Below are 64,229 nucleotides of genomic sequence, written 5' to 3'. Positions count from 1 at the left end.
AAAAGGTCAGCAGTTCAAATCCACCAGCCACTCCTTGGAAACCCTATGGGGCAGTTCTACTCTGTCCTGTAGGGTCGCTATGAGTTGGAATCAACGTGACAGCAACAGGTTTGGCTTTCTTTTATACCTATCCGTACATGATCCTAGACTCATTTTTTGTTCTTTGTTGGAATTGTTGCCCTCTTATATATGTCAAATTCTTTGGTACAGCCATCCTTTTCTCACGACTGCTTCTCAGCAGCATCATTTACTTGGGTCATGCTGTGCTCGCTACACCAACATTTGGTGCCACTTTTCCCATCACCAAAAATATCAAGTATATCTATGATCTAGAGCATGCTTCCGCCTCTCTCCCTCTTCCCCCTGGTAACCACCAGTGAACACTGGTCTCTTTACGTATGTCTATTCTTATCTTCTTATAAAAGAGGGATCATACAATGTTTGTCCTTACGTACTTGACTTATTTCACTTAGCATTTTGCCTTCCAGGTCCATCCATGTTATATGTTTCGTGGACGCATCATTGTTCTTTATGGTTGCACAGTATTCCATTGCATGTATGTAACACATTTTGCTTATCCATTCATCCTCTGACGGGCGCTTCAGTTCAGGGAGAGATGAAAGGTGCATAGGAGGGGAAATACGGGATCTAGTAAATAAGAGGAAAGATTCACCTCTAGCAAGAGAAAAAACTCTTCTTCCATAACAAAAGGGAGAATGAAGAGAAGGCAGGTGCAGATGAAGATGGACATTTAGGTTTTATTATAGGGAGATTTCAGAAGTCTGTTCAATAGCTTCTGATTTCTAAGTGAAATATGAAGCATGCTGTCAGCTGAGAGAAGGTATGGAAAGTAAGGGGAAGAATTAAGGAGAAAGGAGACCTTGGTAATGAATTGCCATCTCCAAAAGTAGGAAAATTTCTTTTTTAGGGAAATGAAAAGGGATTGCCAGACAGCTTTGCCTGTCTATATGAGGACTGTTTTCATGACTTTCTCCAATAATACTGAGCTTCCTGGATAGAGATACATGAAAGCTTTTCCAGACAGATGTGATGGGGGAGAGAGGGGCAACAGACTTGAATGAATTTGATACCAAATGTACCAAGTGATGAACTAAAAGATGGATAGAGAGGAAAGTGAAGATCAAGAGGAAATGACAACCTGTGAGGAAGTGGGAAAGACTGCAGTAAATGTCATGATGAGTTTGAAGACTCGTGGCAGTGGGAGCAGAAGAACAAAGGAGACTTACGTAGAGTTGGAAATGTTCAAGGAGTGGAATATTTAAAATTGGGAGTTTTAATTTGGCACAGTTTCTAGTGAAAAAACATTTAGCCTGTGAGTATGGAGAAGTTTGTGGTTGAAGAAATCAAGGAAATGAGATGTCAGGGTATCAGAAAAAAAAAACAGGGGTTGGGGAGGTGAGAAACTCTGTGAGTCAAAAGGTAAACTTGGTACAGATGGAGGACTTTGGAGGGAGGAGAGAAATTCAGCGATATGCCCAGCAGTATGCAGAGAAGAGTTAAGGTGATGATAAGAACCAGGACAAGAGAGTGGGGCTTTTGGAAGGACCTGCAATAAACAAGGATGAACCATGACACAACAACTTTTGAAGGTCCTTTAGAGGGTGAGAACTCAGTTCTACAATTATGGACCTGAATATTCAGCCACATCCAGCTCAAAACCATTCTGGCAGCAAAATGATTTGTGAAAACTATGAGTAATTCTTCTGAAGGTCTCTGACATAGCAGGCTGGGGTAGGTTGATGATAAGCTCCACCTCAATGGCAATATCTAATCTGCCAAAAGATTTTTTGTAAAACTCATGCCGTGTATTTTCTAGCTTTTGAGATTTAGGTTTCTCAACCACCCCTATTTGAGGAGGTCAAAATAATGACTTTCATAGACGCACGGAGATTTTTTTTTTTTTTTTTTTCAGTTTAACTGAGAAATCAGTTTTGTCTTGAACTATTTTTACCAATCAACAAGCATCTGACTTTGCTCATGAACAAAGCAGCAGCTTGTACCTAGCGGCCCTTTTGCAATGGGATTTTCTCACTCCAGTGTGGTTTTCAAGCACAGTCTGGAGATGCTTTCCGTACTCTTTATATTTTGGATAAATGAAGTAATATTGAAGAGGAATACATGTGTTAGAACTTGGACCCAACATATCCAGCACAGCTCCTTCAGAAAGCGGCCCAGCCTCCATCTGGCTAAAAGAGCAAACTGCTGCTTGGTTTTTAAATGAAAACTCCCCTAATTATACAAAGATAAGGCAATAAGACAATCACTTCATACACATTTGCCCAAAAGGATCTTTTGAACATGAAGCCGGGCATATCTGTAACATGATAGGTACCCCTTCTGCATATTCCAACAGCACTCCATATATGTATCTATCTTACTTTTTGACAATTTGTATTTCATGTCTGTATCCTTTTTGTTCTTCGCCACTGCTCCTAGGTAGGTTCTGTGGATACAAAGACCAATAAAACCTCATTTATTGGTCTTCAGTGTCTGACACATACTAGGTACTCAGGAAGGATTTGTTGAGAGAATTGTTGTAGGCAAGCAAAACAAGATACCTAATCTGGTCTGGTAAGAAAGTAAAGACGTAACCTCTTGAATTTAGGATTTATGACAGAATAATAGTTCATCTTCTCCAATTCTGTTTCTCAAGGAAAGGAAGAGCTTAAAGAATGCCATGAGTAATAATAATGGTCAGACACACTCTTAAACTGAGTTTTGAATAGCACTGCCCTGAAAAGAGAGTCTTAATGCTTTCGGGCCAGAGAAAATAGAAGGAATTCAGGGACTCATCAAAATGTGCCAAGGGGTTGACTGATTCAAGGATTGCGAAATTTCTTGCAGCATTCCTAGAAACATGGAGGCACGAAATAGTTGGCCTTTACTGGCACTAAACTGTGTGTGTTGGCATATTGTAGAGATTCGTTCCAAAGAGACAAATAAAATAGGAAAGCCACAGCTGGCACTGCAACATGGGAGTTCCTTGCTCTCCTCCCCTCAAAAAGAGGGGAAAAAACTGACTTGCACCCCAATCCTGGTCTCATTGTCTGCTTTTGTGGAAACAAAACTAAAACAAGTCTATGCTCTAAAGCAGTATGAATGTGTTTAATCCCTTTGCATATCTGGCTCCCTACTAGACTCAGCTCTTTGGAAAAAGGGACGGTGTTTATGTTCCTTGCACCTACCATATCCTAACCCGTGTCAGGTCTTTAAATATTTGCTGAATAAATGACTGAGGTACCTGAAAACATCCAGTTAAGCTACCACATTTTTCACCTTATAAGCAATGGGCTTAGCTTATTGGGTAAAAGCCAGTGGCTGAAGACAAGTATAACCAATGAAAAGTGGCAATTTCCTCTAAAAGAGATTTCCACTAGTTTTTAGCATAATGAAAAACACAAATTACCTAACAGCCCAGGACTACTAAGAGTTCATTGAGGCATTGTCCACCCCCAACTCCCACGTACATATGTGCACTCATGCTCTCACAAACACGCACACCTGTACACGCCTCCCCCCAGCACTATTCGAGGCAACACCACTACACATCCCTGGAAGAGACACAATGTAGCTAAGGCCAAGTTCCTTGTCATTCCTTATAAAAACGCTCAGCAAACCCCATTCAGACGGGTGAAATACACTTAGGGAGAATGTTGAAACCTTCCCAATCTGGCAGGTAATACTGGCTCATGTAATTGACTAGCTGCTGTCAGAGTGAAGAAATGTGTCGGGTCCAATGTTGAAAGATAATAGCTCCAAACCTAATTTCTTTCCTCTCCTTTTTTTCTGACTTTTGTGTCTTCTTATCTCTTCCTACTGCTCCTCCAGTTTAACTGTATCTGTAATAAGTCAAGCAATGGGCCAATATCAGTATATTCTTGGTTTTTCAGTCTTAACTAACACTACTTTTTTATCATTATTTTTGAGGTCAAAGGACCATAATGTACTGTATGGGTGGAGGATGGGGGCTTTGGGCTGGAGGAACTATTTCCATGCAATTATCCTGAGATGAGTGCATTTCTGGAGTAGGAAAAGAGGCCTGCTATAAACTGGATAGAGGAAGAAACGCCTTCCTTTCTCTCTGCAAGATACAGATGTATCCTAACATAACTAAGGCATTGGGATGCTCTGTGGATTTCGGTGGTTAGGAGTGTTGTGGGCAGGGTGGGGGAAACGGCTAGCAGCAGTGAGCTCCTGCTGGCATAGGGAGCAGGTCAGGAGTGTTTTTGGGACTCTGTAAAGTGACTTTGAGTGGCAGTGGTCAGTTATTTTGTGTTGTACTTCTCCAAGATCATCTAATCTTCAATGAAGTTTTAGTCAAACTTCTCAGTATGGTCTTAGACAGGGGGACCTATGGGAGAGGATTTATGTAAGGGAGATCATGTTCTGTTTCCAAGTACTGAGAGATGTTTGAAGGAACAAACGAGTAGCAGAGCAGAAGGGAATATGTCTTGGTGTTACGTTGTTGTTGGGTGCCGTCAAGTCGGCTCCAATTCATAGTGACCCTATGTACAACAGGACAAAACACTGCCTGGTCCTGCACCATCCTCACAATCGTTGTTATGCTTGAGCCCATTGTTGCAGCCACTGTGTTAATCCATCTCTTTCAAGGGGTCTTCTTCTCTTTCGCTGACCCTCTACTTTGCCAAGCATGATGTCCTTCTCCAGGGACTGATCCCTCCTGATAACATGTCCAAAGTATGTGAGATGTAGTCTCTCCAACCTTGCTTCTAAGGCACATTCTGGTTGTACTTCTTCCAAGACAGATTTGTTCATTCTTTTGGCGGTCCGTGGTATATTCAATGTTCTTCACCAACACCACAATTCAAAGGCATCAATTCAATTTGTCTTGGTAGGGGAAAAATAAAACAGAGCAGAAGGACGTGAGGAACTAGAATCTTGGAGGAGTTTTTAGAAATAACTAGAACCACTCTTTGAGTGCTGGGCCCCAGGTCCCCTCAAAGTGAGTGTGGCTGAGCATTACATGGACGTCTTTAGTTACATGCGGGGGAAGTCGATTTGTTCTACACTATGATTACGACCTCAGATTCTCCCACGAGAATCCCTCAGTAGCAGTTCAGCTACAGTGACCTCTCCCTCCCTCTTTTTTAGTTTTATTGTGCTATAGGTGAAAGTGTACACTGCAAATTAGTTTCTCATTCAAAAACTTATACACAAATTGTTTTGTGGCATTGTTTGCAACCCCTGCATTGTGTCAACACTCTCCCCCTTTCCCTTTACATCCTGAGTTCAACATGTCCATTCGTCTAGTTTTCCTATCCCTTCCTGCTGTCTCTTCTTCGCTTTTGGACAGGTGTTGCCCGTTTGGTCTCATATGCTTGATTAAACTAAGAAGCACATCCCTCAGCGTGTGTTATTGTTTTTTTTACAGGTCTGTCTAATCTTTGGCTGAAAGGTGGACTTTGGGAGTGGCTTCAGTTCTGAGTTAGCTGTGTGTCCAGGGGCCATAGTCTCAGGGATTTCTCCAGTCCCTGTCAGACCAGTAAGTCTGGTCTTTTTTTGTGAATTTGAATTTTGTTCTACATTTTTCTCCCACTCTGTCCAGGACTCTCTATTGTGATCCCTGTCAGAGTGGTCAGCGGTGGTAGCAGGGTACCATCTAGTTCTTCTGGGCTCAGGCTGGTGGAGCTGTTGTTCATGTAGTCCATTAGTCCTTTGGACTAATATTGTTCTCGTGTCTTTGGTTTTCTTCATTCTCCTTTACTATGGACAGGATGGGACAAATAGATGCATCTTAGATGGCTGCTCGCAAGCTTTTAAGACCCTAGACGCTACTCACCAAAGCAGAATGTAGAACATTTTCTTTATGAACTGTATTATGCCAGGTGACCTACATGTCCCCCAAGACTATGGTCCCCAGTCCTCAGCCTCAGTAACTCAGTCCCTCAAGGTGTTTGGATGTGTCTAGGAAGCTTCTATGACTTTGCCTTGGTCCAGTTGTGCTGACTTCCCCTATATGGTGTGTTGCCTTTCCCTTCACCAAAGTTAACAGCTGTCTATTATCTAGTTAGTGATTTCCCCTCCTCACCCCTCCTCTCTCGTAACCATCAAAGATTATTTTTTTCTCTGTCGCTATGAGTCGGAATTGACTCAGTGGCAGCAGGTTTGGTTTGGTTGGTTAAACCTTTTCTTGGGTTATTATAATAGTGGTCTCATATAGGATTTGTCCTTTTGTGATAGAATTACTTCACTCAGCATAATGCCCTCCAGATTCATCCATGTTGTGAGATATTTTGAGAATTCATCATTGTTCTTATTGTTGCGTAGTATTTCATTGTGCGTAGGTACCATAATTTGTTTATCCATTCATCTGTTGATGGGCACTTAGGTTGTTTCCATCTTTGCTATTGTAAATAATGCTGCAATGAACATGGGTGTGCATATTCTATTCAGGTAATGGCTCTTATTTGTCTAGGATATATTCCTAGGAGTGGGATGGTTGGATCCTATGGTATTTCTATTTCTAGCTTTTTAAGGAGGTGCCATATCGTTTTCCATAGTGGTTGTGCCATTTTACATTCCACCAGCAGTGCATGAGAGTTCCAATCTCCCCGCAACCTCTCCAACATTAGTTATTTTCTGCTTTTTTGATTAGTGCCAGTAGTGTTGGAGTGAGATGGTATTTCATTGTAGTTTTGATTTGCATTTCTCTAACGGCTAGTGATCATGAGCATTTCCTCATGTGTCTATTAGCTGCCTGAATGTCGTCTTTGGTGCAGTGTCTGTTCATATCCTCTGCCCATTTTTTAATTGGATTATTTGTCTTTTTGTTGTTGAGGTGTGAAGTATTCTATAGATTTTAGAGATTAGACCCTCATCGGATATGTCATAGTCAAACATTTTTTCCCAGTCTGTAGGTTTTCTTTTTACTCTTTTGGTGAAGTCTTTTGATGAGCTTAAGTGATTAATTTTTAGGAGCTCCCAGTTACCTAATTTATCTTCTGATGTTTCTGCATTGTTAGTTATGGTTTGTATTGTATTTATGCCATGTATTAGCTGCCCTAGCATTGTCTCTATTTGTTCTTCTATAATCTTTAGCATCTTAGGTTTTTGGGTTTTTGATCCATTTTGAATTAGTTTTTGTGTATGGTGTGAGGTATGGTTCCTATTTCATTTTTTTACAGCTGGACATCCAGTTTTGCCAGCACCATGTGTTAAAAAGACTGTCTTTTCTCCATTTAATGGACTGTGGTCCTTTGTCGAAGATCAGCTGACCATAGGTGGATGAATTTACATCTGGGTTCTTGATTCTGTTCCATTGGTCTACGTATCTGTTGCTGTACCAGTACCAGGCTGTTTTGATGACCATGGCTGTATAATAAGTTCTGAAATCAGGTAGTTTAAGGCCTCCTACTTTGTTCTTTTTCTTCAATAATGCTTTGCTTATCTGGGGCCTCCCTCTCCCTCTCTTGAGTGCCCATTGGAAATACTGTCCAGACACTTCTTCATATCTTCTCATCTCCCAACTATTTGGCAAGAAAGGACAAATACCACTTATTGATTACAGTGCTGGTTCATTCCAAGGACCAAGGTTAATGATTCGTTCATTTTAACTAGTATGATGTGTTTATATTAATCATTAGAGTCCAGGAGCAAATATTAAGCAATTTGAATTTTCAAACATCTACTTGAATTTCTCCTTGACTTTGACATTTAATGACATAATTAATCAATCTGAGAATTCTTTCCTGACACTTGGACATCAGCTTGTTGGACTTTGCCTTTTAATGTAAAATCTACTAGGGTTAACCAACAGGCGTTACATTCTAATTCTCCTCCATATCAATTCCTAAAGGCTCTTTCTCTCTACCAACCAAAATAAGACCTACAAATGACATACATTATTAAAACAAATTGAATAGTGAATGAGACCATGTTTCTGAAATTTTGATCTTGAGGCACTTTTCTGAAAAAGTTCTTATACACCAGCAGCCCAAATCTCTTGACCTTTGGGAAACACAAGAGAGGCATCCTTTTAGACAGCCTTTGGCCTAATTCATTTGAGTCCCAGAGCTGGCATTATTTATGGAAATATTAGTGGTCGGTTGGATAAATGCCCAGGGGCCTTGGCATTGTAGGTACTTAAATAAATCAAATGATCCAGAAACCCAGGATTATGTGAGACCTCTGTTTGAACTGCCACCTCCTCTTTAGTCACTGGCAAATCCAAAGGGCAAGGAGGACCTACATGCATTACAGGGGGAAGTAGCGCCAGGCAGAATGAGTAGAGAGAGAGCCCAGCCAGGCAGGCCCAGTGTCTGGCGACACGGAGACCTTGTAAGATCATGGCAGGGGTCAGAGAGAGGCCATTCCCTCCAGAAGTGAGAATACCACTTGGATTTTTCCTGGTACAAACTTGGCTTCTAGAACCCAGCCTGTTCCCTAGGGCCCTGCCCTGAAGCTTTACACAGGACCAGACAGAGGCAAGAATTTATATTTTTAATCAGGTTTGAAGTTTTTATGATCTCTACCATTTTACTAACCTCTTTTATGCCTGTGACTTGTTTTGCAAGAATATGGTTATCTTGTACGGTCAGACATTTCACAGAAATTTACCCTCGAGAAAAATAAATTCTATTTGAGCACATTAATGAAATACAACCCCGCCATCTAAAACCTCAGGATAAAGACAAAAAGGCCTAATTGAATACTGACCAAATAAAAACGATCTTGCTTATTCCTTCCCTTAATATTCTTTCTTCAGCAAATCTAAGCAGTCTAGCCTCTGTTCTGTTACACAGACTTCCAGCAAGATCAGTAGAAAATTGGAAATGCTGCATTAAGATGTTTAGATGATAAGTCTCCAGAACCAGAACCACATATATCTCTTGGCTCAGAAGGCTACTTGGAAAGACCAATGAATGTTCTATCAATTATCACAACAGCAAACATGCAGTGAGTTACAGCTTGAGTACATTCAAGATGGACTTCACTCTCCTGTGATTTAATTAAATGCTGGGCCCATAAATATCTCACACACTTCTAATTCCCTCTCCTGGTCATGGTTACCCTGGATTTGCAGCCTCTTTCTCTGCTTCATGACTAGGTGTTGATTTGAAAACTATGAGCAAAGGTTCAGACCCAAAGGAAAAGCAAGCCCTCTGGCATCTGCCCTCTGTCACCTTCTTTGTGTCTTCACGGATTTTATTCTTTTATAAACATAGCCCCCAATGTCCAGAACACTGGAACACAGAAATTTTTCCACCAGCACTTATCTTCAAAGTTTTAAGCTTCTGAAAATGTGATAACTGCCAAGTTATGGTCTTGTTAATTGAATTTCAAATGCCAGTGGACTAAATTTGATGTTGGGAAGTTTAGGGTGTGGAAGTGAGAAGAGACACCAAGAGAAAAAGAGATCCACCATATTGCCACACTTGACTATAAAAAGATGTTCAAAGGTATGTCCCCACATCTTATCCCCACTCATTGTCACTCTTAAGGGAAACTGCCCAGTCCAGCTGCCATGCACAGGAGGAAGTACCAGGGAGTCATGCTCTCTCCCCTGTGACCCAAGCTCCCCACCCCATCCTCCACTATTGCACACAACTCCCTGGACCAGCGTGGCCAGGCTCTAAGCTGGACAGTGGCCTGTGACAGAGCCTGGAGTGAAAGTGCCTTCCAAAACAAGAAAGCACTTAGCACATCAGATTGTGCAGTGGGAGAAATGCTGAAAGGTTGTGAGGTAGAGAGTTGCCAAGGGCTAAGAGAGTCATGAGGAATCAGAACATCTGAGTATGCATAAGCTATACTCTAGAGCCACATCAGAGTCTGCCAGTTTGTCATAGTGTGGTGGCTTACATGTTGCTATTATGCTCAAAGTCATACCACTGGTATTTCAAATACCAGCAGGGTCACCCATAGTGGACAGGTTTCAGTGAAGCTTCCAGACTAAGACATACTAGTAAGAAAGGCCTGGCAAGCTACTTTCCAGAAATTAGTCAATGAAAACCTTATGGATCACAGCACAACATTGTCCAACTCACTTGCCTTGGACATGTCATCAGGAAGAATCAATTGCTGGAGGAGGACATCATGTTTGGTAAAGCAGAGGGTGAGCGAGGGTGAGATGGACTGGCACAATAGCCACAGCAATGGACCTGAACATGCCAGCAATTGTGAGAATGACACAGGACCGGGCAATGTTTTGTTCTGATGGACATAGTTGCCATGAGTCGGAATCAAGTCAACAGCAGTTGTCTCTATTTGTCTGTCTGCCTGTCTGTCCATCTATCTATCTGTCTGTATCTCTATTCTATGAAGGTCAGGGAGCCAGTTCCTGGGAAGAGGGATAAGATTAGAAGACACTAAAAATGGGGCATGATTGGAAAGTCACATTAAAGGCATTGCAGTAGAGAGAAGATCCAGCTCTTCTGCTTTTCAACAGTCTTGAATCCCAATGGCTCTCCCAGTTCTGGTCTCAGTACCTACTAAACCAGGCTCTGTTCTGCCCACAAGGCCTGCTTCCTACACTGCCTTGTAGCTGAGAGACTTGCTTTCTTCTTCTTCCATGTATAAAAACTTAAGATGCAGATAAGCTAGGCTAATGCTTTTCTGGTGGGTATATTAAAGTCTCCTCATGTGACAAGCATCAAGGGCAGTATAGGTACACTCAAGATGAATTTACTTTTAACTGTCAAGCGCAATAGAACTGTTACCCGTCAGCATCTTGAGATGCAGGCAAAAAAGGGATAATTAAACCCAGCCTTTCAAATAAGCATTGTTGCAAAGGTTACAAAGCACTGCAGTGTTGCCAGACTTGGTGAAATCGATTTCCATTTTCTTGCAGTGTGTGTCATGCAGAGATTGCTGAAACCAACAAAATGAAAAGCATTAATAATTGGTATTAATAGCTTGTATAAGTTAATTTGCTTATTTGCCTAAAAGAAAATTAGTCAAACAATTCATTAAATAGAAGCCCTGAACATTAGATAATATAAAGCATATACTTTTTTTTTTTAAATGGGGCATTTGAAGTTGAGGAACTCTAACCAGTTAATGAAAATTAAATGAAAATCTTTTATCAATAAAATGAAGCCAATTTGATGGGGTGCAGAAGGAGCATCTTAGTGAGTTCACGGAAAACATAAAGGGTAGAACATAAAAAGGAGTCCCTGGGTAGTGCAAATGGGTAAGCATTTGACTATTAACCAAATGGTTGGAGGTTCAAGTCCACCCAGAGATGCCTTGGAAGAAAGCTCTAGCGATCTGCTTCTGAAAAATAAAGCACTGAGAAACCCTATGAAGCACAGTTCTACTCTGTAACATATAAATGGTTGACTTAAAAGAAAATGGAGATAATATAAGTTCATATTTGTTCGCAGCATTTGCTGACTACCAACTATTTGAAAGAATCATCACTCAGTCCTTCTGCAATGCCTAGGAGGTGGATGGGGAATACATAATAAGCATGAATGGGAAATTAAATATTGGTGAGGGTAAATACTTTATGAAAAATATTTCATGGATTCAGTTCAACAGGTATTTAATGATTCTTGGCAAAGCCATGATTTGCCTGCCATTGACCTCTATTATAAGAACCAGTGGTGTGTAGGAAGTGAGAGGGGGTGGGGATTAGAGAAACCTCGGTGCCCAGATTTTTGTTTAGAATCACCTGTCTCATCAGGGGCCAAGGCCGCACTGAGTTCTTCAAGGACTCGCTGACAAGCTTTGAGGACTGTTAAGCTTTAGGTTTCTTCCCCTATTCTTGCTCCCTTCTAATCTATCCTTTCCTGGCTGTTCATTTTTATCAAGGATTCTACTAGAGGTTGGTTTCTAACTGCTTCCTGTAAAGAATAAATCAATCAACAATTGGCTACAATTTCAGAATCATAGAAATTTATCACAAGAAGGTAGGAGTTTAGTCACATGGAGGGAAGCTGGGATGGGAAGAACCTGATTCTCAAATGGGATAATACATTCGATTGCAAAGCCTTTCCCACTCTAGTCTTAGAAATAATTCACCTGCACACCGATGGACCCGCAAAAACATCATCAACCAATCCTCCATCCAAGAGAACCACAAGTAGTAAAAGCTATGCCCATCCAACAACCTTGTCCTGAGTGCTTACTCTGGGCCAAGTGCTTAGAAAGGCAGGGTATAAGCCATTCAAACCCTGGCTGTTAATAAAGCTAAAGTCTCAGAACAGAGCTGCAATGGATGAAGCTCCAAAAGGAGATTTTCTGAGTTTCAGGTAACTGCTGAATCCCAGCAGAGATTCCAAGAGAGCAAACCCTGAGAAGCTCTCAGGCAGGTGTGGTTTTCCTGCTCTATGCAAATCTCAGATTACACCTCCCCTCCGGGCACTGCAGGTTTCTGTGAGTCAAAGAATTAAGCGCTGATTAGGATTCTGCACGTGCGCTCTGGGAACTGTGGCTGCCCAGCCTACCTCGGTGCTGTCCTTGCAACGTTAGCACAAACACTTATCCACCTCTGACTTTCAGAGCCGTTGATAATGAAATGGGGGAAGATTTGGCCTTGCCCCTTGCCTTGCTCAAAAAGTAGATAAGATCTAGCATTCTTGCTCTTTCTTTTTAATCAGTCAAGAAAGTTTTGCCTCAAACTACTTGACTTTTTTCTCCCAACCAGAAACTCTAAGCCTTTTACCACATTACTTTGTTTGCAATATGTGATTCATTATCTTATTTAATCATGGATTATCTTTCCACTTAATTAAACTCACTTTTCACTTTGAAACTTTGTATTAAAAAAGAAAAATACAGATGTCATGTAGAATTATTTCACTAATCTATTGTATCAGTCAAATAATTGCTCCCTGCCCCCAGGTAGTTAAAGATGAGACATTGTTGTAACTATGATCAAAATCTTCCTCTTGTCTTTCCTCAAATTCCTGAATTTTTAAAGCCAGGTAAGTAGATGAAAGCCAGATCCTGAATACTGCAGAGAAAACCTCTTCCAAAATCATTTGGGTTTATGATACAAGAAAAGACTAACCCAAAAAATGTGTTTATCAAATTTAGGCAAAATCCTGTGTTGTTCCTTTACTTTTCAGCTTAATTATATCTTCATTTTCCTTTGTTGGGTAAGTTATGAAAGGACTTTTTCCTTGAGAATCTTTTCACATCTCTGAGAAAAATACATTTTCAGTCTGTTAATGAATTCTGGTCTAAATTAGTTAGTTAAATGTTGATAAATACTTATTATTCAGGACCAATCTCTGACTCAGGATTGAATTATTTAGAAATAATAAAAAACTAACCTCTTCAGAAATTCTTCAGAAGGTATATGGAAAGAGATGAAATGACAAGAAAACATAATCCTCACAAAATATTTCCTTTTTGATTGGTTTACAGTTGAGCTCTAAGGAGTGTGGTTTACAGTTGAGCTCTAAGGAGTGGTGAGCACTTCAGACATAGAGGAGAATGCCATGACTGGGATTAAAATCTATTTGGGACACTGACTCAGTCAGCAAAAGTAAGAATAAAACCAAAGAAAAAGTATTCGAAGCTACCCCGTTTAAAGGCAACTTCTAATTTTTCTGCCTCTGCTCAACTAAGGATAATGGAAACAGGTCTGTACAAGATGGAGCCTATATTGTGGAAAAGTTCCTGAAGGGTTTAAGTTCATTCCCTCAATACACATTTATTAAGTACGTAGGGTTTACCACTTATTTAGAATCAGTGTCTTACCCACCCTGTATTTCTGCACATTGTCCCCTCATATTCATCCACATTTGTAAGGTGGTATTGGCTAAACAAAGCGTGTTCAGTGGAACCCAAGGTGCTGGTTAAAGAAAAAGTTCTTTCATTGAATAGTTTGAGAAGTACTACATACTCTCTCCACTCTTTGCAGATTTACAATGCACACCAATCAAAAGAGAATGTGGTGGAAATGGCACTAAGCAGGGGAGTTGGGGGCTTCTCTGTCTGGACCTGCTTCTAGCTAGCTGTGTAGTTAGGGCAAGCGTATACAATACATCTTTTGAGGTCTCAGCTCTCTATCTCTAATATAACAGCACTGCCTCAACTCCTTCTCCACACAGAGCTCAGACTGTGGGAATCTGTGGTAGATGTGGCTGGTTGCTCATCCAGAATCCATTTCTTCCTTCCCACTTTTTGGTCACATCCCTCTTTTATTCCAATATCTATCCTCTGTAATGCAGTACCCATGCCTTAGGGGACATTGAGCTCCCTTTAGTTGTACTAAGCCAAGGATGACCATATCTTCCTTGCTTGCAATTTGAGTCTAGGTAAAGACCTTTTCTTTGACAGCTTCCAGCTGTAGCCCTCTATCTATTCCTCTGGACACTGGATGGGAGGTATGGAACAGCTGTGGCCGTCTTGCTACCAGATGAATGGCGGAAGAAAGAGCCAGAACCACTGTATTAGGTCCATCCTGAAACCCACTGTTAATATGTGAGCCAGTAAATTCACTTATTCCAATTTGAGTGGGACTGTCTGTTACTTGCAGCCAAAGTCATCCTAATGGATACAGCATTTTATAAAAGGCACACTTTCTAGGGATACTCAAAGATCCTTATCAGAATCTGTCGCTAGGAGCTGCTTGCCCCTTGCTGCCAATGTTTTTTTAGAGACTATTTGCATTGGATCTGGTTTTAATCTCTGCTTAGCCTCTGTGGACAGGCTTACCTTGCCCTTTGCTTTGCTTCTACTGCCTTGCTCAGCATGCCTCCCAGGGACTCTAGTCAATGGTCAGAAGCCCGGACCTCCTGCTTGCCTGTAAGGGGCAGCCAGGCAAGTAGTTCCTGGGGTCCCAGGTTTCTAGGAGCTCCCACTTGTCCCAGGCCTCTTAAGATCATTGCTGGCATGGCATCCCTCCCAAGCTCCAGAGACTTTCAGGTGCTTCCTGCCCCTTAACTACTTGCCGCCATGTAGATTACGACTCATGGCAACCTCTTGTGTGTCAGAGTAAAACTGTGCTCCGGAGAGTTTTTTAACAGCTGATTTTTCAGAAGTAGATCACCAGGCCTTTTTTCTAAGGTGCTTCTGATGACTCAGACCTTCAACCTTTCAGTTAGCAGCCAAGTTTGTTAAACCGAGTTTGCACCAATTTTCATGTACTTTAAAATGTCCTTGCATGGAAGTTTAGGAGATGTGTGATCTCTCAGCATAGATCTCTGAAGCCTTATGTTGGGGCCATAGGTTATTGTTTCTAAAAGAAAGGTCCTAAAACTACCAGTATCAGAATCACTTGGGATGCTTGTTAAAAATGCAGATTCTCAATAGCATTCCTGGAATGGAGTTGGGATAGCTCTATTTTTCACAACCCAAACCATGGTTATCTTACATCCCCCAGATCACCCCAAAGACAGCTCAGTGTCCACCTCAGCACCAGATGAAGTAAAGGCAGCGGGAGAAGGGGACTGGGACCGGGAGGGAGACAGAGAATTATGAAGATGAGGGGACAAATGGGAAGTGTGCTAGAAAAACGCTGGACTGTTACTGATGCACGGCAGTGGAACTATGCCCAAAGGCCAACTCAAATTACAACAGCCATTTGTTTTCCAGTTTCTACAATTTTCACCTTTGAGCATCTATTAGCCCTTGTCACTGGCATGATTTGCACCCAGACACATCCAGTATCACAATGTGACCAACCCTCTCACAAATCATAGAATCGATGATGAAGAATGAGGTGAAAAATAAAATGTCCAAGATCCAAAGGTCAGAGCAAACTTTTATAAGCTGGCAATCAAAATGTCACAAAAATTTTGCATAAGTTAGTCATTTCACAAATGTGAAATATGTTTTCCTGATTCCACACCTTACTTCCCAAATCCATGCCAGTCCAGATTGCTCATTTCACACTTTGTGTGGCTTTGTAAGTTCTTCCCCAGTGAGAAAGAGAAACCAACCCACCTCCTTCCCTTTCTTTCTGAAATATATTTTACACAGTAACCGACATGACAGAATGCAGATCGTATGGAAAATAAAGACTGTGGTTTCTGACTGCTAGCTTCACTGAGAATTTATTTTAGGGAGAGTTTAGATGTAGCTGGGAAAAAGAAGTGTTCGGCTCCTTTTTTGTCTTTTTCAGGATGGAAATTCAAAGTATATTCTAGAACATAGAGCTATTCAAAATGGATCTTTGACAGGCCTCCAAACCTCCTCATGTTCACAGCTAATCACCTTGCTTCCTTTATAGCAACAAAATCTGCATATTCCCCTTTCCTGCCGCCACTGTTCTACTTCTCACTGGACATATTGGTGCCAAGGTATTCCTCATATTCTTGTTCACTAGGGGCAAATTAAATTACTCCAAGGTCTGGGACAGTTGTCCCTTTCAGGTACCCATGCAATGAACAACAAAATAATAATAATAATAATGCAATGGACTCTAATAATTGGATTTATTTTTTTGGATTCTAGTTTTCAAATTGCACTGGAGATACCACGTAGAGTCAACTTTTAATGCATAAGGCTTTCATGTGAGAATTCAAAGATCAGGTGTTGGAAACAAGGCCTTCTGGTCCCCAGCCTCACCCCCATCTCTTATTCTCTAGTTTACAGGCTCCCAAAGTGGCTGTGTATCAGAACCACTTGGGGAGTTTGTTAAAAATACAGATTTTCTGACTCAACCCAGACATACAGAATCCAACCTTCTGGAGTTGGGACTCAAGAGTGTGGTATTTTTACAAGCTCCCTTAAATGATCCTCAGGTAGCTACCAACGACCCATTTCCTGAAGACCTTTGGGAAGCACTTTTCCAACGTGTCCAGTGGTTCTTGAATTTGAGCGTGCATCAGAATTACCTGGAGGCCTGGTTAAAACACAGCTCTAACCCTCAGAGTTTCTTATTCACTGGGTCTGAGATGGAGTCCACAAATTTGCATGTCTAAGTTTCCAGGTGACACTGATGCTGCTGGTCTGCAGACCACACTTTGAGAACCACAGCTCTAATCCGGGCTATGTGGCCATGTATTTACTGTTTATTAGTATTTCTATTACGTGGCCAAGCACCAGGCTTCAGAGGACGGAATCATCCTCCCAGGTCAGGATTAACGAACATAGCTGATCATCACAATCAACTGGGAGCATATTTTTTTTAATGTAACATTTAATTACAGGGCTTGGGCTTGATCCTAGATCTACTGAATCATCATCTTCAAGAGGCCCTGGGAATGTGTATTTTTTTTAAGTTACCCAGAAGATTCTAATTTATTATGAGGATTTGAAACCATTGCCATAGATGAGCCAGACTTGTGAGTTCATGAATAACCTGTTCAGGTAGTCCCCAGGTAACAAAAGAGAACTGTTCCTAAGTTGTTGTTAAGTCAGGGCTTCTAACTGGTTCTTTCTGGTTCAACCCCCTGCTGGTAATTTGCATTCCCACCCCCAGATATACTGAATCAGAATCTACATTTTAATAAATCTGCATCAGAATCTACATTTTAACAAGATCCAATCACCTGGGGATCTTGTTAAAGTGTAGATTCTGATTCAGTATATCTGGGGGCGGAAATGCAAATTATCAGCAGGGGGTTGAACCAGAAAGAACCTAGTTTGGAGGCCTGGTTTAAGTCAAATTTCTAGGGAAGTCAGAACAGGTGCATACAGTTCTTATTTAGCCTCACTTTACTGCAGGAAGGAGCCCTGGTGCCACAGTGGTTAAGAGCTCGGCTGCTAACCAAAAGGTTGGCAGTTTGAATCCACCAGCCAATGCTTGGAAACCCTATGGGGCAGTTCTACTCTGTCCTGTAGGGTCGCTATGAGTTGGAATCGACTTGACGGCAATGGGTTTGGTTTGGTTAGTGCAAGAAAAATTCTCGAAGCCTTTTCAGTGATTTAAAAGCTGCACATGCAGCAAGTGAAGATCACTGTGATGAAGAATTTGTTGCAAGTAGGGGTTGGTTCAATTGTTTCAAAGTGAGGGCAAATTTACATAACATTAAAGTGCACATACATGTTGTCTATAAGTTGGATGTTCATAACCTGGGGAATGCCTGCATTAAAAAATTATTGTTGTATCTGAAATTCAAATTTACCTGGGCATCTTGCAGTTTAATTTGCTAAATCTGGCAACCCTACTCACTCCGTTGTATTTTGCGAAGAGTTCGTTTCCTCTGTGCACCCGCTCCTTTGCTCAATGGATCCCTATTTTAAATGCTTAGGGGAGTGGTAGTCAGGAAAGAAACTCATGCAAACTTGATGTGTGGGTGAAGAAGACAAAATTAAGATGTTTGCTCAGGAAAGAAAAAAATATACATGCAAAGGAAAATTCACAATCTAGACAGCAAAAACAAAATTAGGAAAAAAAAAATTACTGTCTGCTAATGGTTTTTTACCAGACAATACATCAATTACACAGTCAAAAGAAACCCTCGGGAATAAAAAGACACCAAAGATGGTATTAAAACATTCCGAGTGATGCACATGTAATTAATTTCAAACAAGCATAAGCTATGAAAACTCAAATACTTCAAGGTGCTGAGTGAACTGCAGGTAAATCTACATCAGTCTTCACAACTGATGTTTCCAGGTGAGTCAAAGGTTGGGCTAGAGACAACAAGATAATGACATCTGCCCCCTCCCTGGTTTATTGGAAGCTAAACAGACTTAGGATGAGACACTCACAGTGCTTCAAGGAAGACATGAAACATAACTACAGCCCAGCACCTGACATCAGCACATAATTACTAAGATACCAAATAGAATAAATGGAACAAACTGTTAAACACAGAAGAAACAGGCACTGATGCAGAAGACAAAAGCAAACCAGGGAAATGAGCTGGCAAACCATTGTAAGGAGTAACCACCATCAGCATCACAGTTCTTGCAATGAAAACGACATTCTCCTAGCACACTCTTGCCATTCTGTACATCAGCAACCTTGTTCTGTAAAGAGTAAGATTGTAAATATTTTAGGTTTTACAGGCCATATCGTCTCTGTGGTACTCAACCCTGCCACTGTAGCGTGAAAGCAGTTGTAGATAATATGTAAATGAATGGACACTATGTTCCAATAAAACTTTATTCACAAAAATAGGAAGTGGGAAAAAACTAATTATCAAGTTTATATGGAAAGGAAAGAGGCCCTGGATAAGCAAAGCATTATTGAAGACAAAAAGAACAAAGTAGGAAGCCTCACACTACCTAATCTCAGAACCTACTATACAGCTAGAGTAGTCAAAACAGCCTGGTACTGGTACAATGACGAACACATAGATCAGTGGAACAGAATTGAGAACCCAGATGTAAATCCATCCATCTATAGTCAACTGATCTTTGACAAAGGATTAAAGTCCATTAAATGGGGGAAAAGACAGTCTTTTAACACATGGTGCTGGCAAAACTGGATGTCCAAATATCAAAACACTAGCTACACAACTCAAACAAATAGAGAACATCAAAAGAAGTCCACAGCCACTAGAAGACACAAAATAATAAAGATCACAGCAGAAATAAATGAAATAGAGAATAGAAAAATAATAGAATCAACAAAACCAAAAGGTCGTTCTTTGAAAGGATCAACAAAATCAACAAACCACTGGCCAAACTGACAAAAGAAAAACAGGAGAGGACACAAATAACCCAAATAAGAAATGAAATGGGGGACATTACAACAGATCCAACTGAAACAAAAGGGATCATAAGAGTATTATAAAAAACTATAGTCCAACAAATTTGAAAATCTAGAGGAAATGAACAAATTTCTAGAAACACACTACCTACCCAAACTACCACAAAGTGATGTTGAAAATCTGAACAGACCCATAACAAGAGAAGAGATTGAAAAGGTAATAAAAAATCTCCCCCATCCAAAAAAAAAAAAAAAAAAAAAAAAGCCCTGGCCCAGATGGCTTCACTGGAGAATTCTACCAAACATTCAGAGAAGAGCTTACACCGGTACTACTCAAACTATTTCAGAACATAGAAAAGGAAGGGATACTTCCGAATTCATTCTATGAAGCCAGCATAACCCTGATACCAAAACCAAGCAAAGATACCACAAAAAAAGAAAATCACACACCAATAACTCTCATGAATATATATGCAAAAATTCTAGCCAATAGAATTCAGCATCATATCAAAAAAATAATACACTACCGACCAAGTGGGACTCATACCAGGAATGCAAGGATAGTTCAACATTAGAAAATCAATCAACGTAATCCACCACATAATAAAAGAATCAAATGATCATCTCAATCAACGCAGAAAAGGCCTTTGACAAAGTTTAACATCCATTCCTGATAAAAACTCTCAATAAAATAGGTACACAAGGGAAATTCTTCAACATAATAAAGGGCATCTATACAAAACCAACAACCAACATCATTCTTAATGGAGAGAGGCTGAAAACATTCCCCTTGAGAACAGGAACAAGACAAGGATGTCTTTTATCACCACTTCTATTCAACATTGTGCTGAAGTCCTAGCTAGAGCAATAAGGCAACAAAAAGAAATAAAGGGCATCCAAATTGGTAAGAAAGAAGTAAAACTGTCCCTATTTGTAGATGATAGGATACTTTACATAGAAAACCCAAAAAACTCCATGAGAAAACTTCTGGAGCTAACAGAAAGATTCAGCAGAGTAGCAGAATACAAGATAAACATACAAAAATCAGTTGGATTCCTATGCATCAATAAAGAGAACTATGAAAAGGGAATCAGGAAAACAATACCATTTATAATAGCCCCTTAAAAAATAAAATAATTAGGAATAAATCTAACCAGGAATGTAAAAGACCTATGCAAAGAAAACTACAAAACACTACTGCAAGAAACCAAAGGAGATCTACATAAACGGAAAAATATACCATGCTCATAGATAGGCAGACTTAATATTGTGAAAATGTCAATTCTTCCAAAAAAAAAGTTGTCATCGAGTTGATTCTGACTCATAGTGACCCTGTAGGTCAGAGTAGAACTGTCCCATAGAGTTTCTAAGGAGTGCCTGGTGGATTCGAACTGCTGACCTTTTGGTTAGCAGCCGTAGCTCTTAACCACTATGCTACCAGGGTTTCCATTCTACCCAAAGCAATCTACAAATACAATGCAACCCTGATTCAAATACCAACAGCATTCTTTAAAGAGATAGAAAAACTAATAATTAACTTTATATGGAAAGGGAAGAGGCCCCGGATAAGTAAAGCACTATTGAAGAAGAAGAATAAAGTAGGAGGACTCGAACTACCTGACCTCAGAACCTACTATACAGCTACAGTAGTCAAAACAGACTGGTACTGTACAACGACAGACACACTGACCAAGAGAACAGAACTGAGAACCCAGATGTAAATCCATCCACCTACAGTCACCTGATCTTTGACGAAGGCCCAAAGTCCATTACATGAGAAAAAAGACAGTCTTTTTAACAAATGGTGCTGGCAAAACTAGATGTCATCCGCAAAAAAATGCAACAGGACCCATACCTCACACCATACACAAAAACTGATTCAAAATGGATCAAAGACTTAAATATAAAACCTAAAACTATAAAGATCATAGAAGAAAAAATAGGGTCAATGCTGGAGGCCCTAATAGATGGCATTAACAGGATACAAACCATAACTAACAATATACAAACACCACAAGGTAGGCTAGATAACTGGGATCCTCTTTAAAAATTAAACACTTATGCTTACCAAAAGACTTCACCAAAAGAGTAAAAAGAGAACCTACAAACTGGGAAAAAAATTTTGGCTATGAAAAATCCAACAAAGTTCTAATCTCTAAACAGGAAAATGCAACATCTCTACAAAAAAAGACAAACAACCCAGTTAAATAATGGGCAAAGAATAAGAACAGATACTTCATCAAAGAAGACATTCAAGCAGTTAACAGATACAGGAGGAAATAAATGCTCATGATCACTAGCCATTAGAGAAATACAAATCAAAACCACAATGAGATACCATCTCACCCCAACATTACTGACACACACACACACACACAAACAAAAAAAAAAAAAAAAAAAAAAAACAGAAAATAACAAATGTTGGAGAGGCTATGGGGAGACTGAACTCTTATGCACTGCTGGTGGGAATGCAAAATGGTAGAAGTATTTTGGAAAATGATATGGCACTTCCTTAAAAAGCTAGAAACAGAAATACCATATGATCCAGCAATCCCACTCCTAGGAATACATCCTAGAGAAAAAAGAGCTGTTACACAAATAGACATATGCACACTTAAGTTCATTGCAGCATTGCTCACAATAGCAAAAAGATGGAAACAACCTAGATGCCCACTGTCATGGCTTGAATTGTGTCCTCCAAAAATATGTGTCAACTTGGCTGGGTCATGAGTCCCAGTATTGTATGATTGTGTACCATTTTGTAAATCTGATGTGATTTCCTTATGTTTTGTAAACTCTATCACTATGATGAGGTTATACTGATGAGGTTTACAAGATTAGAGAGTGTCTTAATCCAATCTCTTTTGAGATATAAAAGAGAGAAGCAAGCAGAGACACACAGGAACCTCTTACCACCAAGAAAGCAGTGCCAGGAGCAGAGTGTGTCCTTTGGACTTGAGGTTCCTGTGCTGAGATGCTCCCAGACCAAAGGAAGACTGATACATCACACAGAACTTCCTCCAGAGCTGACAGAGAAAGAAAGACTTCTCCTGGAGCTGACTCCCTGAATTTGGACTTGCAGCTTACTGGAGTGTGAGAGAATAAACTTCTCTTTGTTAAAGCCATCTGCTTGTGGTATTTGTGTTATAGCAGCACTAGATGACTAAGACACCCAACAACAACAAACTACAAACTATGGTACATACACACAATGGAATACTACACAATGACATAGAACAATGATGAATCTGCAAAGCACCTCACAATATGGATGAAGTAAGTCAATCACAAAAGGATAAATATCATATGAGATCATTATTATAAAAACTCATGAAAAGATTTACTAACAAAAAGAAACAATCTCTGATGGTTACAAGGGAGGGGAGGGGTGGGGAGGGTAAAACACTAAATAGCCAATAGATAAGTGTAAACTTTGGTGAAGGGTAAGACAGTACAAAATACTGGGGAAGCCAGCACAACTTGTCCAAGACAAGGTCATGGAAGCTCCATAGACATATCCAAACTCCCTGAGGGATCAAATACTGGACTGAGGGCTATGGGGACCACGGTCTCAGGGAACATATAGCTCAATTGGCATAACATTGTATATAAAGAAAATGTTCTACATCCTACTTTGGTGAGTAGCGTCTGGGGTCTTAAAAGCTTGTGAGCAGCCATCTAAGATACTACACTGGTCTCACCCCATCTGGAGCAAGGGAGAATGAAGAAATCCAAAGACATAAGTGAAAGATTACTCCAAAGGACTAATGGACCACAACTACCACAGCCTTCACCAGCCTGAGCCCAGAAGAACTAGATGGTGCCCGGCTACTACCACTGACCACTCTAACAGGGATCATAACAGAGGGTCCCGGAGAGAGCAGGAGAAAAATGTAGAACGAAATTCAAATTTACAAAAACAGACCTGACTTACTGATTTGACAGAGACTGGAGGAACCCCCAAGACTACAGCCCCAAGCACCCTGCTAACTCAGAACTGAAGCCACTCCTAAAGTCCACCTTTCAGTCAAAGATTAGACAGGCCTATACAACAAACAATAACACTCATGAGGAACATGCTTCTTAGTTTAGTCAAGTATACAAGACCAAATGGGCAACACTTGCTCAAAAGCAAAGATGAGAAGGCAGAAAGGTACAGAAAAACTAAACGAATAGACACGGGGAACCTGGGGTGGAAAGGAGGACAGTGCTGACACATTGTGGGGATTGCAACCAATGTTACCAAACAATTTATGTATACATTTTTGAATGAGAAACTAATCTGCACTGTAACTTTCACCTAAAGCACAATAAAATTAAAAAAACAAAATAGGAGATGGGCCAGATTTGGAGCCAACCCCTGTCATAGATGACAGAGGTGGAAGAGACAGTATTGTTAGGGTGTTCTACACAGCACTCAGCATTCTAACAGTGGATGTGCAATTGAAAAAAAATTCAATTAACTCATCACTGCACATATAAGGGCAGAGGGTAGAAGATCACATCCAAAGTGTCAAGGCAGGAAAGCAGGATTCTAGAAACATGGAAAAGACGCTCATTTGAAATTCTAAGATTGGGTTATAAAAGCAGAAGACCAGAAGACCAAATATTTTAGATGTGTACAGAGGTTCTCTTGGTGGCCTGACATACAGAGATGACCATATGGACATATGGAGAGGGGCCATCTTGCCAATTTTCTGTTTCTTGTTGTTGTTAGCTGCTGTCAAGTTGGCCCCTGATTCATGGCAACCCCAACACAAGACAACACAACGGTCCTGCACCATCCTTACATTAGGGACTCTTTAAGCTGCTTCTGCTGAAAGTACATCTTATTTTTAGGTGTCATCCTCCTTAATCAGGGAGGTTTACTGACCTTCTCAATTTATTAAGTTTGCATTTCACATCCTAAGTAATGTCCTTCCTGGGGAAAAAAGTGAATTTGGCATCGAATTTTATACTTTAAGCCAGAACATATCACCAATGCAGGAAACATGATTTCAATGACCTCCTTTATGACACTGGTAAATGTATCTGTGGTCCCGTGTCAGTCAAGAAACGACAAACATGCATTTACATTATATAATTTAAAAGCTTTATTTCCCCCTGAAAATTAACAAATGGATTTCAAATTAGTTCAACTGGAAGCTTTCTTCCAACAGCTGCCTTTCTCATTTACTATGTCTGTGGTGGAGAATTATTTTCTCATCCCAGAGAAGGGTGAGATCTCATAGTCACACTCTGAATTAACCACAGAACTGAGACGGTTTGACCCAGCAGCCTCTGATGGACTCACTGGAGTCAAGAAGTCCTTGCAGCTAAAGGTCTGGTCAGGCAGTGGCTCTCTAGGCTACTGCAACCCATTATAGATGCCGGCAGGACCCTCCTTGCAGAACTGACAACAGGCAGCCCCCCATTTGACAAGGAAACCTGGAGACTAGATAATCCCCCTTCTCCCAGTCCTGTGACTTCATGGATGAGCATTTTAGCTAAGTAAACAATTGGCTCTGCTTTGGGGTCCAACGTGTACTCTTCACCAAGTGCAAAGTTGGTCTTTACTTAAAAGTTCACTGTTCACACAGTTTTTAAGCTTGTGCTGTAGAAGGCTGGTGTCTGCCTCTCCGAGGAGTGGTGGTATCATAGTAATGGAAGCGTGAAGACCCAGGCAAGTACTGGTAGGTAGAGTGTATGGGTGCTGCCGCCAGATGTCCTCTGAGCATGCATTACTGCGAAGACTGCGTTCGTGTGATTGGTGGGTAATTCTACATTGCAGATCATTCCTTCACAGCAAGACCTACACTCCTGTTACAAAAGGAAGAGGAGAGGGGAAAGAGAGTGAATACCAGGAATGATAGGGAAGGAGTAACAACAATGAAAAACCAAAGCCAGGCTCCCTCAGCTCTCCTGCAGAAAGAAGAACTAGAGATGGTTTTCCAGTACTAGGGTCAACCAGGCCCTTGGGTGCCCTCCCCACCACTGACCAGGAGGTAAAGAGCATCTTGAGAGTCTTTTCATCCTAACTGTGATTTACTTGTGTAAAACCCAACCATAAGCAAGGGAAAGAAGAGGAAGGGAAACTGAATAAGACTGCTTGGTTAGTTCAACAAATCTTCTAAAGGTTTGTAATGGAAAACATTCAGACAAAATAAAAGCTGGGAACTTTTTGGATTAGTCATTGATTTTCTTTCTCAGTACTACTTGTTAGGGGATAATAATGATTCTCCACTGTCTATGCTAACACCTGATTCCTATCATTACAGCAGCAATGGCTTGCTAATTATGGCTGCTGAGTGGTAAAAAGGGATGGGTTGTTTACAGCACGAGGTTACCGATGTTTCCAAGGAATGCAATCTCCTGTTGTAATACCCTTGTGTGCCTGGTTCTATGCCTTATCCTGATAAACCAGGATGTCTAGGAAAGATAAACATATCCGCTGTTAGGTCCCTGTGTGGCATGGTTTATGCTTGACTACTAGCCTAGAGGTTGGTGGTTCAAACCCACCCAGTGGCACTGTGGGAGAAGGGACTGGTAATCTGCTTCCGTAAAGATTACAGCCAAGAAAACACTATGGAGCAGTTCTCCACAGCAACAGGTTTGGTTTTTGTGGGATTTTTTTTTTCAAGTGTGTAGATCAGTGCTTCCCAGCTCTGGCTGCACACAAGAATCACCTTGGAGGAACTTCTAAAAAAGATGCTTATGCCCAGAGTTCCCCCCCACCCCCCGGTTCTGTTTCAATTGGTCTGGGGTGACCTCTGCCACCAGTAACCTAGCTAGTTGCTGCAAAAGCTTCCAGTGATTCTCACGTGCAGCCAGAGTGAAAAGCCACTGATGTCAGAACCATTTTCTGTACTTCAGGCTAAGTCAAAGTCTAAAACCTCATGAAATTAACATACTTCAGAGTATTTTTTTTTTTTTTCTCAAACACTTCAGTAGCACAGGCATTTAGAATGATGGAATGAGAAAGTTAAAGAAATTCATTGCAAATGCCTCTATGGTTCACCGTATTAAACAGAGGTTAATCTTTCAGACTCTTACTTCCTCATCTAAGTGGAGCTAATTGGTGAGACAAGGTTTCCTTTAGTAAAAGGTGTCACAACACACTATTCTTCTCTTTCCACTTTCTTGCTTTCCAGTGTAGTGGGCTAGGTGGTTCCTGGCCAAGAATAAAACAGGTGAGCTGGGCTCTGCAGTAGTTGTCATGCTCTCATGGTTTGTTCTTGGGTCACTGAAGCTGGCCTCAGACAATTCACCAGAAGTCCAAGGTCTAGGGCCTACCTCTGGACACTAGGAGTTATCATTCTTTTTGGGTGACATTATTTCTTGTTGGACACAAAGTCTTCAATTTCTCTTTGTTGTTTCCATTTCATCACTGTAACATATGTAGTCTGTCCTCAAGGTATAAATAAGTTCAACATATTACTTATCATCCTGCCTCTCCTATGATGTACAATTTACCATCCTTAGTGTTATGGATTGAATTGTGTCCCCCAAAAATGTGTGTCAACTTGGCTAGGCCATGATTCCTAGCATTGTGTGGTTGCTCACCATTTTGTGATCTGATGTGATTTTCCTGTGTTGTAAATCCTACGTCTATGATGTTAATGAGGCAGGATTAGAGGCAGTTATGTTAATGAGGCAGGACTCAACCTACAGGGTTAGGTTGTATCTTGGGGTCAATCTCTTTTGAGATATAAAAGAGAGAATTGAGCAGAAAGGAAAGGGACCTCATTACCACCAAGCAAGACTGATGACAAGGACCTTCCCCCAAGAGCCGACAGGAAAGACTTTCTCTGGAGCTGGCACCCTGAATTTGGACTTCTAGCCTCCTAAACTGTGAGGGAATAAACTTCTGTTTGTTAAAGCCATCCACTTACGGTATTTGTTATAGCAGCACTAGATAACTAAGACACCTAGCACAAAACCTTTAAAAAGTTAACTCCACACACACCCACACACACACGGTCCTTACTGTATGTTCAGAATCTCTGTGGTAGCAGCCAACAAAATGGCATTCGCTCTTTGAGGCGCACTTTTTGGTGATGGATGTACTCCTTCCATGACTGGTGAAGTGATGAACTGTCAAACAGTACTGTGTATCTAGGCAGGAAAAAAAAAAAAATCAAGGCAACTACGTTTTCCACACTGCAAAATAGTCCTCTCAACAATCACTTGAGAAATGACTACAATTCAGGATGATCTGAGGTTTCCAGTTAAGAAATTTAGTGGCAGTGAACTCTAGAGTTTCTAGGTGTATTTTTGAAGACATCAGCTCCTGAAGCACGTGTGTGTTTTGAAAATGAATATAAATGGGCACCCATCCTTTGGTGCCAGCTAAAGCTGGGAAAAAACTTTGCAAACTTTTCATGAGAACCATAGGTCTGCTTATTTTAGATGAAAATGTCTCCTGCTTTCTCTTTATTTTTCTTCTCTCTCTCCTCCCTTTCTCTGAAGCACATGTCCTATAACTCTAAACTAAAATGAAAATTGTGAATTTAAAATGCAGTGGGCCAGAACACCTGTTTTTGCATTATTCAACGTTGGTTTCTTACATACTAATAGGCCATGTGGTGAACTGAGTGAAGAGCGGGTGCTTCAGATTACACATCAAGATCAACTTCCTTCCTCATCTTGTTCCTTTTCATGCTCTAATCGTTCTGACCTTCCTGACATTTCCTCACCCACTTATTTCCATTTTTTCTTGCCCTGTTTAATAAACTCTTGCTTTCTCTGTTTCTCCCCATCCCTGGATAGCTAGCAATTCTACACAGAGTTATCCTTATAACTTTAAACATTCATAGTCTACTATTTAGGGTGCTTCCCAGAAAGCTATTTCATTCAATATTCTGGGACATTCCACTTTGGTCCAGTGACTCTTCTCCAGATTATCTCCACCCAGTGAAATGCCATTTAGCTTACTGAGCAGAGATTACAGCAGGAATATTGTAGAATGGGAACAAAACTGGACTAAAGCTGAGAATATTGGGCTTTTGGAACCACCTCTGTCACAAGTGAGCAAGCCATGTTAGATCCTTTGAGCTTAGTTTTCTTTTTTGTAAATTGATAGTAATATGTTTTATCATGTTTGGTCAAGTAGAGGGTTAGCAAAAATGAAGGAAACCCTCAATAAGATGAATTGGCACAACAGCCACAATAATGGACCCTAACATACCAATGACCGTGAAGATGGCAGAGGACAGGGCAACACTTCATTCTGTTACACATTAGGTCGCAATGAGTTGGAGTTGACTCGATGGCAACTAACATTTTGACAGAGTTGTTATAAGCTTTAAATAATATTAATGATAGCAAACATATATTGCTATGTGTTAACTCATACACTCCTCAAAATAAGCCTGTAAGGTAAGGCATATTAATAGCACCATTTTATTTTTATTTTTTATTTTATTGTTGTACTTTTAAGTGAAAGTTTACAATTCAAGTTAGTCTCTCATACAAAAATTTATACATACATTGTTATGTGACCCTAATTGCTCTCCCTATACTGTGGCAGCACACTCCTCCTTTCCACCCAATTTCCCATGTCCATTCAACCAGCTCCTGACCCTCTCTGCCTTCCCATCTCACCTCCAGACAAAAGCTGCCCATTTAGTCTCATGTACCTACTTGAGCTAAGAAGCACACTCTTCAAGAGTATCATTTTATGTCCCATAGTCCAGTCTAATCTCTGTCTGAAGAGTTGGCCTCGGGAATGGTTTTAGTTCTGGGTTGACATAATAGCCTCATTTTAGAGATGAAGAAACCAAGGCACGGTTTCTTGCCGTTGGTCACATAAGTAAAAGTGGTAGAAGGTCGGTGTCTAACAGAGGCAGTTTTCCAGGGTTTGCAGTCTTCACCAGAACACTAGTCTGCCTCTTAGTATATTTAATATTAAACTAGATGGTGCTGTAAAGTGCTCTCCAGGATTAGTTGTCTTCTGGATTCAGAAGGAAAGGAAACAACAGAAGGTTTTGGAGAAGGCATTTCAACTTATCCTCCAAACAAAGAGCTGAAAACTGGTAGCGGCATGTGTTCATGTAGAATGTCACACACGCTAAAAGTCAGAGTAAAAGCCAGGGTAACTAAAACAAGAAATGTCATTCTTGTCATATCCTGTTACATAGAGAACCTCTTTTAACAACACCAACAGACCACAGAAGTGAAGCTGTAGGGTGAAAAAGAAACCTGAGATGATGAAGAACAATAGCTGCAGGCCTGTTTGCCCTAAGGAATGGTTGACTGTCACTCGCCCAAATAATGAGAAAGTGAAAAGTAAGAAATTACACCTTAGTCATAATTCCAGGTGGTTAGTATCTTTGAGACCTGATTGACATGTGGTCAAGTATGAGCCGTCACGCCGTGCTGGAATGTGGAGGCAGTCCATGTGGATCTCTTTAAGAGTCGGGTTTTCAGGAAGGATGTGATACATCTGACTCTCTGCCACCCTTCCCACCTCTGATATTTTCTTTGTGGTGAAAAGCTGCAGCCTTCCCCTTTATTCACACGCGTTTCAAAAGAGATGAAATTCTAAAACCCAGAAACAGACATGAACGTCCCAGTTAAATATGGATTTGGTTAATGAGTGACAAATTGGAGCACTATGCATAGACCTAGGAGGAGCAGTGTTTTAGTACAAAAGAAAAGCATGGTCCATGAAAATACAGCTAAGAGGTTAGACATCAATGTCCAATTAACTACTCTCCTAATTGATACCATCCAGCTTTTGGAGGAATTTAAAGCAAATCATTAAAGAATGATACCTATCGTCTGAAATAAGTTAGTAAAGAGAGGCCTCAGTCAACCGTGAAAATTTTGAAATAACATTTCTGTGAAAAATTTAGAACCCCCCCAAATACATACAATCATGCATGCATATGCACTCACAAGCACACACACGCGACTTAAGGATGGTCACTCTACAGAATTGTGAAAGAACCACGAGAAAAATGTTTTGGTAATTAATTATTCTTGAGAAGACAATTAAAAAGATATTGTCTGTATAGATGTCATAACCATTTTTTGTTAGTTTGTAGCATAAGCTTCTTGGGCTCTGTGTGGGTCTCCAGTGTGTACTACTTCTGGCTCCACACATTGCCTTTATCTGAAATAACCAAAAAAAAAAAAAACCTAACCCATTGCCATCGAGTAGATTCTGACTCATAGCGACCCTACAGGACAGAGGAGAACTCCCCCTTAGGGTTTCCAAGGTTGTAATCTTTGCGGAAGCAGACTGCCACATCTTTTCTTCCTCGGAGTGGCTGGTGGGTTCCAACTACCGATCTTTCAGTTAGCATCCAAACGCTTCAACACTTGCACCACCGGGGTTCCTAATTTATCTGGAATAGGCAAGGTTATTCCACTGCTCTAAATAAAGTGGTATAGAAATTTCCAAAAGAAGGTAATAGTAGACCAAAACTGGTAACCTCTAACTCTGAAAGGGTTTTGTTTGCTTTTTCTTGGGCTTTCACATTTAAAAATCTAAAAAAAAGTACACTCTAAAATCTAAATAGCCTGAGTCTCCTTATAGTACTAAGTAGAATTTTCAATTCCAAATCATCCATCAACATATCCTATCTCCTTTACCTCCAAGTTTTGTACGTACGACATTTTGCAACTTCTCTCTCCCTCCACCCCAGCCACCCTAGGCTAAGTCATCATCTTCTCCTGCCTGAAGACAATGAAATTTCCCACTTGGGGTCCCCTTCTGTTCACCCCCAACAATCTATTCTCTACACAGCAACCAGGGTAGTCTTTTGAAAACACAACTAACTCCATGTGCTCCCTACCTTAAAACCTTCTACTACCTTCCCATTACTTTTACAATGAAATCCAAACTCTTCATCAGAAAAAAGAAGATCCTGTGTTCCTGTCCTTGTCTTCATCTCAGACCCTTTCTCCATCTCCCACTAAGCCTCAGCAGCCAGCCTCATTGTAGATTACTGAACATACTAACCCTGTTCTTTTCTCTTGAAGCTTTTGCATTTGTCGTTCTCTCCTTTCTGGTATGCTCTTCCTACATGGCTGGCTTGTTTAGGTCATTCAGGTCTTAGTTCAAAGGTCATCTCCGAAGAGAAGATTTCCCTGACCACTTAATTAAAGGCATCCATTCATTCTGGTAACAAATATTTACTGAGTGCCTAAAATGGGCCAGGAGCTGGACAGGCATTGGGGATACATCAGTGAACTAAACAAACTAAAGCCTTCCTTTGCTTTAGCCAGTATGACTTTTCTAGAGGTATCATTAAGCATTTCTGAAATTCTTAGAATGCCTTAGTCAACATTGTAGTCTATTTGTTCTCCCTAGTAAATGCCATTTAAGATATTTTTCCTCAAGGCACACACGACTACAAATTGAGGCTATGCCATCAGTTTCTAAGTTCTCCAAATATAGTCTGATGTATTGATAGTCTCGCAGAAGAAACCTCTGGAACCCTGTTGAACATCATCAGCCTCTTGGCATGTTAAGCCCATTAGTAGGCATCTCCGCTCAGGGCAAGACCTAAATGAAGTGGGATCATGAAACAAATCATCAACCTCAGCACACTTACTTTGTGGACACCATTTGTCTTCTGCCCATCGATTGCAGTTGTAATTATCCCCAGCATTTTCACAGGTAAAACACTTAAAGCTGTTTGGAAATGGTGTTGCTTTAAAGAAAAATGTAAAGTGAAACATTAAGGTTAAAAAAGACAAAAATTTCAAACATCAAACATGGCAAAACACTAGCACCTTTTATTAGATCAAACAAAATTCACAAGCCATCAATCATCCTTAGAATTTCTATTTCTAGGGAGCTGGATTTATCCACCAGACTTCAGGCATTTTCTTTATTTCCTTTTCTTTAAATATTTCACCTATAAAGGTCCTCTACAGAGTAATGAATGAGGACAGTGGTGGTTCAGTGGTGGTATTCTCGCCTTCCATGCAGGAGACCTGGGGTTCGATTCCCAGCCAATGTACCTCATGCGCAGCTACCCCTTGTCGGTCAGTGGAGGCTTCCATGTTGCTATGATGCTGAACCGGTTTCAGCAGGGCTTTCTAAGATGGACTAGAAAGAAAGGCCTGGTGATGTACTTCTGAAAATCAGCCAATGGAAACCCTATGGAGCACAACCACCTGATCCCCAACTGATTATGAGGATGATGCAGGACTGAGCAGTATTTCTTTCCATTGTGCACGGGGTCACCATGAGTTAGGGGCCAACTCGATGGCAGCTAAAAACACAGAGTAATGAAAATGATTCCACAAGCTACTATGAAAGATTCATGATATCATTCTATTATAATTTATAATTTGGGAATAAGTGAGAGATGAGAGTATGGATAATGAGTGGTGGCGGTAGTGGAACCAGTAATTTCATTCACGGTATAATATCATCCCTGAAAAGAACTGGTGTCAAATTAGCCTGAGTTTGAATTCTGCCCTTGCTACTAATTAGTTGTCAGATTTTTTTAGCTTTTAGAAAATAAATTATGAAGATCTCCATGACTTGCAGGGGTGGAATGAGGATTAAATAGAAGACTACAAGAAACATACCTAGCAGAGTCCCTGGCACATCGAGTTATCTGGTTTCCATCCATATCCACTTCCATTACAGTTACATTTAACCTCAAATAAGTACTTTCACTTGATATACATCAATTATCAGGATAGCAGACCTCGACCAGGAATGTAACATTTAATATAAGGTGAATAGTAATTCTTAGGCCCTTACCCTCTGGCCCAAAATGTTAAGGGAAGAAGGAATTAGTAGTTGCTGGCAGTCTGGATTAAGAGCACTAGCATGTTCTTTTGGCTTTATGCTGTCTTTTTGCTTTGTAATCTGTTATTTTAATGGGCAAGAAGTCAAAAGTAAAATAATTTGACATTTCTGTATGGGCCAGAGTATAAAGCCTTGTGTAAAACTTTCAATGCTCTCATTTTTGGAGCAAGAAACAAACAAGGATCCAGGTGCACCCCAAGCTATTGTAGGAATCCGAGAAGTTGTGATAAAAATTAGAAACAGTATATTTTTCAGTTTCAGTGTAAGGAATATGCTGTTGTTGTTGTATGCTGCCGAGTCGACTCCAACTCATAGCAACCCTATAGGACAGAGTAGAACTGCCCCATAGGGATTCCTAGGCTGTAATCTTTACGGGAGAAGATCTCCAGATCTTTTCTTCCGTAGAGCTGCTGGTGGGTTCGAACCACCAACCTTTTAGTTAGCAGCTGAGCACTTAACCACTGTACCATCATATTGACACATAAAACAAGAACAAAATATCAACAATAGGAAAACATCAGAAACTTAAGTGCGGAAGACATGCAAATACATTTCAGTTTTGCCTATGCATAAAAGTGTATCAGGTAGAGGGAGGGAAGGAGGAGGGAAGGAGGATCCATTTTTATCTCTAAATCAGTACAGTTTAAAAGATACTAATATTCAATGCTGGTAAGTGAATAGTTAAACTAAAAATCAGCACAATCTTTTTGCTTTATTAATTCTAATTCCAGAAATCTATTCTAAGGTTACTAACCAACTGAAGGGAAAAATAATTTTTTTAAAAAAGATTTTCAATGAAGCATTATTTGCTTGTGAGAAATATATATGGCTACTATAAAGTACGGGGAAATGGTTAAATAAGCTACAGAGCAAGCATATGATTAAAAAAAATTGGAAGGTAAAAGGCATTCAAATTTTTTTTTTAATTGTGCATTAGGTTAAAGTTTACAGAGCAAATTAGATTTCTATTCAATAGTTGGTATATAAAGTATTTCATGGCCTTAGTTTCATTCCCCTCAATGCGTCAGCACTATCCCCATTTCCACCCTGGGTTCCCCATTTCCTTTTGTCCTGATTTTCTATCCCTTCCTGCCATCTCATCTCTGTTTTTGGGCAAATATTGCTCTTCTGATCTTGTATAATTGATTGTTCCAAGGAGCACATTCCTCTCTGGTGTTACTGTTTATTTTATGGGCTTGCCCTGGTGGCTCAGTGGTTAATAGCACGGCTGCTAACCAGAAGGTCGGCAATTTGAATCCACCACCTGCTCCTTAGAAACCCTATGGGGAAGTTCTACTCTGTCCTATAGGGTCGCTATGAGTCAGAAACAGATTTGATTTGGTTTCTTGTTTGGCTGGAAAGCGGTCTTCAAGAATGGCTTCAGTTCCAGGTCAGAAGGGTATCACAGGGCCATAGTCTCAGAGGTCCCTCCAGTCTCTGCCAGACCAGTGTGTGGATTTGATTTTTTTGTTCTACATTTTTCTCCTGCTCTGTCTGGGGCCCTCTGTTGTGATCCTAGTCAGAGCAGTCAGTAGTGGTAAGCAGGTACTATCTAGTTCTTCTGGTCTCGAGTCATGTAGGCTGGGGTTCATGTGGTCCATGAGTCCTTTGGACTAATTGCTCCCTTGAATCTTTGGTTTTCTTCACTCTCCTTTGCTCCAGATGAAAAGAGACCAATAGTTGTATCTTAGATGGCCACTCACAAGCTTTTAAGACCCCAGATGCTATTCACCAAAGTAGGATGCAGAATATTATCTTTATTATTTTTGCATAATATTAACAAAAATCCAGGTAACATTCTCCTCCAAATTTCAAACATAGCCATCTGTTTTCAAAATTGTTAATTGCCATTTGAAAGAATTAGTATACAATTTATGCAGAAGCTTACTACAAGTAATGTCCTTCTATAATGAAGAGATCAATAAAGAACACTGAATTTTCTCTGCTAAGCCATGATTAGGGACAGTGTTCAAATTTTTTTTAAAAACAAGATCCCCTTTAAGACATTAACAGGAAGCCAAACATTTTAAAGAAATGGAGAAAATTTCTGTCACTATGTATTCCCCTTAACCACAGAGGTAATGAAGACTTTGTTTTTTTCTAGGTATAAACCAAAGGCTCCAGGAAAATGCAAAGTTACCACAGGTGTAAACAGGGGCTTCCAATGGGTGCTGTGACCCCACAGTGATGAACTAGGATGGCAATGGCTACTTACGGTCGAGAGGAGGCCTCACATTATAGAAGTTGATGTTCTTGGCAAATGCCCAATTTTCTGAGACGATAAAGATCTGGATAAGTGCTACAGCTAGAGCATGGCAGAGGAGCAGCATCCTGATCCTGTATATTGGAAAGTCCAGAGCTTATGTATCTACAATGAAAAGAGAGACTGCTTGAGTTTATTTGTATTTCTCACATCAATAGGAGTATGTTTTGCTTCTCCTTAGAGAGCTTGATTATTCAAATATATTCAACCATCTCCCTGTTTTGTAGGGTCAGACCCTTTAAGTAAACTGTATTAATTCTGATCAGATGAAAGTTAAGCAATTACTGCCTTCTGCTGGTCAGGCCTTTCTACTAGCCAGCTGAGTTTTAGCAGGGCACTCAATGGCCTTTGGGGTTCAGGAAGAACAAGTAGCCAGCACTGACCTGGCTGCACCCAGTTCTGTCACTGTGTGAGGCTAGCTGATTTACTTTGTGCTGAATTGCCTGGTCTCTTAAACCAACCATGGTCTGAGGTATGTTCAGCTAAAGTTACTGGACCCACATATCTGTCAATCCCATTCCCTGAGTAAACACTTACATTTGAGAAATTTTGTAACTCTTTCAAAATCTGAAAGAAACAATACAAGTTTAAGCAGTGGGAAAGACAGTGAGTAAAAGGTCAACCAACTGGAGAAACTAAACTTCTCCTGCTCCGAGAGCACACAGGTGCTCTGGAGACAAACCACAGTGAAGGTGAATGCCATCCCCACTTGTTTCTGTCACACTGGGCACAAAGAGAAATGGCCAGGTGCTTCTAGAGGAACCAGAACAAAAGCTATTTGAAAAGCTGAAAACCATGTAATTCTAGTCCTGCTCCACAAATACTACTCACTGCTTTCATAGACTTTAACAAAGTAGGCAAGGCTGAACCCAATGAAACAGGGATGCACACAGCACTGAGTAGAAGATATCACATCTTAAGTCCCATAGGTCCTGCCCTTAAGAAGCAGACCTAGGTATTAGCAAAAAAATAAATAAAAAAAAATCTCCAGGAAAGATGCTCAGAGCCAAGTTGACACATATTTTTGGGGACACAATTCAATCCATGACAAATCTCAAGGAGATGCATTGACACAATAGCCTCAACAATGGACTTAAACATACCAACCATCATGAAGAAGGCATAGGACTGGGAAACCTCTCCTTCTGTATATATAAGGTCATTGTTATGGATTGAATTATGTCCCCTAAAAATATGTATTGTAAATCCTAACCTCTATGCCTGTGGTTATAATCCCATTTGGGAATGAGTTGTCTTTGTTATGTTAATGAGTCAGGATTAGTATAGGGTGTATCTTAAGTCAATCTCTTTTGAGATATAAAAGTGATGAAACAATCAAACAGAGAAAGAGAGAGATGGGGTAAGACAGACGCCAAGAGACATGGAAATCTCCAAGGAAGTAGGAGGTAGAAGCTGAAGAGACAAGGACCTTTCAGAGAGCCGACAGAGAGTCTTCCCCCTCGAGCCAGCGCTCTGAATTCGGACTTCTAGCCTCCTAAACTGTAAGAAAATAAACTTTTGTTTGTTAAAGCCATCCACCTGTGGTATTTATGTTATAGCAGCACTAGATAACTAAGACAGTCAGGATGAGTCGGAGATGACTCAAAAGCAACTAACAACAATGGAACTATTTGACAAGGAGCAGTTTGGTAGACACAGCACTGACATGAGGGAAAATAATGGTTAAATAAATGATCTTCCATTTTCCTCCCCTCTGCAGTAGCCAAAATATCATACCATTCCTCTAGACATACTGGGACTTCTGCCACTGACAGTACCGAGTCCCCAAGGACATATTCCATGTAAAAAAAACCTGAAGAGTAAATCTGAAAAACTATAGTACTAAACTTTTAAAAAAATTTATTTTAAATTGTACTTTAGGTGAAGGTTTACAGAACAAATAGTTTCTCATTAAAGAGTCAGTACACATACTGTTTTATGACACTGGATAACAACCCCACGACATGTCAATGCTGTCCCTTCTCAACCTTGGGTTACCTTTCACCAGCTTGCTTGTCCCCTCCTGAGTGCTGAACTTTTCACATTGCATTTCAGCTCAGTGCAGAACCAGCCTAGTGATACGTAAAAATATATCTAATTCTGTCCCAGTTCATTTTAGAAACTGAGAGTGACCTTTCACAATAATCACATTTCTGAATTCTATCCTTATGCTCCTTCTGAAGAAATGGACGTTTAACCAACTACATGAGTCCTCACAGACAAGTGGTTTTACTGATACAAATTCTTCTATTTCTTTCTCTGAGTTGTACTGCTATGTAGTCATTACGAACCTGTAGCAAAATAACAATATCCCTTCCTTATGCCAGTGAAGACCGTTTGAATGGAGGAGATGAATCCCTCTTTACAAACCTCAGAATGACTAGGTTCCAACAGGAATTCCCAAGCTTCCTGTAGTATGGAGACAATCCCTATGATTATAGGTTTCAGGGTTGTATTGTCTACATTCAAATCCCATTTCCATCACTAAGCAATAGTGGGGCCTCAGACAAGCTGTTTAAGCTGTCCAAGACTCAGTTTCCCCATCTGTAGAGCAGGCAATGACAGTACCTAGGTCGTACTGCAGAACAAAGCGTTGAACGATACAATGCATACGAAGCACTCAGTAGAGTGCTGAGCACATGGTTAAAGCTGTATTTACTGAGTACTTTCTATAAGGTAGTAAAGAGCGTGGGCTCAAATCCCTGCTTCCAAACCTTCTATCTGTATAGACTTGTGCAAGGTGCTTAACCTTCATATATCACAATTTTTTCATCTATAAAATGGGGAAAATAATGATATCTACCTCACAGTGTTATAGAAATTAAATTAGTTAAGCCATGTAAGCAACTAAACTATCCAACTACCTACGTGCTGGACATTCTACTAATTCTTACTAATTAACCATTTACTATTATACAACTCCCCAGTCTGGAATCGCAAGTAACAACCACTGGTTGTCCTCATGTTACTGTGAGACAAAAGTCCACTTGTTCATTCAACACATTGTTATGACACCTACTATGTAACAGACATTTCTTATCACTGGATCCTTAACAAGGTCTTTGCTCTGATGTAGGCTGCATTTTAGAGGGAGAAGACGGGCAATAAATAGAAAACAAAACACCAGATAGTCGTAAGGTCTATGAAGGAAATACGATAAGGTGATATGCTAGTGAGTAGGAGGAGCTATTTAGATATATTGTGGCCCGCATACACCTCTCTGAGGAGGTGACATTTGAACAGGTGAATTCAATGATAAGAAACCAGCCAAGAACAGAACCAAGAGGAAAGCAAACAAGACCATACGGTGTCAATGCTTGCCAGGTTGGGGGAACTCAGGAAATCAGCCAGTGTGACTAGAACATCCTCCGAGGTGGGAACAGATGAAGATAGTCAGTGGGGCCAGCTCATGCAGGAATTGACAACCTCTAGCGAGGATTTGGGATCCAGCAAAATCAAGAAACTATTTAATTTTAGATGTTCTATTTTTGAAAAATACCAAGAACCCTTTGTCTCTAGAATTAATTAGTCCCAAATTCCTACTCCTATTTCTAGTTCCTGGAATATAGGAATATAAGTGATAGGGAATATAGAGGAATATGGAATTTACATATACCCCAAAGTTTCTCTGAATGCATGAACGAATGGATGACAGATAACTTAAAAATCACTAAAGGAACAACAAACCCAAGGCTCAGATTGGTTTTTTGGTCTCTCTTTTCCTCAAAAAGCACTGCAGGGAATAGAGTTATCACCATTTTACAACTGAGGGAATTGAGGTTCAGAGACAATATATGTAAAAATCCTAGCACACTGCTTGGCCCATAGTATCCCCTTGAAAAATTTCCAAGTAGCTTGTTCTAGCCTACCGGCATGGATTGAATTGTGTCCCCCCAAAATATCTGTCAACTTGGCTAGGCCATGATTCCCAGTATTGTGTGATTGTCCACCATTCTGTCATCTGATGTGATTTTCCTATGTGTTGTAAATCCTGTCTCTAGGATGTTAATGAGATGGGATTAGCGGCAGTTATGTTAATGAGGCAGGACTCAATCTACAAGCTTAGGTTGTTTCTTAAGCCAATCTCTTTTGAGATATAAAAGAGAGAAGCAAGCAGAGAGACATAGGGAGCTCATACCACCAAGAAAGCAGTGCCAGGAGCAGAGGGTGTCCTTTGGACCTGGAGTTCCTGAGTGGAAAAGCTCCTTGACTGGGACCTTCCCCCAGAGCCAACCCAGAGAGAAAGCCTTCCCCTGGAGCTGGCACCCTGAATTCGGACTTCTAGCCTCTTAGACTGTGAGAGAATAAATTTCTCTTTGTGAAAGTCATCCATTTGTGGTATTTCTGTTTAACAGCACTAGATAACTAAGACACCTACTAAACTTAAAAACTAGGGAAAAGTAAACCAAAAGAATATTGCTTCCATATAGACCAAACACATATACATAGGCTATTTCATTTCCATTTTTAACTAAAACACCATAGCGTTATTCTATCAAAATTCTCTAAAACTGCAAAGGTTTTACCTGTCAAATGATGCAGATGCTAAATAAAAATATCTGATCTTTCCGGAGCATGCTCTATAACCTATTACCATAATACTGCTTTCCCCACAAGCACCTGTATCTATCTCTATTCTTCAGTGTATAGGTTCGCATTAACATGACTGTTTTATTTTTCACAAGCAAAAGACATCAGGATAATGAAAAAGTAAATGACTAACTACAGTATCTGAGAGTTGTTTTACATTTAGAATCATTTTACAGAGACGCTGAGTGAAAAATCATCTGCTGAGACTTTGCTGAGTAGGTTCCACTGCAGAACAAGGTTTAGAGTGGAGCTTGTGTTAGAAGAAAAAAAATCTTTAATACAAGTTAGACTAAACTATTCTGGTATGTTCTCCAAGGCCATCACATAGAACAGTGTTCTTCACATGTGGGAAGAGGTGAGCTCCCTGAAGTTCTCTGCAAAATTGTGTGTCTCTACATATTTTCCCCCGGGGGAGTAACTCACAGGAATATAAGACATACATACATACAGGTTAAGAATGTTGGTTTGATGTTTTGGAATATCACTATAATGATTCAGCTTCCTGTGACTTAGAAGCTCTCATATTTTGAAATGAAGAGATAGAGCTCCACATATATATATTAGGGATCTGATCCATTTCCCTAAAACTCAGGAGTAGCTCCCCTGGACAGAGCTCATTACCTCCATCCATTCTTCCTAGATAGCACCTGGTCAGAAACCCCTCACCTATGGTTCTGGTCTACCCTGTATGAGTCCTCTGTTTGAAAGGTGTATGAATACTTGCTCCCGAATGCAGTTTGCTTCTGTTCCAGGAGAGGGAAGGGATGTTTGCAAGGTATATTCGTAGGGATGCAGTAGGGACGGACATCTCATAGGCATTCCAGGAAGCGGCAAGTGGCCAGATTTGTAAATTTAGGAAACTTCACCTGAGACTTTGGACCACTGCTGCCCGCAGTAAAGGCCCTGCATGGCAAGTGGCCCAGCAGCATGAGTACTTCTCAGGTCTGAGTCACGGTAATTAACTTATCCTACGCGTGGCATTTGACACTTCCAGGGAAAATGTGGAAGGTTGATGGGGGCCTTTGAGAAGTAGTGCATCCTTGAGATCATAAACTCTTTTGAGGTAGGAAAATGACCTACATTGTTTTCATGTTCTTGAGGACTACTCTAAGCACACATTAGACATTCAATCAATGCTTTTTGGAACAGAACTAACATCATTAGCTATAACCTATAAGGAGCATCTTTCTTAGCAAGGAAGACAGGATATAGCAAAAGTGAGTTGACAGGGTGTCCAAAGATGATAAAGAAATGATGGACTCGGGAGGAGATTTGAAAAAGAAGAGACCAAACAGAGATGGTAACTACTGACACTTCTTACACAACTGCTAAAAATGAGTCAGCAAACACAAGGCCAACTTCAACTGCCAATAAAACAAATGAAATAGATAATTTAAAGGAAACAGCCGTACTAAGTCCAATATGCCTATCAACACCCACATTCACACCTTCCTGCAAGCATCACTTATTTCACAGTAAGATACTTTAATGATAGACTTTAATAAGCCTGGCTTCCCTTGTTAAAAAAAGAAGAAGAGGAAGACAAAGTGGAAATTCAAAATGAGTGCTGAAATTTTACTCAGAAAAAAATGGAATACATGAAAGCACTCCTTTCAAAAGGGTAAATATGTCAGAAAACTAAAGATGGGCAAACTTCTTCCCAATTTTAAAAACAAAAGCTAATGATTGTGAATTGAAACTTAATATTCAGAAAATTCCTATACATAATTTGGGATAATGTACAGAAAACCACAGCACTCACTAGAATCTAACCTGAGTCACAAAGATCACTGACAGTAAAGTAAACCAAATTTTTTTTTTCAATTTGCAATCTAGTCAGCCTATATAAAAGACAATTGATGCTGACATAATATAAGTAGACAGTTGGAAGATTTCCATTATACTGTGAATGATATGATAAGATGGTAGCAATAGAGATGGGTGGATGTGGAATAAATGACTGTGCCTGGAGCATGGTGATGAGTGGATTAATCTTAACCTGGTAGGGAGCGCTGGTTGGTTCTTACATTCCAAACAGTTTTTTTCCATGAGGGTCTGTAGGGAGTAAAGATTCTAAGTTCTTTATTTCTCTCTCACTTTAACTATCAAATGACATTTTGTTTATGGAATTTTCCGTTATTTCCTCCCGCACTGTAAGGTATCCCATTGTTTACCAGCATGTACTATTGCTTTTGAGACATCTGCTATCAATCTGATTGTTGTTTCTTTGTAGTAATCTATTGATTCATGTCTTTACTTCTTAACTTGTATTTCTTATGTTGCTTCTAATCTTATTACCCATAACCTCCCCTTCTTGAATGCTTAATAGTCATATTTCTTATTTTTATATTTTTAACCGTCTGTGCTGCATTCCTGAAGATTTCCTCAGTGCTTTCTTCCAGTTCTTCTTTCAGATAAAGGTACTCGATTAACTCATTTATTAATTTTTTTATTTCCATGATCTTAGTTTTCATATCTAAGAATTCAAATTATGAATGAGTGCTCTTCCATCTTTTTAAAACAAGTAGATATTAAAAATAACCAAGAAGCTATGAAATAAGAATACATACTTAGTACTTTAAAAGTTTTAAGTCCTTTTTAAATTGCTCCATTATTTCTAATTCTAAGATGTGAATTCTCCATTAGTTTTGTCCTGTGGAATGAATTTCATGTCAGTATACTTCCCTATTTTAGTCACCCTATCTTACAAGAGTATTTTCTGGGGTGCATGGACCCTGAATCAGGCCTTACCCTACGATTTCTGAACATAGTATATACTGCAAACTGGGTATGGTTCAAGGATGTAGATTCTAGACCTACCTGGATGACATTACCATCCATAGCAACGGTTGTGCTGCTTGTTTCTGGCTATTATGGACTGTAAGGTGGAGAGTTTGGACAATGTCTGGGCAATGGAGGTAATCTGATTCCCATTAAATTCATGAAGAGTGCTCCTGGGATTTACGTAGGGAACTCTGTTCTAGTTTCTTTCCTTGCACGGGGATTGAGATTTCAGTTCCTATCCTTGCCTGGGCATTGAGAGTCCAGCTCCTCTGGCTTCATCTCCTACTTACTCTTATAAGTTCTTTTTCTATTTCTGGTACATAGGTACATAGACAGTTCATTTTTTCTTTCAAGTTTACATATGAATTCTTTTAATTTTAAAAATAATCTAGCATTTCTATGCGTCTAAAGCAGAATGTGGAGAGCATTTTAGCTTATGCTCACCCCATCAACTTGATCTAAAAATCTAAAATTTCCACGGAGTAGCACAGATTTTACTCTTGGACAACAACATTTAATAGGGAAAAATAGAGTTATTATTCAACCTTTAATTACAGCTTGTCAAAATCTTGAAAGTAGTAAGATTATAAATCATACACTTATACCAGGTACTATGGTAAGCAGTTGGTATACAGTGGTGACTAAGAGAGATGCTGTCCCTGGGCTCTCACAAACTACTGGGATCAAAAACTTAAATGAGCCACTGGTGATATGTGACTGCTAATCATTAATACAGCCATCTTTGAGAGGAGGGAAAACAATAGGCCTTAGACTCAGAAAGACGTATAATAAAATTCTGGTCCTACATTTACTAACCAGGTAACCATAGAGTTAAGAAATATTATCTGCATTTACCAATAAGAAAACTGAGGCTTAGAGACCTGTAGGTAAATATTCTAAGTTATTGATGTGGATCAAGCACAATTACATAGATGAAGTATGTTTTACTTTGATGGCATTCAAGAAATGTTAAGTGCCTCTTTTCTCCCCTTCTTCTTCCTTCCCCCTTCTTCAGACATCATTTGTAGGAGAACAGAGACCAGATCAAGAGATATAATTGTCCAGTTGTATTCTATACTAGAGACCAGATCAAGGGATATAATTGTCCAATTTTATTCTATACTAGCTGGATCTGGTACACAGTGTTGAGTCATATGTATAACTTCTTAAGGGGATTCAGAAATTCTCTCTACTGCAATCAAGAGGCAAGTTGGAAAAAATGACTGCCAAGGTCCTTTCCACTTGTAAGATTCTATGATTTTTATGGAAGGAGAGTGATGAAGATTTCCAGTTATGCCATAAAAAATCATTAATGCAGTATTCCTATATTTCAGATTCCTGCTGCACTGTTCTAAAGAATATCAACTTAAAAAAAAAAATCTCATCAAACATAGGATCAAAAACTCACAGAAATGAGGATCTCATTTCTAAGCATAGTGGCATAAATCCTGTAATGTAAAAGATAGAAGTTTTCCACAATAAGATACCATTGCAATGAGATACTACAGCAATGATCAAAAAAATGGAAGACAACAGGTGTTGTCGAGGTTGTAAGAAACTGGAACCCTCATCCATTGCTGGTGGGGATGTAAAATGGTACCGCCACTATAGAAAATAGTTTGGTAGTTCCTCCAAAAGTTGAACATAGAACTACCATATGACCCAGCAATCCCAATCCTAGGCATAGACCCAGAAGAAGTAAAGGCAGGAATACAAACAGAAACCTGTACACCAATGTTCATTGGCGTACTTTTCACAACAGCCAAAAAGTATAAACAACCAAAATGTCCATCAACAGATTAATGGATAAACAAAATGTCGTATATACACACAACAGAATACTACTCAGCCATAAAGAGAAATGAAGTCTGGATGCATGCCACAACATAAATGAACCCTGAAAACATCATGCTGAGCGAAATGAGTCAGTTGCAAAAGGACAAATACCATATGATTTCATTTATATGAAATATGCAAATATACAGAAACCAAAGATTATTAGTGGTTACCAGGGGTGAGAGGGAGGGAGAAAGGGGAAGTTTTTGCTTAGTGGGCACTGAGTTTATGTTAATGGTGGTAGAATGATTTGGAAAAGGATATCAAGAATGGTTGTACAACTTGAAGAAAGTGATCAATGTCACTGAACTATACATGTAGAATTTGTTGAGTTGGCGTATATTGTGTTATGTATATATTCATCACAAAAAAAAGAAAGTCTTCCTACTACATGCAACCTGATAAAAGATAATGTCTAAAACAATGCTAATGTTAAATAATTTCACTATACAAATCAATTTTAAACCTAAATCATTAACGGAAGGCCTATAAGTATATGATTCGGTGGAGAAAGCCTAATTAACTTTAAAACATCTTTTAAATGTGATGCAAATTTTAAGAAAAAGCTAAAAAAAAACTTCCAAAATAATAGCTTTTCAGCTACATGTTTGTCAAAGACCTGATTTTACATCTTTTTTGAGAAGGCATTTATGACATGGCAAGGGTAAGATGGTAAGAACTCTACATGACCAAGATAAAAAAGCTTAGCTGTTTAGGAGTTGAAAATTAGACTCCTTTTTTTTTTTTAAATCAAGATTGGTTTGTTTTCTTTTATTGAACTACTTGGACAAATGTGCTAACTGATTAAACTTAAGAGTATCCTTCACATAGATGAAATAATTTTTACCCAGTTTGCTTCCGCAGACAATTTTTAAGACGCTTATAGATAAGTCACTTATCCACTAAAAAAGAAAAAAATCATTGCCGTCGAGTTGATCCCTACTCACGGCGACCCCATGTGTTACAGAGTAGAACTGTTCCATAGGGTTTTCTTGGCTATAATCTTTATGGAATCAGATTGCCAGGACTTTCTTCCATGGCACCACTGGGTGGATTCGAACCACTAACCTTTACGTTAGTAATCAAGCGCAAAGCATTGGTGCCACCCAGGGACCTTCACTTATATATTAAATCAAACCCAATGCCACTGAGTTGATTCCGACTCATAGTGACCCTATAGGACAGAGGAGAACTACTCCATAGGGTTTCCAAGGCTATAAATGTTTATGGAAGCAGACTGCCATATCTTTCTCCCGCAGAGCGGCTGGTGAGTATGAACTGCCAATTTTTCGGTTAGCAGCTGCGTGCTTAACCACTGTGCCAAGTGAGGGTCTTTCTCTTATCCATTAAGACCCTCAAAATATCAAGTAAAAACCATATTGAATGAGAGGAGAGTAAATATCTTCACCCCCTCCACGAATGGTGTTCCTCTGCTTATGTGTTACCTTTGCTCTGTGTTTCCTAGAAACCAAGGGAGCCATAGTGGGACACATAATTTTCATTATTTCATCAAAGGAAAATCTTTCCTGATACTTTTCAAATTAATAGGCCCACTGCATTATCATACAGAGGGCACAACAAATATAAGGATAAATATAATGCCTGACATTTGGTTTGGAGAGCTCTTGATGGACCCTTCATTTGGCTGTTTCTTTAAAAAAGTCAAGGGCATGATAGTAAAAGGTATCTCTAGGGCAGTACGCCTGTTGTCAGGTAGGAAAATGGAACATGATTTTTTTCTTTCCTCTGGGGGAGGGGTGCCTTTAAATTTGAGAGAGAGACATAACTGGACAGAAACTCTGCAGAAGAGCTGCAGGCATGCAGGTGTTTGGTGCCATTAATGAGCAGGTCCACTGGCAGAACTTCATGGATATAAACTGAACGGCAACATAGGCTGGGCACGGGAGACACTGTTTTTATATCCCATATCCTTGCTTGCTTTACAAAACACATTTAATAACAATTGAAGCTCTCATAATAGAAATCTAGGCTGAAATGTGCGACAGCTGGCTGAGAGTTCATTATTCTACATTTGTTGAGTGGAGGAGTATATCATCCCAAGGATGCATTCTCTAATAAGTCAGGTGAGAAACCTTAGCATTCAGGGTCACTTGGGTCTGCAGGTGATGGCTAGCACTTTTGACTCCGTTTAGTCTCAGCTGACATAGAAAAATGATCATAAAAATAAAGTGTTCATATAGATGTGATTTTTATTTGAATCTCTATGTATATATTCGAGTTTGAGAAAATATACCAAAGTAGAAATTTTAAACAATAAGTTCATTTGGATATATGTGTCTGTACAATGTGTGGGTGTGTATACACACACACACACACACACACACACAGAGTTCTAGAGATACTTTTACAACCTGGCACACAGCACTTAATCAAAATGAATTAATTGCTTAAGTGCTAACTATGTGCCAGGTTGTAAAAGTGTCCCTAGAACTCCGTTTAAAAGATTGTTTTGCCAAACATGCCAGCTGCTTTCAGTAACCACACAGTTATCTTTCAATTGGGAAAGATTTAAGATTAACTGTTACTATGTATTTGTCCTGTCTTCATTCATTCTTGGGTAGTGCAAATGGTTAATGTGCTCATCCGCTTACCAAAAGGTTGGAGGTTCAAGCACAACCAGAGGTGCCCTAGAAGAAAGGCCTGGCGATTCACTTCTGAAAAATCAGCCCTTGAAAACCCTATGGAGCACACTTCTACTCTGACACACACAGAGTTGCCAGGAGTTGGAATCAACTCTATGACAACTGGGGGGGAAGAAGGGTTTATGTCAATGGCTATTGTTTATAGAGCCCCCATTAGCTCGAATTTATTCTTGATTCTACAGCTAAAAATACATCACAAAAGTAAAGGATATGTTTGTGCGTATCATTTTGAAACAGGAGGGCATTAAAAAACCAACAAAAACTGCATGCCGTGGCAAAAGAATATTGTGCTGACTTTTGCATAGTCACAAAATCCAGAACAGATTATTCAAGGAACTCTCTGGAAGCTGACAAGCTTATAAAAGCAATCCTAATAAAAAATTTCTGTATTCTGCATATAGAAGAAAGTAACAGTGTGTCACTTGCTCTATAAATTGTCACTATTACCACTTGGAGCATAAGGAAATGTACATATATACAGATATACATGTGCATAATTTCATACTCCCAGAGGAAACTGAAAAATTATGTGCATTAAATAGTGTTTTAATTGCAACATGAAAAATGACATTTAAGCCACAGTTCATGATCCCACAGGGGTAAAGTCATGTAAAGGCTGCCTAGTATAGTGGGGAAGGAATGGCCTTTGGAGATACTCAGGCCTGGGTGCAAATTCTGACTCTGTCACTTGCTGGGTCTACAACCTCTGGCAGGAATTCTATTGCTCTGAGACTCAGTTTCCCTGTTAGAAAAATAGAGATATTAAGTATTTATTTTGCAGAGAGGTGTTGTAGGAATTAAACAAGAATAAATAAGTCCTCGCCTGTTACTGTAGTTATTGTCAAATTATTAAATCAACTGGAAAGCTAAATGAAGAGATTTATTGTTCTTCTATGGATTACCATACTAACCAACCTGATTAAGATCATGCAATATCTGAGAATATTTAAGACTCAAATTCAATATTCATATTTTCAGGTCTCAAATTCTATGATTATATGAATATGTATATATGTAAGAAGGCTGTGAAATTCCTCCGAAGACCTATTTTAAGAAAACTACACTAGAATATCTTGTTGCTATTTACTATCGAGTTGATTCTGACTCACGGCGACCCCATGTGTACAGAGTAGAACTGCTCCATTGGGTTTTCGAGGCTGTGACCTTTTGGAAGCAGATCGCCCGGCCTTATTTCTGAGGCATGTCTGGGTGGGTTTGAACCACTAACCTTTCGGTTAATAGTCCAGCACTTAAACATCTGTGCCTGGGAACAATATTTAGGCCTCACCAGAGTATTTTCATTTATCTGATTTCTGATAAAGCTATATTCTTTGTCGATACTCATAAATAATAGCCGGTAGTTCCCACAACTTTTGCTTTAAAAAGGAGCAGGCTCTGTGCTTTCACGCTATCATTGCCTTGTACTTCCCATTCTTCTTTGAAGACCCAGTTCAAGTATCTTTCATTCATGAAGCCTTTTGGTGTCTACTCCAGCCCATGGGTTAGTCTCGATTCTGCAAAAAGCTTAGAGTGTGTTGGGGACATAAGACTCTGTCCTTTCCTGCTTAGCACTGGGCTGACCAGAGCCAGTTCTAGTCCATGCTTGGAAGCTGACTGAAGGTCTCTAAGGGATTACATGCCTCACTCACTTGCAGGCATCACCAATAATGAAAATGACTTTTCATCTTCTCCTCCTAAAGAGTTGCTATTTTCATTCTGATCATTCATTTAGATTTTAAGCGGAGATTATGTGAGATACTCCATTTTCAACAACTCAAGTTCTGTCCAATAATGGCCTTGTTCAACACATACTACGTTTGGACCTTAAATATGCTCCAACAACACAATCTTCACAAGCAATCCTAGTAGGGCAAAAGGGAAACTAACTCTGCTGGGCTTTCAACTTTTGCCCCTCCACTCACCCTTCACCCCTCTCTACCCTGCTTTGTGCCCTGGAAAGCTGAGCTATAAAGACCACTCTCACGGTTCCCTTTTGCAATCGCTCCAGTCTGGTTTGGCCAATGGCAGGTACTGGCCATTGGAGGGTGGGAAGAGAGTGAGACTGGGGTATTTCTTCTCCTGACTTTCTCCTTGCCAGGCAGACATCACATCCCGCAGGTCCTGTCAGGTGGCTAGCTCCAGGGTTCAGGTAATTGTTTTCTCCCATTGTACTTCAGACCTATGAGGCGGAAATGGTTCTTCTCTGTTGCTAACTCTAGAGCTGGGCTTCGATCCCATTCAACCCTCTGCTGAGAATTTGCATTTCCACCCCAGATATACTGAATCAGAATCTACTTTTTAACAAGATCCCCAGGTGATTCTTATGCAAATTCTCAGCAGGGGGTGGAATCGGAAGTAACCGGGTAGAAGCCCTGCTCTAGAGTCCAGTACTATCCCTTGTTGATTTCCCTAAATCTAGCCCACACTTGGGTAAACAGTCTCTTCATTAACTCCCTCAAATAACACCAGTCTGGGTATGCCATCTGGTTCCTGCCAGGATCCTGACGGAGACCTGATTCTAGTCTTGAAACACCAGGAAAAGAGCAACTCTGGACCAAGGTGCCATGAATTATTATTTAAAAGCAACAACAACAACAAAATAATTGCACTCGACTTTGACAAATGGTGATCTCATGTGTGTTACAATAGAACTACACGCCATAGGATTTTCAACGGATAATTTTTTGGAAGTAGATCACCAGGCCTTTCTTCCAAGGTGCCTCTGGGTAGATTTGAACCTCCAACCTTTTGGTTAGCAGCCAAGGGCATTAACTGTTTAATGCCAGGGACTCTGACTAATTGTTAGACCAGAGCTATTATAGGAATAGCTGTAATGATTAAACAGTAAGTAGCTTCTTTACTAGTAAAGTTTAGGAGCAATTGTTACCATTTCTTAGGTTAAACCAAAAAACCAAACCCCCTATCATCAAGTCAATTCCAACTCATAGCAACCCTACAGAACAGAAGAACTGCCCCACAGGGTTTCTGAGGAGCGGCTGGTGGATTTGGACTGCCGACCTTTTGGATAACAGCCAAGCTCTTAACCACTGTACCACCAGGGCTCCTCTTAAACCTGCTGACCCATTGCCATTGAGTCAATTCTGACTCATAGCAACCTTAGGTTATAGGAAATCCTAAACATAGGATTTATACTACAAACCAATCGTGGTAAGAATGAAGACTTTAGAAAGAAAATGAGAAAATTTTAACACCCTATCAGAAAATAAATCTGGCTAAAGCAACAATATTTTATAATCTCATGCAAATATCACAACCCCACCAAAATTCAGCCTTTTCTGCTCCTATCATCACTGAAGAAAATTTCTACATAAGCAAAGAGAAATGAGCAAGATTCTTGAACTTTAATAAAAGAGCTGGGGAAAAAAGTAATATTTATTGTTATGGAAATAGCACTGAGCCCACTGAAGTTTTATCATGTTCAGGCTATCCCCTCTTAATGTATTATAGAATCTATAAATATCTGAAGAGGATGTAAGTTTACATGAATTTAATAAATTCACTTAAAACTGGAATCATATGTTAATTCAGTGGTGCTCTGCCCTAAGATCTTGTAATTCAAGAACCACAGTAGCTTTGTACCTGACAATGGGCTTCTCACGTAATGAAGGACCTTCTCCTGAACTGCTCTCTGGTTATTCTTCGGTTCCCTCTCATCTTCCCTAGTCACAAACCTTCCCACTGGGATAATGGTCTTAGTAGCCTCATTTGCTAAGGGAAGCCCTTTACTTCACCTTCCAAAGTTATTCATACCCACCTTTCTTAATTAATATTCTTTCCTCCTCCTCCTCCACTTCCACTCCTGGCTACCCTCACTCAAGGACACCTGAAGGGGGGGGGGGAGTAAAAAAGTTCAGCTTGAAATGTACATTGAGATCTCATCTATATTCTAATACCAATTTCCAGACCATAAAACTCCTTGTTGGCAGAGAAAGTGTTCTATAATAATGCCTAAAACAGTTCCCTTTACCTTGTGCTTAAAATACAGCACACCTTGAACGTACTTTTTTAAATGGTGGCATGTAAAAACAGAAGTCAAGGAGGCCCAAGGGGAATTCTTCTCATTTTTATCACTTAGTGATTTATAACGGACACAAAGAGTCTCTTCTCTAAAACCAGCTACAAGAGAAGACCGGCTTTGGGATTTATTAAGGGTAATGCCTGGAAGGTGAGGGGACTGAGGAGGCAGCAATGACCCTATTGATTAGATTATTCGTCATACATACAGAGTGGAGCCCAGTGTACTTGATGCTCCGCATATAGCCACTGATGGCAAAGATGACCGCCTAGTCACAATTCTGGACTGCTGGCTTCCACTATAGGGAATAATCGCTCCAGTGCCTGCACAGTGCCCACACTTCAGGGTTTATCCTTCCTTGCTTAACCTCCTCCCCACCCATCCCGCCCCTCATTCTCCACCCTACCATGTTACAGTTTGGACAGAATAGGAACTTGATAAATATTCGTAGAATAAATGCTTAAATAAGGTAGAATTCATCCATTTCTTCAATTTGGAAAGTCCATTCCCTCCATTCTGTGGCTGATCAATTTCCATTTAGGCTCTGGTGACTGGGCTTTTGGGCAGCAAGCACTTACCCCAATTCAAGGGCTGTGAAGTCTCAGGTGAGCACATTCCCCAAAACCACATGATTCATCGTCAAAGAACTTTCCCATTTGAAACTAATTAATCCCTGTGAGGTAAATGCTGTGTGACGGTGCCCAGGTTATAAGGAGGAAATTGGGGATGAGGAGGTTACAGACTGAGCCAAAGGGTATTAAGGGTGTCTGCAGGGGAGTGAAGTCATACTGCAATAATCCCAGGCTCAGTATCTTCACCCACTCTGGAATCTAGACCTTTCCACCGTGCCTAGACCACCTTATTCTCTAGGCTTCTATAAAGGTGTAGACAGAATCTAGCAGACATGAGCATTTCAGAGAAAAAAGAATTACAGTAAGACCTGTGAAAGGCAGAACTTGTGTAAGCTGGAAACCTGCCAGAAATGGAAATTCAAATATTTTCCACTAATAGAGAGTGACAAAAAAGTGGTAAGACTGCACCCTGTCAAAGGCGGAAAACTTGCGAGGCTGGGAAAAACGAGGCAGTCCTGTCGAGTTCCGACTCTCACGAGTTTCACTGTATTATGATTAGCCCCTGCTAAGCACTTCAGATTTCCTTCCCACAATAACTTGGTATTAGAAGTCACCTCTCTCAGATCTTTTCCAGTAAATAAATAAATGTTGTTAGGTAGATATAGTACCGTGTCCAAGAAAGAAGACTGAGAATAATATATCTTCATCTGTCTTCCTGGGAAGCTCACAGCAAGGTTCACCCTTGCATCTTCAGAGGCACAAGCCAGTGCAAAGGCAGCTTTGGGGTTCAGGGTTAGCACTTGTCTGAGCCTGCAAACTGCCCACAGCAGAATGACAACAGTCCCCTCATTGAAACACTTCCGCCAGGACCTTGCTACTCCATAGCACACTTTGTGTCTCTGATTGGTTCCCTAGAACACAGCAAATATTTCAATATTCTAACCTTGATGAAAAGAACAAGGGAGAGGCTGCAAGTATCCAAACCTTGTCCTTTTTCCTTGGTGGTTCCTCTTCCTTCTCCCACCTCCCTGATCAGGGGAGGCTTTACGTTCTGCTCTATTACTTTTCTTGGAGTCCCTAGGTGGTGCAGACAGTTAATGCGTTCAGCTGCTAACCCAAGGGTTGGAGGTTCAAGTCCACCCAGAGAGGCCTCAGAAGAAAGGCCTGGTGATCTTCTTCTGAAAAATCAGTCATTTAAAACCCTATGGAGCAGAGTTCTACTCCGAGACACACATGGGGTTGCCAGGACTAAATCTACCTAACAGAATTGACTCGACAGCAACTGGTGTTTGGTTATTACCTTCCTTAGGGACCACATTTGCTTTCTTACATTTAACTCCCATTTCTACATTACCAATTTCTAAATTATCAGGCTGATCCCTAACCTGAGGAGGCTAGATTGTAAAATGTAATATTCTGCCATTTTTATATAGCGTGGGTTGGAATAGATGACTTACTACTTCATTTGGGGAAAGACTAGTCCTAACAGACATTAAAATGCTCCCTAAAGCTTCAAAAATTCAAACAGTGTAGTCTAACATGTGAATAGACAGACAAGTGGACACAATCAGAAGTCCAGAAATAGACTCAAATTCATATGGGAATTTGATAGATGATAAAGGTGGCTTCTCAAACCAGTAAGGTAAGGCTAGACTTTAAAAATTTGAATTGGGACAACTGGATGGCCATTTGGAAAAAGATAAGGTCAGACATGTATGTCACACTGTACACACAAAAAACAAAGCCATAAAAGTACAAGAAGAGAAAATTTGAACACAGAATGGTATTAGATAATAAACACTTATTGGTGTAACAATGGTATAGATGATATGTTCTAAAAAGTCCATATATGTTATTGGTATATACTGATGTATTTATGAATAAAATAATATGATGTCCTGCATTTGCTTTCCATATTCTCAAAATTGGTGGAGAAATAGATAAAACAAGATTGCAAAATATTCCTAATTGTTGAATTTAGATAATAGGTACCTGGGGTTCATTACAGTATTTTCTCTATATTTTGTATGCTTGAAATTTTCCGTTATAAAACATAAGTGACTTCCTCCATTTATTGTAGAGGAAAAGGCCTATGATTCAAAACCCATTTTGAATCATAAGTTGGATAAATTAAACTATATTAACAACAACATCTGTATGACAAAAAGAAAATAAAGAAAGAAAAAAGGAAAGCAGAAGCAAAGTCAAGAAACAAATATCAGGGGAAAGTATTTTCAACTCATATAAAATGAGGAATTATCTTACTAATATAGAAAGAACTACAAGAAATCAATAAGAAAATTATCAGCAACCCAATAGAAAAACTGGCACACGACATAAATAGACATTTCATAGAAACAATAAATAAAACGGCCCTTAAGATTTCACATTATCTCCCCAACAGAGAGTGTCAGAAAATGTTTTTACTTATCAGATTGGCCAAAGTCTAGAAGTTATAAAATATAGTTTTAATTTGCATTTCTCTTATGTGAAAAAAACCCAACTTTTCTCATGATATTTAAGGGCCATTTGATTTATTGTACGAGTTGAAAATACTTTCCCCTGGTTGTTATTTGTTTCTTGACTTTGCTTACCGGCACTTATCAAAAAAAGAAAAAAATAACAAGTGTTGGAGAGGCTGTGGGGAGATTGGAACTCTCATACACTGCTGGTGGGAATGTAAAATGGTACAACCACTATGCAAAACAATATGGCACCTCCATAAAAAGCTAGGAACAGAAATACCATATGATCCAGCAATCCCACTTCTAGGAATATATCCTACAGAAATAAGAGCCGTCACACGAATAGACATATGCACATACATGTTTATTGCAGCATTATTCACAACAGCAAAAAGATGGAAACAACCTAACGTCCCATTAACAGAGGAATGGATAAACAAATTATGGTGGATACACGCAATGGAATACTATACAATGATAAAGAACAATGATGAATAAAAACTCAAGAAAAGGTTTACACACAGAAATAATCTTTGATGGTTACAAGGGAAAGGAGGGGTGGGGAGGGGAAATCACTAACTAGATATGATGACAAGTGTTAACTTTGGTGAAGGGAAAGACAACACACAATATAGGAGAAGTCAGCACAACTTGACCAAGGCAAAGTCATAGAAGCTTCCTAAAACCCCAAACCCCATTGCCATCGAGTGGATTCCAACTCATAGTGACCGTATAGGACAGAGTATAACTGCCCCATAGAGTTTCCAAGGAGCGGTTGGTGTATTCTAACTGCCGACCTATTGGTTAGCAGCAGAGCTCTTAACCACTGTGCCACCAGGGCTCCAGAAGCTTCCTAGACACATCTAAAACACCTTGAAGGACCAAGTTACTTGGGCTGCGGGCTGAGGACCATGGTCTTGGGGAACGTGTAGCTGAATTGGCATAATATAGTTTATAAAGAAAATGTCCTACATCCTACTTTGGTGAGTAGCATCTGGAGTCTTACAAGCTTGTGAGCAGACATCTAAGATACATCTATTGGTCCCATTCCATCTGGAACAAAGGAGAATGAAGAAAACCGAAGACATAAGGAAAATACTAGTCCAAAGGACTAATGGACCATATGAACCACATCCTCCACCAGCCTGAGTGCCGAAGAATGAGATGGTACCACCACCAACTGCTCTGATAGAGATCACAATAGATGGTCCTGGACAGAACAGGAGAAAATGTAGAACAAAATTCAAATTCACAAGAAAAGACCAGACTTACTGGTCTAACAGAGACTGGGGGAAATTCTGAGACTATGGCCCCCTGGACACCCTGCTAACTCAGAATTGAAGGCACTTCCAAAGCCCACTTTTCAGCCAAAGATTAGACAGACCTATAAAACAAACAAGTATCTTCAATCAGGTATACGAGATCAAATGGGCAACATATGCCCAAAAGCAAAGACAAGAAGGCAGGAAGTGACAGGAAAACTAGATGAATGGAAACATGGAAACTGGAGTGGAAAGGGGGAGAGTGCTGACACAATGCAGGGATTGCAACCGATGTCACAAAACAATTTGTGTATAAATTTTTGAATGAGAAACTAATTTTCTCTGTAAACTTTCACCTGAAACACAGTAAAATAAAATAAAAAACAAAAAACAAAACACTTCTGGGATTTTTCCTACAGATAGACCTGCATGCATGTACAATGATATATTGCTATGATATTCATTGCAGCACAGTTTGTAATAGCAAATGATTGAAGACAATCCAAGTACCCACTAAAGGGAGATCAGTTGAGCAAAATACAGTATATCTTCACAATGGAATATGATACAGCTGGTAAAAAAAAAAAAAAAAGAAAAAGAAAAAGTGAGGATGTTCCCTATATGCCAGTGTGAAGAGTTCTAGGATAGATACATATGTGAATATGTCTATGTAATATCACCTTTTGTAGTTGGAAAGGGAATAGAATAATAAATACTATATCTATTTACTTATACATGCATAAAGATGCTCAGTAAGAATATACAGGAAACTGATAAAAATGATGACCTGTAGGTGGAAGGGTAGGATGAGAACATATAGTATAAAGGGACAAGTAGGAAGAAGACTTCTCAGGGTATACCTCATTTCACTGTTTCCATTTTTGATTCGTGTGAATACATGACCTATTCAAAAATTAAATTAAAACAAAAGAATTCAATTGGCTCTATAGTTTATGCTTAAACACCTACTGTATAGTTAATAAGGCTCAATTTTTCTCTCTAATGTATAAGTGGCTTAGAAAATCCAAGCAGCAGATGATAAAAATATCATTTTCATTTGGCTTTGGAATGTATCATTTGGAGGTGGTGGGGGAGAAGGCACCAGACAATTCACGACCCTAATTACATTCTGCAAATTCCATTGATAAAGTTCCCTGAGATCCTGGTAAGACGTTCACTGTGTGAAATAAGGGCACATTAAGAATGAAGGTAAGGGAGATAAACAGCCAGGACGTTCTGCCTTCCCTCAGAACACAAGGATAATATCCATTAGAGAGCATCGAGATTTTTTTTGACTATTAGCAGCACATCCTCTCTTATGCTACAGGCCAATAGGCTGAGATGGATTACCCAATAAGCAAGATAATGCTTACTTACTAATCTGTAGTGTGTACCTGTTTTTAACCACATCATTGACCACGTGAAATTGTATACTACAGATCAGTAAATAAACACAAATTAAGCCCGTGCATACCTTGCTTACTGGCTAATCTGCACCTGACAATAGGTGCCAATTTTTTCATCCCAACAGCCCACTTCTATTTTGTCCCCACTGTTATTATGGACTGAATTGTGTCTCCCTAAAATATGTGTTAGAATCCTAATCCTTCTAACTGGATTAATACCATACCACTTGGGAGTAGGGTTTTCTTTGTTATGTTAATGAGCCCATATCAGGGTAGGGTGTGCCTTAAACCAATTCATTTTGAGACATAAAAAGTTCTGTGTTGTGATTAGGCACAGAAGCAAACACGGGTAAATGCATGATGACTGATGCCATGTGAAGATTGCCAAGGAATCGAGGAATAGAAGCTGAAAGAGACAATGATCTTCCCCCAGAGCCAACAGACAGAGAGCCTTCCCCTAGAGTTAGTACCCTGAATTCAGACTTCTAGCCTCCTAAACTGTGAGAAAATAAATTTCTGTTTGCTGAAGTCACCCACTTGTGGTATTTCTATTACAGCAGCACTAAGAAATTAAGACACCCGCCAAGACCTCCAGAGTCCATGTTCAGAAAGATTTATCTAAATTAAATGTAGGAGATAATAACTGAATACTGATTTTTAAAATTAAAAACACATCATTGCTGTGAAAAGTGCCTGATCCTCATGTGATAAGTAATATTACACTAAAATGATGGCACAGTGGTTAAGTCTTTGGCTGTTAACCACAAGGTCGGCAGTTCGAATCCACCAGCCGCTCCTTGGAAACCCTATGAGGTAGTTCTACTCTGTCCTGTAAGGTTGCTATGAGTTGGAATCAACTTGATGGCGATGGTTTTTTTTTTAAGATGATACACACAATTTTGGGCAACTGCAAAAAAATTGTTTTTACATATTCATTAGCCCACATGTTTTATTGCTCTTAAATGAAAAATTTCACTTAAGCTCTTTGAAATATTAGAAATAGCTCAACACCACCCATGACTATGGCTATATTTGTGGTTTTGGGACCCCAGATTTCAGGTTCTTGACCAGGCAAGAGGAGGAAGTCTGGGAAGCCTCACCCTTTACCCCTAGCATGAAGGCTGTATAAGTAAGAGTGGCTATGACCCACTTCCATGGGAAAGAATGCAATGGTTCCTTGTGCAAATATATTCAGGGGGAAAATTCCTAATCCTGTTATTTAGCTTAGTGAACAAGTTAAATATTTTTCCATACCTGGGATATTTCTTGGCATTTCAGTTTTCTTACATGTAGGGTCAAGTCTTAAAAGCTAGTGGAAACATGATGAACATAATGTAAAAAATGTTAAAATGGGAAATGTATTGTTACATACATATACAACATATATATAAACATGTATGCTACATATATATAAAAACATACATATTTACTACAATTTAAAAGAAAAAGTGCACGGCATTAGGCAAGTTATTTAACCTCCTTGCGCCTCAGTTTCCTCATTGTAAAAATGAGAGGATAGTAAAAATAATGACTCCAAATAAGTGAGTTAATATATCTCAACTACTTAGAACAATGTCTGGAAGATGGTAAATATTCAACAAATATTAGCTACCAGCACGTAACATTTTCGAGATGAGTATGTTTAAAACTATCTCTCTGAGGCAGTCTTCCTGGGCTACTTTCTGAGAAGTAATAGTACACATCCTGTCACCATTTTCCTTAGACTAATTAGCTGTAGTACAAATGGAAATTATTTACTTTCATAACTTCCATTTTACTAGTGCTGCACGATTTACATAATCCTGTAGCTAGGAGGTCCCAGAATCACATTTCTTTCTTTGGCAAATTTTTAAGTCTTCCTCCAAAGGCAGTATAGAGCATCACATCTTGTCTGAGTAATGACTTCAGGCTGGGGTTAGGCAGAGAATGTCAATCCCTCTCCCTACGCTATGGGCAAGGGCTTAGGACACCAGGGAGCAGAGGAAGACACTGCAGAAAGATCAGGGCAGAACAACCAATCCATGGCTGGAGAAGACAGTTTAGAGAGTAGGGCCTATTTATACACACACGTAACACAAACCGGAAAACAGCGATTCCACCTAGGCTCACGGATCTAGCACCTCCGAGGCTTGTTTCCACCACAAGGGGGATAGTAAATTATCATGCAGTAGAAGTAAATGAGATGAAACAGTGTTTACATTCAGTAGTATAGGTGTGTGCTGTCTCTCTCCTACAATGTCTCTTCTTAACACCCTCCAAACAGGAGAGCAAAAGGAATTGGGAATGCTGTTCCCAGGAGGAGACAGTCTGAAGCACTACAAAAAGTGATCACGAAGATGATCTGATCTTTGGGAGAAAAATAGAATCAAAATGAGTCCCTGATGAGGAAAGAGAGGACTGATAATTTTCTGGCTAAAAGGTGGAAAGTTCACCATTGCCATACTCAAAATTTTCACGCATTATTTCTTTCTTTTTGCTTTCCTCATTTAAAATTCACATTTTAATTAGTTTTCTAAAACAATCTGATTTACACTCTAAATGGCCTAAAAATACACTCATTTGGTTACTCAATCAATATTTATGGAGCACCTATATGTGCTAGGTTATCTAGTTACTTAGCGCTGCAATACCAGAAATACCACAAGTAAATGGCTTTAACAAAAACAAATATATTCTCTCACAGTTTAGGAGGCTAGAAGTCCAAATTTAGTACACCAGCTCTAAGGGAAGGCTGTCTCTCTCTGTTGGCTCTGGGGGAAGGAAGGTCTTTTTCTCCTTTCAACCTCCTTGGAAATCTCCATGTGTCTTGACATCAATCTTCCCCTGGGTCTAGGTAGCTCTCAGCACAGGGACCCCGAGTCCGAAGGACAAGCTCTGCTCCCAGCTCTTCTTTTTCGGTGGTAGGAGGTCCCCCTCTCTCCTCACTTTTCTGTTTTTTTATTTCTTATAAGATAAAAGGATGCAAACCACACCCCAGGGAAATTCTCCTTACATGAGATCAGGGCAGTGAAGGGCAGTGACTCAAGATACACTCCACCCTAATCCTCATTAACATGACCTAATGTTATCTCATTAACATAATGGACATAGGTTATCCTCCATCACAAAATGGAAGATAATCATACAACAGGGAATCATGGCCTAGCCACGCTGATGCATATTTTGGGGGGACACAATTTGATCCATGACAGTATCCTTTTGTTTCCTGCTATCACTTCTGTTCCTAATGCAAAATTCCTGCTCTCAGGAATCTTACCCTCTAATAAATTTGCTAATGATTTCCTACATGTGCCCTCCTATAGGCTAAATTTCTTTTTTAAGCTAACATTTATTGAGGGCTTACAGGTGTCAAGTGAGTTCCCATTTTTGTTGTTGTTGTTAGGTGCTGTGGAATCAGTTCCGATTCACTGCAAACCTACGTACAATAGAACGAAACATCGCCCGGTCCTGTGCCATCCTCACAATCATTGTTGTGCTTGAGCCCATCATTGTAGCCACTGTGTCAATCTATTTCATTGATGATCTTCCTCTTTTTCGCTGACCCTCTACCTTACCAAGGTCCCTCCTGGTAACATGTCCAAAGTACATGAGACGAAATGTACTCACTTTTGAGGAGCATTCTGGCTATACTTCTTCCAAGACAGATTTGTTTGTTCTTCTGGCAGTCCATGGTATATTCCATATTCTTTGCCAGCACCTTAATTCAAAGGCATCAATTCTTCTTTGATCTTTCTTATTCATTGTCCAGTTTTTGCATGCATATGAGACGACTGAAAATACCATGGTTTGGGTCAGATGTAACTTAGTCCTTACCATGCGCATCAGATGAGTTCCTGGGTGGTGCAAATCATTACACGCTGGGCTACTAACTGAAAGACTGGTGGTTTGAATCCACCCAGTGCAGTAGTTAAAGCACTCGGCTGCTAACCAAAAGGTCAGCAGTTCGACCCTACCAGCCATTCTGTAGGAGATGTGGCAATCTGCTTCCGTAAAGATTTATGGTCTTGGAAACCCTATGGGGCAGTTCTACTCTGTCCTATAGGGTTGCTCTGAGTCAGAATGGACTCGATGGAAGTGGTATGGTTGTTTTAGAGGCACCTCAAAAGAAATGCCTGGCAATATGCCTCTGAAAGGTCACAACCACTGACAACCCTATGGAGCGCAGTTCTACTCAGAAACATACGGGTCGCCATGAGTTGGAACTCACTCCACAGCAACTGGCATAGGTATCAGGCATCACACTACACACTTAACACCATTAATTAATTTAATTTGCATAACACCCCTGTGAGGTGAGTACCACTACGATTATCCCCACTCCACAGATGAGGACTGTGAAGTTTAAAGAGAAGAGAAGTTACTTGCACAAAGTTACAAAGCTAGTAACTCATGAGTAAATTTAACTTCAAGTCCAATTCCAAACTCCTCCATCTTAGCCCCGACACTACACTGCCATCAAAACTTCCTAATATAGTTTGCTATGATGAATATATTTGGATTATAATAGTCTCTTCTGTATTTTGTTTGTTTGGTTTGCTGTGATTCTTATCTTCTTCTGTACAATGCCTTTCTAGCATCTAGAAAATGATCATTTAAAAGCAATTGTGTCAAGTCATGGAACGATGGTAGAGCAGGCTAAGAAGTGACAGCCATACATACAAAAATGTTTAAATATACATGATACACTACATTTAGCGCATTATTCAAATGCAGGCTTACATGTAGAGGTTTTTGGAACTTACCAGCTGTTTCCTTTTGTGATCTGAGTGATTCTCACCCAAACAGGACTCAAAGGACCTAAGTTCCAAATCAGCTCCCTTATAGTTACACCTGGTCACTGATGCATTCGCCTTCTTTTCGGCCAACCTCAGACTGACTAGGGAGGAGAATCAATCTGAATTCTCTCTCACTAATTGCTTCCTTTCTTTTCTCCCCAAACCTTGCATTTTTTTCTAAAACCTTCTAAGCTAAAACCACAGTTGAGTGCAGTGAGCGTGATTAAGCTAATTATGCACTGGCTCAGGGAGCTGCTGTAATTGCTCTAATCAGGGATACGCTCCGGGCTTGCAGGAGACCTGGCCGGCCTAGAACACTTACTCCCCACCTCCCGCTGCAGTGGGCAGGTGGCATGTCAGCAGATGGCTATCACCGCTACTATTTTCCCAGGTTAATGTGAGACTGTTCAAGTTTGAGGCTTCAGACCCTGATTATTCTCCACAGTAATTCTTTCATCGGTCCACTGAAAAAAACCTTGCCTTTAATCCCTGAATGCCCCAGAAGTCCATGCAACAGTTCCGTGCCTGGCTCCAGATTCTTCAGTAGGAGGAATAATGTGCGTGTGAGGGGAGATCCTCTCCCTCTCTCACCACATCCCAGTGCCCTGAAGGCAGGAGTTGTCTTTCATCTCTAGCAACAGCCAGGCACAGGGCAGGGGCCCAAATGTTTGCTGAACGTTGTGGAATGAAGAAATGAACTAAAGGACGAGTGAAGGCAAAGTCACATTTTCTTTTAAGAGGCGCTTTATAGGACAACGGATTTAATAATAATTTGAAAAAAAAAGTTTGTATGGGGACGTGCATATCACATTAACAACAACAACAAAAAAAAAAACCAGTTGCCATCCCCATGTGTGGAGATAAGAACTGCATAGGGTCTTCAAGGCTGTGACCTTTCAGAAGCATATTGCCAGGCCTTTCTTCCAAGGTGCTTCTGGGTGGACTTGAACTGCCAACTTTTTGGTTAGCAGCCAAGCACGTTCACCATTTTCATCATCCAGGGACTTCCCAGGATGGTAGTGCGAACATTATCTCCCAATAATCTTCCTGCCACCTGCCACACCATGCTGCTTTGCTAAGTACCATGAGAAGGAAAAAAGGAAGCAGAGAAGGACTTGAAGAGTAAGTAGTAAAGGATACTGGTGGATGACACAAAGGACATAGAGTATTTATGCATAAAGGCAGATAGCAAGAAAGGACAAAGAGCATGACCAGAAGCTTGGCAGAAGAGTATAGGGGAAGAATAACTTACTGAAATGGGGCATATATTAGAAGGAAGTAGAAAACAGTTTTGATAGGAAAATTAAGTTCTCGTGAAGGATTCCGAGTCAGAGTCAGGAGTTGAGGTCTTTCAAGTGATAAGGATCTTTTGAGAAGGGGACTGGCATGATCAATACACAGATTAAGAAAACTAACATAGTGCTCCTGCAGTAGAAGGGTTAGAGCAGTGGAAGATGTGGGAACAACGAGTCTGGGTTTCTAGAATCCAAGAAGGAGTGGCTGAAGGCCTGGCATAGTTCTGAGATTCTGAGATGGGTATGCTTTACAGGTGGGGGCAATAGGATTCAGTGGTAGAATTCTTATCTTCCATGTGGGAGACCAGGTTTGATTCCAGGCCAATGCAGCTCATGCACAGCCACCACCCATCTGCCAGTGGAAGTCTGCATGTTGCCATCATGCTAAACAGCTTTCAGCAGAGCTTCCAGACTAAGATGGACTAGGAAGAAAGGCCTGGTGATCTATTTGCAAAAATCAGCTACTGAAAATCCTGTGGATCACAATGGTCCCATCTGCAACCAATAATGGGGATGGAGCAGGGCCAACTCAACAGCAGCTAACAACAACATGCTTTATAGAATTCATTATCCCAGATTCATTTGCGCATCTGATGTCATCAAACAAGAGAAGAGCCAAGAGACTGTGATGACAACCAACAGGGCACACAAAAGAGAAGAATGAGTGGCATTTACTAATTTAAGATGGATTAAGCCATTTTAGGTTGATTGACTTAAAACTTGCAAGATACGCTGTCTTTAGGATTCAGGATTGACAGAGGTGCAATCATCTGCATTTTCTGGCGTTGGCTTATTGTTGAGTTCCTGCACTCTGCCAATGTGTTATCAGGGTGAAATGGGGGTGGCCCCACAGGCCTGCTGGAGTTCCAGCAGATGAAGGGGATCTGAGTGGGTGGGTGGGGCGGGTGCTCTTAGTCCCTACCTTCACTTAAATGAGAACAGATCAGATTTGATTTTGTAAAATTGCATTTATTTGGATACTTCGC

The 64,229-nt window shown here is 40.0% G+C and overlaps 1 protein-coding gene across 1 annotated transcript; it reads right to left on the bottom strand.

Moving 5' to 3' along the window:
• Nucleotides 1-25,174: 25,174 nt before the first annotated feature.
• On the bottom strand, nucleotides 25,175-35,632 carry LYPD6B (LY6/PLAUR domain containing 6B). The gene is made up of 4 exons (XM_004375370.1): nucleotides 35,512-35,632; nucleotides 32,083-32,181; nucleotides 27,507-27,634; nucleotides 25,175-25,339 (listed from the first exon to the last, which is right to left on the bottom strand). The coding sequence occupies exons 1-4, from the start codon at nucleotides 35,624-35,626 to the stop codon at nucleotides 25,175-25,177; spliced, it is 507 nt and encodes a 168-aa protein (XP_004375427.1). The 5' UTR covers nucleotides 35,627-35,632.
• Nucleotides 35,633-64,229: the final 28,597 nt, after the last annotated feature.

Source organism: Trichechus manatus, unplaced genomic scaffold, assembly GCF_000243295.1.
Source record: "Trichechus manatus latirostris isolate Lorelei unplaced genomic scaffold, TriManLat1.0 scaffold00036, whole genome shotgun sequence".
Lineage (NCBI taxonomy): Eukaryota > Metazoa > Chordata > Mammalia > Sirenia > Trichechidae > Trichechus > Trichechus manatus.
This window is presented reverse-complemented; position numbering and strand designations above follow the sequence as displayed.

Coding starts and splice junctions, on each gene's coding strand:
- LYPD6B (XM_004375370.1), bottom strand. CDS start 35,626: ATGCTGCTCCTCTGCCATGCTCTAGCTGTAGCACTTATCCAGATCTTT. Junction 32,182..35,511: donor TGTGAGGCCTCCTCTCGACC/GTAAGTAGCCAT, acceptor TTTTCTTTAAAG/CAACACCATTTCCAAACAGC. Junction 25,340..27,506: donor ACAGAGATTCTGAACATACA/GTAAGGACCGTG, acceptor CTTTTGTAACAG/GAGTGTAGGTCTTGCTGTGA.